A 66,195-nucleotide genomic window follows, 5' to 3' on the forward strand; every position below is an offset into this window, starting at 1 on the left:
GTGCATTGGGCTAAATTTTAGTCTATAACTCCATTTAAAAACTCATTTATAATTTACAACATGGATAATATATAGTACCCTCCAACATTAGTGCCTTGATTATGTCAGCACAAGAGAAAAAAAGAGAGAATTAATAAGTTAAAACTCTATAATTCAATACCTACCTTTGGTTCGCTACACTACTCATTAACTTTGTATTATAACATGTAACACAATTTAGAAGCTAATAAATATGTCAACAAGAATAACAAATTCATAAATCAAGCACAATTATTAATTTAGTTAAAAGATGGACTGATAAAAATGGATTAATCTATCAAGTGTTCTATACATAGACAAAGAAACTAGAGTTTAGAGGTAATCCACAAATATTGACATTTCACTACACTCTCCCCTAACACTTTCTTCAACACTGAACCAATTGATAAATAACATGATTCTTCATCCTTCATATGCTTGCTACAACAACTTTCTTGTGGTGATTTATTCAGGATTAGAGTAAACTATCAGTTCATCATCTTGTTGTCGATCCTCACAATTGTTCATCATCTGACTATTCATTTCAAAGTTTCTAGTACTACTATGCTTTCTATTTCCTTTAAAATCTAAATCTTTTGACCTTTTGTAACCACTATCATCAGAATCACATCCATAAGTAGTATTAAGGAACCTCAGATAAATATCATTTTCCCAATGCACATTATCAGTCAAAGGAGAGAGCTTGTTTATGCCATTTGTTGAAGGATATTCCATCAATGACCTTACTCTCCTCAATGCATCTAGAGTTTTAGGAATATGAATAATAACAAAAGCCTTCTGGCATCCATCTTGCCTTAATCAGAAACCACTAGAAATTAACAGTACAAACAAACCTACATGAGAAAAGAAAAAAATAAATGGAAAAACCAAAAAGAAAGGGAAAACACACTTATGTATCAAAAACAAACTTAGCAGAAAAACTGGATAACTAGAATGACATTCTTTTCTTAGGCTAGTAACAAATCAAAACAAGCCTTTGTTAGAACAATAAACATCATAATCAACAAGTTAAATTTAACAAAGTCATTATGAAAACTATGAAAAATGTGGTCACACATACATATATTTGGCTCAAGTATAAATAATCATGTTTTAGGTGAATCGAACACTGAATCACATTTTATCACTGCACTAAAAGCCTGTCTAACAATAAACTACTTCTTTTATAATCTGTGAGTTTTTTACGCCTAAAGATGGACAAGTTCTAATTTCTGAAAAAATAGTGGTCATCCAACTGAAAAAATGTGGTCACACAGACCATATATTTGGCTAACTTAAATTTCTCAGGTATAAATAATCCCCGTTTTTGGCGAATGGAACACTGAATCACATTTTATCACTGCACTAAAAGTCTGTCGAACCATAAACAACCTCTTTTATAAGCTGCAAGTTTTTCACACCTAAAGACAGGCAAATTCTATATTTCTGGGAAAATAATGGTCACGCAACTGAAATAATCTGGTTACGCAGACCATATATTTGGCTAACTCAACTTTCCCCAGTATAAATAATCAACAAGTTATAGAGTCTAACAAAGTCATTATGAAAATTATGAATTTACCAAGAGACTAACTCAAGCTTCAAAGACTGTCAAACAAACTTTATCACTCAATAAAACACTCATAACATCAAACTCCAACCACCATCAACTTCATATCTTCCAGAATCTAAGATAAATTGATATATATTTCTATAAAAAAAATCACTTAATTAGGTGTCAGTGTTAGATGAATCAAATTGATATATATTTACAATATTCAAAGAAATACTTAAATCTAATTTAAATTAGATTGATATGAGGAACAAAGAACATTAGATCACCTAAAAAGTGAAGACCTTACACAAATCACAAAATGTAACAGCCAAGAGGAATATGGAAGAAAATACCTGAGTTGAAAAAGGAAATCGAGAAAGAGAAGAGATCGTCGGAGATGGAGACGGAGACGACGGCGTCCGGCAAGGCTGTGGCGGAATGAAGAAAATGGAACTAGGGAGAGAGAGAGAGAGAGAGAGAGAGAGAGAGAGAGGGGGAGGGAGGCCCGTGAATGAATAGAAAGAGAGGGTACGGTTAAAGTTTTGATTTTTTGTCATTTTTAATTTTTTGTGTTACATGGAATTGGCTGATTTTTTTTATTATTAATGATATTGCCACATAAGGGTGGTATAAGGTGTATTGCCACCTATGGTGGTATACCTATCAGGACTCATTCCAGAATACTCCCATTATGAAGTGTCATTTCAACTTGTTATGTGCTTTGACCAAATTAAATTTAATATAAACAAGCCTTTCTTACCGGTGATCTCACACATGCTATAAACAAATTCTTGAGCAACAATAATATATTCTTATGGAAATTTCTCCTAGAAACAAATCCAATTTCTAAAGTAGAGATATTGTCTGAAAGGGTAACTTTCAGGTGAAGGATCACATGGGAAGGGACAATCCCTTCCCACCATGGGAAAGTTTTTTTTTTTGTGGTTTGATTAAATGAAGTACATAGTTTTATTATAGACACTCAACACACTATCTTTCACCATTCTTCTCTTTCCTCCATCCCCACTCATTCCCCACCAGCAACACATATAATCCACCGTCCCAAATCTCCTTCTTCCCTTCCCAATTGCATCTTTTGTTCAGAAAAAATTGTGTTCATAGATCCAAAACAAAACACAAATTCTATTTCAATCTCATATTCAATCTAAACACAACAACAATACTGTTTCAAGAAGCAACAGGTTGTGAATATTGGGCATAACACCACCATTAGCAATAGTAACATCACCAAGAAGCTTGCTCAATTCTTCATCGTTTCTGACAGTCAATTGAATATGCCTTGGCACAATTCTTGTCTTCTTGTTGTCTCTTGCAGCATTTCCAGCCACTAATCACAAAAATCACAAGTTCAATTCAAAACCCTAATCAATCCAAATCACATCAAATTCAATAAAAATATTCAATTTAAGTTGAAATTAATCAAAAATTATGAATAATAATTACTAAAATTGTAGAAAAACCTAACTGTGTTGAAACTCTAGATCTAGCGATGTGTGTGAAACTTAAGATGAATAAGAGCGGTGATGGAAATCACCTCGGCGATGAGATATTTATGAACGAGCCATACGGCCAACGTCGAATTGAAGTCCGGCTTTGCTGCTTCTTGAGGTGGCTTTCTTCGCCGCACCGGAACCATTGATGGAGAGATGAAGGAATACGGTGGTGGTGGTGGTGAGTGTAGGAGAGAGAATGGTGGTGGATGATATAGTGTGAGCAGACCATCATAAAATCTATGCTCCTCTTTAATCTAACCACAAAAAAAAAACTTTCCCATGGTGGGAAGGGATTGTCCCTTCCCATGTGATCCTTCACCTAACTTTCAATCTATTTACAACTACTTCAAGAATTTGATGAGAATGTTATTAACTAAAGAGGCTTATATACCGTTGGTATTAAGTAGATGTTAGTTTTATTCACAACTACAATATCTTTTGGACGATCCAAACTTGCTTGACATGTTCAGCAAACGGTATTCCAAGATTTCTGATAAAATCCTGCGGGAAAAATCATCGAGCGAGTCCTGTCCAAGTGATTTCCACTCCTCATACTAAAAAACCATTTTTATTTCCTTGTTCTCAAACATGGAACTGTGATTGTTCATCACTCATTGGTTAAGTTCAGGAAAAGTAAACTGAGTTTGGAATCAATTCATATTAACAAGAGTAATTGAGATAAAAAAACTGAGCTTTCCACTCCTCAGAGTTTCTAAACTATGCATTTGAATTTTCTTATGACAATGCTTATTATTCTTGTCCCCGTTAATGATCTTTTTGGCTATGGATTTCTGGAACCAGTTAAGGTCATATCAATACAAAAACGTGGCTAATTCACCCTGCCAAGCCTTTTCAAGTCTACAGAGATAAACGTTGAATCCCACCTTCATTTTAATCTTTTTTTGAAGGCATCCAATTTTTAATAACAAATTTCTTTCTCTAATTTGGATGCTACCAAAGGTCAAAATCATCTACTCTTACAGTAAATTTTCCAAGTTATTCAGAGTTTGTCACCATAACTTCATAATTCCCCAACAATTTTATACCATATTAGAGATATAGATTAGTTTTTTTTTTTGTTGAAAAAAATAAGTGCTTTATATGCTTGAATATGTATTCGAAACCTTATATGCTTTACGGTTTTGTGATATTAACATGGATATTGTGAGTTTGTTCGTAAATTTATCCTTTTTGTGTTTAACGACTTTAAATTTATACTAGACCATCGACCCGTGCGAGGTAATATTTGACAGTAACATGTAACAAAATAGTTTAGTTGAATGTCATAATTCACTACTACAAAATATATATTTTACATCATGGGGGTTTTAGTTTTCACATCAGTCGCAAAATAACTGAAGGGAAACATACAGACTGTGAGTTTTTACATCAGTTGACATATGCACATGAGGGGAATTCTTAATAGCATGTACCATTTACATCAGTGGATAATTGGAATGATGGGAAAAAAACGCGGTGGCATTTTCGTAATTTGAGTAAAAACTTTTACCTTATCCCCCTTTTCTCTATCGTGAAACACGTACACTTTACCTTCCTCACTTTTTCATTCAATCGAACCAGCCAAAAACCTATCCCAACCCACCACCGTCTCTCCCATCCACACCGTCCAAGCTCAATCACAATACCCTTCAAATCGGTTCGCATCGACAACACACCACACCATTCAAATCAAGATCGAAGAAACCCTAAACCCCCTTTCGTTTGCGATCTCCGATCGAAGATGGATGAAGAATACGATGTAATCGTTCTGGGAACTGGTCTCAAAGAATGCATTCTCAGTGGTCTTCTCTCTGTCGATGGCCTCAAAGTAACGAACACTTCAACACTGATTTCATTCTTCGATTCATATATAGATCCAATCAAATCATGTTTGATTTTTTATTATTTTTTTGCTTAGGTTCTTCACATGGATAGAAATGATTATTACGGAGGAGAATCCACTTCCCTTAATCTTATTCAGGTAAAAAAAACTTTCTCTGATTTTTTTTATTTTATTTTTATTATTTTTGAAATCTGAAACTAATGAATGATATTTGATTTATTTGTATGATTCAGCTTTACATTCGATTAAGTCCTTCAAGATAGATTTTCATGTCAACGCATTCTGTTTTCTCTCAGTTGAACCTTGATGATGCCAGATAGATTTTCATGTCATGTCCTTCAAGATACAATGATCAACTTTCAAGTGTCTCGAGTAAGTGGAGGAGCTGTTTTTATTAGATGGCTCACTTCTCTGCTTTGTCCTTGTTTCCTTGTATTTTTACATCCTTAGTTATTTTATTATGGTTGCTGGTCTATTCTCAATTGTAAAATTATTGATGATGATTGTGTATATTTCTGAATTCTGATGCTTGAAATAAGTTGTTGGTAATTAGGTACATTATATACAGCACTTGTTTCTAATTGCATATATGTTTTTCTGATTGCTTACATAGGGGCCAACAATGCATATATTATTCACCTTTTTTGGGTGTCAATGACATGCAAATTATGTTCAATAATTATATATTTGTGGATTGTTGCTGAAGGTTGAGCTAATAAAAAGTGATATAAAGTACTTAAATGTGTGAAGACTAAATGGTAGTTCTATTTTTGTAACGGACTAGTTTTATTAGAAGGAGACATGGAGATAGTAAAAGTACATGTTAATCTAGAAGACCAAATTGCAGAACTAATTAGTCATCATTAATTCTAGTATGCTTCCATAGTATTGTTGGTGCTTAGCATGATTGATTATGAATTTTAAAGGACTGATTTTGATTCCAACAAATTAATCACCTTGTCCAAAGGTGAAGAGAGTGGCATTGTTGGCCTAGCAGCTACAGAATACATTTCTTTCTATCCTGCTAATAGAAACTAGAATGCAAACCAGTCTAATATTTCAATGAACACATATAGGATATTTGTTTATGTGGAAAGAAATCCTATAAACCTCGTTTGAACTCACACAGACACTTGATGTTATTAATTCCTACCTTTATTGCACTTCTGTTTGATTTAATACTATCATTTCCTGTTTGCAATTGCAAGTGAGCTAAGTTAAGAGAGAAACTAAGATACAAATAACTAGAAGGCTAGAAGTAAAACATATATGCAATTAGAAAAAGAGCTATGGTTACTAAAATTTGGGAGGGATTGCATAACAAATATGTAAGTATATCTGAGAATAATACTCGAGAGGAGTTGGTTTTGATTTATTTTCCTTTCGAAAAGTCGGTATTCAACTTAAAGACCAGCTAATCTAGAGAACCAATCTCACTATCCATTAGGGGGGACGCAATTGAAGTCAGAGGAGATGACAAGCCTCCTCCTCATTTGGGTTCTAGCAAAGACTATAATATCGATATGAACCCTAAGGTTATTCATTTATTTTCCGCTTTTCTTGTTTTTAATTATTTCGGTGCATCTTTTAGTTATGCGTTGACAAAAATTGATTTTACTTAAAAGTGAGAGTTGAATGTAAAGTGGCTTATGTTTGAATAAAAAAGTTAAACAAAAAATTTCAGTTTAAAAATCAAGTTAGGACTCAAAAGCTACAAATCCTAGCTTCAAACATGTCAAAACTCAAAATCAATCTTAGTCCTCCAAAATCAATTGTTAGCTGAATCAAACATAAGCTTAGTCTATTATGATACATATGATATTTTCATGACATTCATCTAATATTTTATTTTTTTTTATTTTTTTGGGTGTTTAGTTCATTATGGCCAATGGCACATTAGTGAGGGTTCTCATTCATACTGATGTTACAAAGTATCTCTATTTCAAAGTTGTGGATGGAAGCTTTGTCTTTAACAAAGCAAAGGTACGTTTCAATTTTTTATTGCTTTACACATTGATTGCATTGGGAAATCTGTTTTGGGTTTTAGATTTATGACAATGTATTGATTGCGTTATTGATGGGAAATTCCACTTTTATAGGTTCACAAGGTACCTTCAAGTGACATGGAGGCTTTGAAGTCCCCACTTATGGGAATATTTGAAAAATGCCGCGCATGCAAGTTTTTCATATAAGTTCAAGATTATAACGAGTGATCCTAAAACTCATGATGGGATGGACTTGACAAGAGTCACTACTAAGGAGCTGATAGCGTACGTATACAATATACACTTTATTTTTTCTTGTTTCCTCCATTATATTTCCATTTATAGATTCAATTCAATGATCCACCCTTTGTACTGCCTTAGTACTCTGTATAGTCCTTTGGAAATTTGTTTTGAACTAAGTACCATGTCTTTCGACCTTAATATGGTATCTTCATTAACTTTTCAGTCAGAGTCAATAGTGACATGTAATTGTACGAACACTTCTATCAGTTTTATATATAGAGTAAATATGCGTTCATGAATTCAAATTCCAAGCGTGTGGTGATTTACGATAAATTGGCATTTATGTTTGTTGACACATGTAATTGCTTGTCAAATTCATCTTGCACGTCATGATATTTATATATTACCATATGTATTTGTAGGGTAGGTATCTTCGTTCCTATACTAAGAACGAAAGTATAACTTTGAGTGAATGGTTAGAAAGAATAGTTTAAGATCCTTTTGCCTTTCTTGTTGACCCATGACAGAAAATTTGGCCTTCATGATAACACTGTGGATTTCATTGGTCATGCTTTGGCGCTTCATAGAGATGATCGCTTCTTAATAAATCCAGTAGTGCCCAAACTCGCCCGATCCAAGTATTTAGAGAGTTTAAGTTCCCTTACATTGTTCAGTATTATGCCTGCACCGAATTGTCCCATCAATAACCTAAATGTTATATTCTCTAACTGTCGCTTTATCGGACGGAGATGGGTTCATGTTTGTGTTCTTTGGTTTGCTATGGGTGGATGATTTTGGACTGAATCCGACTGTAACCAATGTTCACCCCTAAATTAAACTACGAAGAAAAGAGTCAAACATATGGCTAGGTTTTTTTTTTTTTTGAACAATTGCAGAACTATCAAACTTATGGGAAGTTTCTCAGTTTGAACTTACATCTTGTGCTATTCACGATGAATTTGTAGATATAATATTGGTTGGAGTCATGGGAAAGAGAAACATTTTATAATAACTTTTTGTATTGAGTACAATGGGCCATTGAAGATTATTTGATTATTCCACAAGTATATTATGCTTATCATTGGTATAGGAGAAAAAAGAAGTGTAATCTGAGATGCTCAAGTGGTGTTCTCGAAATGACTTTCTGACAGAGTATATATTACATTTAATTTGTATATGTTATTTTGTAAATTCTAATACTTTGCTGCATGGATGCATTTTGCTAAATCAGTTAGTTATTTACATTTTTATGTGAGGCCAGTTTCATTTATCGACTTTTTTTCTTCTAAGTGCAGATTTATTAAAAGGATCTTTCTATGCCAATCCCATACTTGATATGCCTACAACAGATAAATCTTTGATACGACGGTAAAGTGGATGAGAACACTTGATTTGTTTTAAAAACTTTAGTTGTTTCTTGCCGTATGTGTTTTTGTTTATCTTATATATGGATATGGATATTATGGAGCAATTCTCGCTATCAAAATTCAATTGTTATTCTTGTAGATATAATACGCCTTACATGCAAGATGTCACAGAGTTACAATAGGGATCTATTCCTATTGTTATTCATCTGTTTTTGCAGAGTTACAATAGGGATCTATTCCTCTTCCTCTATTTTCTCCTCATCATAGTTTCAGCAATAACTCCATTTACAATAGATCATGCTGACATGAATATTTCTTTGAACTTGCAGGTTATACTGATCCTGATCCATCTAAATCACATTTTACCCGCTTGCATGAATGGCATTTTCGCTCAGGGCTTGATCGATACATATGGATAATTGGAATGATATATGCTTATTATCATCCTACTGTAAGTTTCTCATTTTATATATTTGAACAAGCCAAGACAAATCTAACATTCACCTCCATCCTCTTTGTTATTGAGTGATGATTTTGAAGTGGCAGACTATGGCCTGGTTGGGATGATCTTCTAGCTTATAGGAGTTTTTCAATTTTGAAGTGATAATTGTATGTCTTTGAAATGAATACTTGTGAGGGTTATAAATTAAATTTTGTATCTCTTAGCTTTTTAGCTTCCTTTTTGGCATTAAAATATCATTTTTTTTCATATTTCTAATATAAATAAAAGAAAAGAACATGGTCTCAAGCTGATTTTGTAAGCAGTATTAATAAAGCATAATTTTTTTTTAAAAAGTGTAGATTTCACATCGGTGGGATAGAAGACTGATGATAAATATAATTATTTTACTTCAGTGTCTATCATAAAACTGATGTGAAAACCCTTATCTTAAATTTTAAAAAGAACGTATCACATCAGTGGGAAAAAAGCCTGATGTGGAAATATTGCTATTACATCAGTCCGTACCTGATGTAAAATGACGTGCACATTCTACATCATATCAGTTTACATCGGTTGCCACCTGATGTGAAAAGTAGTTTCCAACTGATGTGAAAACTGATTTCTGTAGTAGTGATTGTTCTAATTAAATTCATAATATTAATTATCATATACATTGGTACTGTACCATATCATATTATGTCCATGACATCGACCTTGATATTGTAACATGACATCGACCCGACACAGATTTTGATCTTTTAATTGCAATGAACAGTAAATGCGATTATCATTGAAATTAGGAACATAATTTGACTAACATAATAGCGAGACGGGTTAAGCATTATTAATAAGAGATAAGGTTAATATAGTAAAATTAAGCAGAGAAATTAGGGTAAATCTAGAGCAAAATATTGCTTACGGGTTAACTTTAAGTAATAAGAGATAATAGAAGAGATAGGGTTAATATAGTTAAATTAAGCAGAGAAATTAGGATAAATCTAGGGCAAAATATTGCTTACGGGTTAACTTTAAGTAATAAGAGAATGCATTGATGTAATCTATAAATTTAAATGAAATATGGTTTATTTTTTGCCAAAAAAAGTGATCACCCAAAACTCAAATCAAACCTTTATATTTTATTATTATTTCTTTTATTTCACTCTAGATTAATAGCGAAATTCTTTCCCCATACCTCATGCGCTGTTGAATTTTCCATTTTGCCTGTGTTCAAATTCTAGAAGTTAAGGCCAAGCACAATGGGTCGAACCGACCATACTCATTGATAACCGATAAATAAGTTGGTTATCACGTTGCACTTAACTCTTATAATGGACAAAAAAATTGAATGATTGCATTGCCTAAGACATCTAATCAATGACTATTTAATGATTTTATAGTTTTAGTTGTTTTTAGTTTTAAGTAATCATTTTGAATTAGTAATGCTTGTCATGGATGTTTGATGATGTAGGTTAAGGAATGACTCTGAAGATATGGGAAGCTACATCGTGGATGAAGGTTGCTTTGCTGAAAATTTGGAAAGCTGCAGTGCCCTGGATTGTAAGCCGGGTCGTACATAGTACAAACGCATGAGACCACGTCTGGCCATTACTTAGGGTGTGTTTGGTTCTCAAGAGAAGTCGTGAAGAGAGAAATATGTGTGAGAGAGTATGAGAAGTGAGAAAAATGTGAGAAATATGATAGATTTTGAGTATTGTTTGGTTTAAGAGAAATAGAGAAGAGAGAAAAAGGCTAATTTTTTGAATTGACTAATAAACCCCTACCTAAAAATATATCTAATCAAAAAAATACTTCAACTTTTTTTTAGGGAAAAAATACTTCAACTTAAAAAATATTTGTTTGTGAAATTTAATTTTTGTAAGAACCATAAAACAACCATAATATTTTACTAAAAACATAAAAATAAAACAACGATCAAACAAATTAATTTTTTATAAAAAGATAGCTTAAAAAAAATTGAAGCTCGTAAGTTACTTGCCTCAAGCCCAAAAAAAGATGCTGGCTACAGTGGGATATTAATTAACATATAGAAAAAACCAACATGAGTACATAACAACAACATGGATAAAATGGTTCTCTCGAAAACAAAAAAAAAACACGGATAAAATGGTAAATTATACCAATTAGCCAGCCCCCGCTCTCTTTTCTTCGCTATGATGGAGAGAAACCAAAAAGTTAAAATTTGGTCTCTCCTATTTCTCTCTCTTTGACTTCTCTCCTTAACCAAACTGAAGGAATGAACAATCTCTCCTCTATCTCTCTCTCCCCTATTTCTCTCTTCCCTATTTCTCTAGAAACAAACACAGTGTTAATGAGAAAGAATATGAGTTGTCCCCAATGATTGAAATCCTAGGAATAATAAAGAAATATGTCAGGAGTAGGTAGGATATGATAAGAACAATACATATGTAAAATGACCAAAGTGTACAACTTGTAGTGGTTGACCTTGTACTATAAAAGGACAACAATGCGTTGGTGTCAATGGTCCAAAAATTTATTATAGAATTGGAGAGGTCAGTTTACGGCTAGGGTTAGCAGCTTTAGAGTTCTCATTTCATCTCATCTTCTCCATAGATGAGCATGAGTACTAGATTCTAGAGGTTTATGAAGGTGAGAAAAACACAAGAAGGGGGGGTTGAATTGTGTTTTGAAAAATTCTTCGTTTCTCCTAAAAACTGAACACACTGATCAGAAGCTAGGTGAGACAGCTTCTGAAGTGATAATCAGAATCTAAATGCAGCGGAATAAAACAGAGAGAGAGAAGAAGAACGACACAAAGCAATTATACTGGTTCCTTCCACAATCCGGAAGTAGTCCAGTCCCCCTTGCACTTCCAAGGAGATTTCACTATGAGTAATATCTGATTACAAATGCTCAAGCACACAAGCAAGAGACTTCCAATGCTCAAGCACACAAGCAAGAGACTTCCTTTGCTCAAGAACACAATCAAGAGACTTCCTGCTCAAGCACAATTGCAAGAGACTTCCTAACTAAACAAAATTACACAGAAAATTGTTTAAGTTTGAACACTTGATATACAATCAGAGGTGCTCACAATACAAATCAGATACAGACTCAATGGACTTAAGAATTTCTAAGATATGACTTTGAGACACAGAAATTCTAAGTGAATGCAGAACAATTTCAGCAGAGGTTTGGTACTTGTGAAAATCTTGTGAGTCTTTCGTTCAGCGTTCTTGCATTACCAATTCTCTAGGTCTTCACTCCTTTATATAGAGGTGTGAAAGAGACGTTGTGAAATTGCCAGCACACCAAAGAGTCGTTGTTGAAGCTTGATCTTTCACCAATGATCTTTTGCCTGATATGGTTGTTGTCCTATGAAGAACAAATTTGAAATCCATTCCTTATCCAAAGGAACATCTATGCAGGCGAAACCGTATTCTGGAGCTGTTTTCTTGTCCTGTAGCGTGGACACAAAACAGAGTAGTGGAGAACGTGGTTGTACAATTCGTACAAAGTACAATGTCAACGCTTTCGTCCAAATTGCAAGCATACGCCTTCAAACACCTTTGAAATGACCGTTGCAAAATTCCACTAATCCTTTGTTTGTGTTTTCGAATCCAATAGACAGCTTTTGCATTGATAAATCTTCAATCCTTGATTCTTTGCAAATCCAGTTGATATTTAGCTTCTGGTGAAATGGCTTCTGATGAGGCAGCTTCTGATGATGCAGCTTCTGATGATATGACTTCTGAACTTCTTGTCTTCAGGAGCACTATTCCAACTTCAGAAGCGACTCAACTTCAGGAGCACTATCCTTACTTCAGAAGCGACTTAACTTCAGGAGCGCTTTTTCTCTTCAGTAGCAAGTTGCCTTCAGGAGCGTTCAAGCTTCAAATTTTTGTTGTTACCTTAGCTCTTTATTTGCTCATTCAGAACCAATGATGATGTAACTTTATAATTATGGTCCTGTACACTTGAACAAATATTAGCTAGTCCAATTTACAATTTTTAATACCTTGTTATCATCAAAACTCTTTAAGGTTCATTGTTAAACACATTTTGTTCCAACAATCTCCCCCTTTTTGATGATGACAAACAAAAGTATTTAAAATTGATCAATTGTTGTTAATCTAATTAACAAGTTGACTTTGGGGTTCTGAGGTTTGTAAGCTCAGAATCTGAGGTTTGTAAGCTCAAACTCCCCCTGAGTCTGATAGTCTTTAAGGTGAGGTTTGTAAGCTCCCCCTAAGTTCTATCCAGGTTAATTAAATTCATTTTTCGCGCAATAATATTATCAGAGCTTAAAAACAAAATTGAATCATTGAAAGAATTAACTTATAGATAAGAAGAATGGTTCAATTAACTTTACTTGAATTTTGATACTCCTTCGTTCGTTCATAGCTTATACCAATAAGGTAAAAAAAATGATAGAAGTTTTTCAAAAATTTCAAATGCCATTAATGGGGCTCAGAGCCTTTAAATACTTGTCACATATACTCCCCCTTTTGTCATTATCAAAAAAAATTGAAATATATATAAGCATAAAAGACAAAAAGATATGAGAAAAACTCAAACATGAGAGAGTATAATAGAAAATGAACTAAATAAATCAGAGCAAAAAATATGAACATGAATATCTACATATCAGAAGTAGCTAAACAGTCAGAATCAGTAAGCATTCAGAAGCAAGAGAAATAAGACAAAATGGTTTCAGAAGCAAGGACTAAGAAAATAAAACAAACAACAAACAAAAAGTAAAACACAAGGGTGTGCAACTAAGGGTTGGTTTGTTGTTGTTTCTTCATCTCCTCCATTTCTTCAATCTTCTTCTGCAACAGTTCTTCAAGTTGTTGTTGCCTCTGGAGAAGAGCTTGTTCCCTCTCCTTAGCTTCTTGCTGCTGCTCTGCCATCTGTTTCTTCAGAAGCTTACACAACCTGGCTTCTCTGGTCAAGTAATCCGTTTCAAAGAAGAAAGGCTGGTTTGCCAGGAGCAGTGTAGAACTTCTTACTCTAAGACTCTGATTCACATGCTCCATTAGCCTTCTGACTGATGCTTGCTTGACTCTGATGCATTTAGCTTTGATTTCTTCGATAAGCTCAGTTTCCCGGTTCTGAAGAGATGCCCAGGAGTCTTCATATGCACTTGTGAGATCAATTGTCCTTCGTTGATCCACAAGATTATGCATCTGACTCAGAATTGTGAGAAGTTCAGAATTAATATATCCAGATTCCAGGATGTTTGTGGGTGGATGTTCAAGGGTTTCAAGATCAGAATCACTGATTTCTAAATCTTGAACAGGGTTAGGAACTGGAATGGTAAGGAGTGTTTGTGTGTTTGAAGATGAAGGCTGGTCAGAATCAATGTGTGTGGTGAAGGTTGAGGCTTGAACATTGACTAGAGAGATGTCAACATCCATGGGAGTTGGTTCTGAAGAGTGTTCAGGTAAAGGTTGAAATTCAGTTTCAGTTGGTGGTTGTTGTGGTGAATTTGTTGTTTGATTGTTGAGTTGGGGGTCAATGGTAGCTAATGGTGATTGTGGGGGTGTTGTGGGTTTTTGTGGTTTAGGTGTTTGTTGATGGGGGTTTTCTGAAACAACGTTTTCAGAAGCAGCTGCTTCTGGAGTTGTTTCAGAGGCCTTTTCTGAGGTAAACTCAACATTTTCTGGAGGAATCATGTTGAGAGGTTGAATGTTAAGGGGTTGAGGGTTAAGGCGAAAGATAGTATCAATGACCCTTTCTCTCTGCTCAGCCAGTTCAGCCAACTTCTCATTAATGATGTGACCAACTGGTTCATAAGTAGTTGACTGAGAGGGCTTATCGTTGGTTTTGGTTGATGTTGATTGGCTTTTTACTGGTTTTTGAAACAGTTGAGCTAAGGGTATATCATCATCAGAATCATCAGAATCTGATAATGATTTGGATGCGGAATCTGATGATATATTAATTACCTTCTCTGGTTCAGGATCAGAATCCTCTTTAGCAGACTCACTGGTCATCAGAATCAGTTGCTTGGCTTCTGAAACTACAGACTCTTGTAGCTCAGCAGCAATTTACAAGACCTTTTCAGCTGCTGCCTTCTTCTCTTGTAACTCCTTTATCTCCAAATCAGAAGCAGCTTGAGCTGTCAAGGTGATATGAGGAAAATCCTTGGTCCTCCTCAAGGCTGGCTTCCTCTTTCTCTTTGGTATAGCAGGTTGATTAAGAGTAATGCCAACATCCATGATCATCCTGGAATCCATGTCTTCAATGGCTTCTTCAATAGAAGGTACTGATGAACTACCAATTTTGAGCTTGTCAGTAGCAACTTTTGCCTTTTTAGCAGATTGTTCAACCTCTAGATATTGCTCTGCAGTCATCTTCCTTTTTGACTTTCTGCCTCTGGCTCGTGGCAGAGCACCACCATACATTTCCTCTGGAATATCTTCCAATCTGATTCTTTCATTGGTTGCCTCAAAATGTTCCTTGATATAGTACATCTGCACTTCAATGGGATCCTTCTTGCAGATGGGTGGAAAGTCCTTCATAAGATCAGACTTAACAAGTGATTCACTCAAATCTGTATGAAGCTTGGTGACAGCAGGGATCAACTTCATATTCTTGAGGGTTTGTGCATTAATGAACTTTCCAGTTTTAGTATCAAGCAGCTCATCTGTGAAGGCTTCAACACTGCTTAGCTTATCTAAGACTCCTCCTTGATAGAATATTTCTGACAAGAGTCTTCCATAAGGTACCCAGGTTCTATTCTGCAGCTGACTCTGTTTCAGACACTCTATCAAGTATTTGAACATATATTTTGGCACGTTCACTTTCTCCTTCTTAATGAAGTGTTGAAGAAAGACTTTTTGTGCCAAATTGGGTTTCTCACTACCACCACATGGAAGTAAGTCCTCATTCTGAATCTTCAGAAGCAGCTTCTTATCCATGCTTAGATCAGCATATTTTCCTGCTTGCGTTGAGTTGTACAGTGCCAAGTTTACTTTTTCCTTCCAGAGGCGTTCTTCAGCTGTATTTGAGAGATCAATTCCAGAGTATTTTCCAGAGGCCTCTCTACAGAGTACAGCTTCTATCTGCCATTCCGCAATTCTCACTGGAATACCACAAATACTTGACCTGATTTCAATACCTGTAAATGGCTCAAGTCCCATTTCTTCTCTGGTCTTCCCTTCCAGTTCGGGATAAATCAACACCATTTGACTTTCTTCAGTTATAGACGCAGCTTTGTCATAAACCTTAGCCCTTACCCAGAAGTGTCTTACTAATGCCTCGTATGTTGGTCCATTCAACATCTTGAAGTAATGCATAAGTTCCTGCTCTTCATAGTAGCTTCTGATCCAACACTTATGAAAATCCAGAGAATCAAAATCCACTGGATTCTCTATCTCAACTTGCAAATCCCATTCTTCCAATTTCATGCTTCTTCCTCCGTAGTCATATTCAGGGACCATTCGTGAAGTAGATACTGAATCTTCTCGTTGCGAGCTTGATGATGCCATTTGATGATTGACGAAGATTTGAAGAAGATGAAGATTTTAGGGTTCTAAGGTTGAGAGAATGCGCTTACTTCGCAAGAGGTTTGAGAGCGAATGTGTTTGTTGTGAGTGAGTAGTGTGTGAATTGTCAAAGTGTTAAAAGTAAAACGATTGCAATTCAAAAGAGACAAACAAACATAATATTAATGACAAAATTGGGGGCGCGTGAAAAGTACTTTCAAAGCTATAAATCATCATTGCCCTTTTAGTTATACACCAACACATACAGGCCACGTAAGAAGTTCACAGAGTAACTACCAAGTTAGTGGGCCAGAAGTTACTTTTTAAAAGGTAACTTCCAACGTTTCCACTAATTCAACTATTCAGAAGCAACAAATCCAGCTTCTGGACTTCAGATGCTGACGTCATCATCAGAAGCGAGTTTTCCTCAAAACCTCAATAAAGAGCTTCTGATGGACTACCGCTTCTGAACTAACTTCAGAACCTAAAATCCTATTCAGGAGCAAGCAGGCATTTAATCAGATACAAAGTGCATGTTCAAATTTTTCTTTATAAAATCAAATCTTTCAACAGTTAAAGGCTTAGTAAATATATCAGCCCATTGATTTTCAGTATCAATGAATTGTATATCTAAAATTCCTTTTTGAACATAATCTCTGATAAAATGGTGTTTGATTTCAATGTGCTTCACTCTTGAATGCAAAATTGGATTTTTAGACAGACAAATAGCAGCAGTATTATCACAATAGATGGGAATACTGTTAGCAGTTATCTGATAATCTTCCAACTGATGTTTCATCCAAAGTAGTTGTGTACAACAACTTGCAGCTGAAATGTATTCTGCTTCTGCTGTAGACATAGCAATAGTTGTTTGTCTTTTGCTAGCCCAGGATATAAGATTATCACCCAGAAATTGACAATTGCCACTGGTTGACTTTCTTTCAATCCTATCACTAGCATAATCAGCATCACAGAATCCAATTAGCTTATAATCTAAGGATTTCCTATAAAGGAGTCCAAGATTAGTTGTTCCTTTCAAATACCTGAAGATTCTCTTGACAGCAGTCATATGAGATTCTCTAGGATCTGATTGGAATCTTGCACACAAGCATACACTGAATAAAATATCTGGCCTAGATGCAGTGAGGTATAACAAAGAACCAATCATACCTCTATACAGCTTCTGATCTACTTTAGCTCCTTCATCTTCTTTGCTCAGGTTGCACGTAGGATGCATTGGAGTGTTCATCACTTTACAATCTTCAAGTTTGAACTTCTTCAGAAGCTCCTTTGTGTACTTTGATTGATGAACATAGACTCCATCTTTGCATTGATTGATTTGAATGCCAAGGAAGAACTTCAGCTCTCCCATCATGCTCATTTCAAATTCATCCTGCTGATAAGTGCTAAAAAGTGTTAATTTCATGTTATATTTTAAGCACTTTTTGTTACTTGTTCTGCAAGTTATTGTAGGAAAAGCCGAGAAATAAGCGTTAAATGCCTTATTACGCTTTATATATCTTACTCTATCCTTTTGTGCAGGAATTAGCCTCAAGACACTGATCAAAGACCAAAAATCATGAAAAAGTGCAAATTAGCAAAAGCTGGTTTTGAAGAATTCGCTATTAGCGTATTCCACGCTATTAGCGAAATTGGGCCAGAGAGGTACGCCATTAGCGTACCTGGAGCGAAGCAGAATCTGGGTTTGAAGAAATACGCTATTAGCGTAAATTACGCTATTAGCGTAAAAGCTCCAGAAGACTACGCTATTAGCGTACCAAGGGTGAAGAACAGGGTCAAGGACCAACGTGGCACACTGCAATTGGCCAGAACTTAGGCCGACCAACCACGCTAATAGCGTATATTTCGCTATTAGCGTAGGTGTAAAAAAACTCAGCCCTTTAAAATAGAAGTTTAGCCTCACTCAAGTGGCCCACTTGCTATTTATGTAAGATATTTATGTAAGATATTTATGTAAGATATTATTAGATATTATGTTAGATATTATTTTTAGATATTTTGGGGCTTGCTTTATTATATATATTAGTAGTTCATTAGGGGAAATTATTAGATAGTCTTAGAACTTAGTTAGTTCTTCATAGCTTTTCTCTTAGTTTTCATTGTAATATCTTAGAGAGAAAATAGGGTAGATCATATGAAGTGAGAGTGATTTTGGAAGTTGGATCCTTATTCCTTTGTTGAGACATCACAAGTGTAATGGTTCCTTCCTTTTCAATCCATCCTTGCAAGGCTTCCATGATGATGTGTAGCTAAACACTCTTTGTTAGGATGAGAGGTACTTGATCTTGCTAAACATGTAATCCTTTTGATCTTGCAATATATGATTCTAGCAATTTATATTCAATATTGTTGTTATTCTTGTGTTAATGCTTTCAATAAGATTCAAGATGATTTGGACACAAACTCTTGAATCTAGAGATAGAGTAGCAATATATCTTAGGTTAACTTCTTTGACAACTTTGTTAATCTTGTGATAATCACCATAATCAAGAGTTTAATGCTTTCGGATGCTTAATCAGGCTGGACACGGTCGATTAAATTATCCGATCGACTTTGTTATCGTTTAAGGGATTTGGACACGAATGTTTAAACGATAACTTAGAAATAATTATATCACTTTGGACACGAAGGGTAGTTTAGAATTGATTGTGATAATGTTGTTTATAAAGCTAGAATTCGTATGGATCATTAGTTTACGTGTGACGCTTGGTTAAGGAACGCTACTCCTAACAAGTTTCAATCCTTATTAATCTCATCTTTTACTTTTTGCATTTAGTTAACATAGTTGTAAATTCAAACAAACAATCACCCTTTTTACTTAGAATGATATTTGATGTTGAAATATCCGTGATGTCGCACTAATCCCTGTGGAGACGATACAAATACTTATCTTGTTTTTGATGCAAAACTACTTCATCAAAATGGCGCCGTTGCCGGGGATTGGTGTTTAGATATCATAGATAGAACGATTGATTTATTGTTTTAAGTATTCGTACATATTCCGTAAATATTTTTCTTTACTTAATAGTTGTTACCACTAACCCCTCTTTGATAAACAAAGAAAAGTTTCTTGTTAGTTGTTTCCATTTCAGATCATCACCTAGACAAAATCATGGCTGATCATGGTTATAACAACTTCTACACTCCACCCGAGTATGAACCATATCAACAGCATCAGCAATATCCTTTTGAAGATGAACGAATGACCAATGTGGAAAATACTTTGAATATCTTCATGCAACAATCCATGATAAACATGCAAAATACCAACCAAAGATTGAGGAATTTATCAATTCAGTTGGAGATGATTCAAGCTAAAATCATGGATAATCAAGTCAACATTCAATCCACTCATGACGGAGAGATTGTTGGAGAAGGTGTTGTTGAACTTGAGGAAGATGCAATAGTAGAGGAATGTGGTCCACCACATGAAATCGAACTTCCTCAAGAAAGGTCATTTACTGAAGAGGACAAAACTGTTGATAGCGGAGAAGTGATAGAGGTGGTAGAGAGAAAGGAACGGTTACTTAGCAAGGAAGAAACATTTGAACAAAAGGGGAAGAAAGTGAGCAAGGCTGAAATTGACCGGGTCATTGATGAAATTTTCGCCTTGTTCAAATCAAAGTTAAGGAGGACATGGACTCCACATCATCTGTACTTAAAGTTCATGGAATTCCTCCCACAGAGAAGGAACACAAAGGATGATGTGTTGTCCGTCTCATTTTGGCCACCCTAACGAAAAAGGCGTCGAGCTAACGACGTTAAACAAGCGCTTGTTGGGAGGCAACCCAACTTGGTAAGTTCTCTTACTGTTAAAATAATGTGTTAGCACTTTTGGTTAATTTAGTACTTCATATTATTGTGGAAGTCTTTTGTATCACTCTTGCTTAATTTCAAATCTCAGATGATTGGTAATGATTCATAGTTGTGATCAAAAGCGCAAAGCCAAGGTACAAGTTTCCAGTTTTTCTAGGTTTTTACTCGAATATGGAACGGGTACTTTGTGTAAATTTCATGTCATTTAGTTCTTCGCAATAATGTGTTTGTTTGTGAACCACTTAGTTCTAGCCTAAAAGTGAGGAAACCTCAAGTGTTTGTACATATGCAAGGAGACCGGATTCATTGTTTAACTCGATTGTGTTATTTTAAATCCAATAATTGTTTTGAATTGTGTGAAGGCATGGAAGTGATCAAGGCACATTTTTTGTTAATGAGTGAAACATACTTGACCACAAATAGCCTACTTTGTGAGAAGAGCGAGTATTTGCTAACCCACTTGAGCCAAATGAATCAGAGTCCTCAATTACGAACTGTCAATTCATAAGCACAATGCTTGATGAATTTGCCTTTAAAACTTTTCAATATCCAGTTCATTTTTGACACACTTTAAGACTCTGATATGTTTTTAATTATTGAACCCTAAACCTTCAATGTTTATTTGTCTCTTTTGCCTTAGAGTAAGGGAACATTCAAATAGGGTGTATTTTGATTCAAGTTGGGGAGAGAAGGTAGATGTAAATCTTTTGTCAAGTATAATGGTGTAATTTTATCTTTGATCAAGACAACATGTTGTTGTTAATATAAAAAGAAAAGAAAAACAATGTGTACATGAAAAGAAATAGAAAAAGAGAAAAAGAAAGAAAAATCCAGAAAGAGAATAAGTTGTCAAGATCAAAGTGTATCTCATGTGAACACCAAGGGTTTGTAATAATTGGTAGGGAAGATTGTGAAATTTAATGGTTGATACAAGGAATGTTCCTAATTGTTAGGCTTTTTGATTTCAATTGCCCCACATATGACATTTCTTTTGTAGCCAAGCCAAGTTATAACCCTCAAAGACCTTTTGATCCATGTTCTTTATGCCTTTTGAAATGATATTTGGATGGACACATAACTTGATTGGAATGTTAACTTGATTTCCGGATGTGTGTTCATAACCCTCATTTGTTTGTTTTCAATTGTTTATCTACTTTCAAAGAAGTGTGTTAGGTGTGGTTCGTGAATATATGTATTATTGTTTTGAACTATTTGGCATGAGCTTTGTACATAGGACTCATCTCATATTAGTAGTAGAATTCTAAATTAGTTGGAAACTTAGCCTTGCACGCGCATTCATTTTAAATCATTCATCTGAAAATATTTTCAAAGCCTTTTGTACTTGTGTCTTGTTATTAACTTGTTTGATTTTCAATCTTTTGTTTGAGGACAAACAAAGAGTTAAGTTGGGGAGAGTTTGATAAGTGCTAAAAAGTGTTAATTTCATGTTATATTTTAAGCACTTTTTGTTACTTGTTCTGCAAGTTATTGTAGGAAAAGCCGAGAAATAAGCGTTAAATGCCTTATTACGCTTTATATATCTTACTCTATCCTTTTGTGCAGGAATTAGCCTCAAGACACTGATCAAAGACCAAAAATCATGAAAAAGTGCAAATTAGCAAAAGCTGGTTTTGAAGAATTCGCTATTAGCGTATTCCACGCTATTAGCGAAATTGGGCCAGAGAGGTACGCCATTAGCGTACCTGGAGCGAAGCAGAATCTGGGTTTGAAGAAATACGCTATTAGCGTAAATTACGCTATTAGCGTAAAAGCTCCAGAAGACTACGCTATTAGCGTACCAAGGGTGAAGAACAGGGTCAAGGACCAACGTGGCACACTGCAATTGGCCAGAACTTAGGCCGACCAACCACGCTAATAGCGTATATTTCGCTATTAGCGTAGGTGTAAAAAAACTCAGCCCTTTAAAATAGAAGTTTAGCCTCACTCAAGTGGCCCACTTGCTATTTATGTAAGATATTTATGTAAGATATTTATGTAAGATATTATTAGATATTATGTTAGATATTATTTTTAGATATTTTGGGGCTTGCTTTATTATATATATTAGTAGTTCATTAGGGGAAATTATTAGATAGTCTTAGAACTTAGTTAGTTCTTCATAGCTTTTCTCTTAGTTTTCATTGTAATATCTTAGAGAGAAAATAGGGTAGATCATATGAAGTGAGAGTGATTTTGGAAGTTGGATCCTTATTCCTTTGTTGAGACATCACAAGTGTAATGGTTCCTTCCTTTTCAATCCATCCTTGCAAGGCTTCCATGATGATGTGTAGCTAAACACTCTTTGTTAGGATGAGAGGTACTTGATCTTGCTAAACATGTAATCCTTTTGATCTTGCAATATATGATTCTAGCAATTTATATTCAATATTGTTGTTATTCTTGTGTTAATGCTTTCAATAAGATTCAAGATGATTTGGACACAAACTCTTGAATCTAGAGATAGAGTAGCAATATATCTTAGGTTAACTTCTTTGACAACTTTGTTAATCTTGTGATAATCACCATAATCAAGAGTTTAATGCTTTCGGATGCTTAATCAGGCTGGACACGGTCGATTAAATTATCCGATCGACTTTGTTATCGTTTAAGGGATTTGGACACGAATGTTTAAACGATAACTTAGAAATAATTATATCACTTTGGACACGAAGGGTAGTTTAGAATTGATTGTGATAATGTTGTTTATAAAGCTAGAATTCGTATGGATCATTAGTTTACGTGTGACGCTTGGTTAAGGAACGCTACTCCTAACAAGTTTCAATCCTTATTAATCTCATCTTTTACTTTTTGCATTTAGTTAACATAGTTGTAAATTCAAACAAACAATCACCCTTTTTACTTAGAATGATATTTGATGTTGAAATATCCGTGATGTCGCACTAATCCCTGTGGAGACGATACAAATACTTATCTTGTTTTTGATGCAAAACTACTTCATCACCTGCATTAACTCAGAAAATTCCTTGCAAAGAGATGCATTAGTAGAACCAAATATTATATCATCAACATATATTTGCACAACAAGAATATCTTTCCCAAGGCTCCTTCTGAAGAGTGTAGTGTCAACCTGTCCTCTCTTAAAATTATTTTTGATTAAGAAATTACTTAGTCTATCATACCAAGCTCTGGGAGCTTGTTTCAAGCCATATAGTGATTTCTTCAGTTTAAAAAACATGGTCAGGATATTTAATATCCTCAAATCCAGGAGGTTGCTTAACATACACTTCTTCTTCTATGATACCATTGAGAAATGCACTCTTGACATCCATCTGATATAATATTATGCCATGATTAACTGCATAGGAAAGAAGTAACCTGATTGCTTCCAATCTTGCAACTGGAGCAAACGTTTCAGTGTAATCAATGCCTTCTTGTTGACTATACCCTTGTGCAACAAGCCTGGCTTTGTTTCTTGTTACTTCACCTTGCTCATTCAGCTTGTTTCTGAATACCCATTTTGTTCCAATAATGTTCTTGTGCTGAGGTTTGGGTACCAGATCCCACACATCATTTCTTTGAAATTGATTCAACTCTTCTTGCATAGCTAGGATCCATCCATCATCTGAAAGTGCTTCATCAACTGTTGTAGGTTCAATCATTGAGATTAGTCCAATCATTGACTCTTCTTGTCTGAAATGTGATCTTGTTCTTCTTGGACTATCTTTGTTTCCAATGATTAGCTCCTCAGGATGTGAAGACTTGTGTTTGAATGTGTTTCTGGGAGGATCTGCTTGATGTGAGCCATCTTGTGCTTCATCAGAAGCAGTTTCATCTTGCGCTTCTGATGTGGGTTCAGCTTCTGGACTATCTTCAGACTCAGCTATCTGATCAGGTTCTGGAGTAGCTTCAGGAACCTGTATCTCTGCAAAACTTTCACCTTGCTTTGAAGTTTTATCTTCAAGCTCCTTGTCATCAAATTTAACGTGCATAGATTCTTCAACACAGAGTGTTTCTGAATTATACACTCTATATGCCTTTGACCTTTCAGAGTAACCTAAAAAGATTCCTCTTTGGGCCTTGGCATCAAATTTCTTTAGGTAGAGCTTGTTGTTCAGAATGTAACAAGTACATCCAAATTGATGAAAGTAAGAGATATTGGGTTTTCTTCCTTTAAAGAGTTCATATGCTGTTTTCTCCAAAATAGGTCTAATATAGATCCTGTTTTGAACATAGCATGCTGTATTCACTGCTTCTGCCCAAAAATGTTTTGGTAAATTGTTTTCATGAATCATGGTTCTGGCCATTTCTTGTAAAGTTCTATTCTTTCTCTCTACAACCCCATTTTGTTGTGGTGTTCTAGGAGAAGAGAATTCATGGATAATTCCATGTTTTTCACAAAAGGCTTCAAATGGCTCATTTTCAAATTCTCCACCATGATCACTTCTGATTTTCAAAATTTTTGATTCTTTTTCAGATTGAATTTGAGTGCAGAAGCTACTGAATACATCACACGCAACATCTTTACTCTTTATGAATTTCACCCAAGTCCATCTGCTATAATCATCAACAATGACTAATCCATATCTACTTCCATATAAGGATGCAGTACTTACTGGTCCAAATAAATCAATATGGAGTAATTCTAAAGGTCTTGAGGTTGAAACAATGTCTTTGGTTTTAAAAGATGATTTCACAATTTTCCCTCTCTGACATGCACCACAGAGTGCATCTGAATGATAGTCAATGTCTGGTAGCCCTTTTACAAGTTGTAACTTACTAAGCTTAGAGATTAACCTCCAGTTAGCATGTCCCAACCTTCTGTGCCACATCCATTTCTTATCATTCACTGATAGTAGGCAGATCACCTTCTGATCAGCCAGTTCAGAAAAATTGATTTTATAGACATTGTCAACTCTCTTTCCTTTGAACACAATGGATTTGTCTTCCTTGTTGATTACTGTACAGTTGGGTTTTTCAAAAAGCACATCATAACCATTATCACAAAATTGACTAATGCTCAAAAGGTTATGTTCAAGACCATCTACCAACCATACATTATTAATTGAGGTAGAGGAATTACCAATAGTTCCTGTACCTATGATCTTGCCTGACTGGTTGCCTCCAAATTTCACATTTCCTCCCTCTTTCATTGTTAGGCTGAGGAACATGGACTTGTCTCCTGTCATGTGTCTTGAGCAACCGCTGTCTAGGTACCATGATCTTTGCTTTGGCACTGCTCTTAGACATACCTGCATCATTGACATTTTTAGTTTTAGGTACCCATTGTTCTATGGGTCCTGGAAGGTTAGTACTTAAGGCTTTACTCTTCACTTCTTGTACCTTGTGCTGTGAGTTGGGTTGCTTCTGATTAACCATCACCTTAGGTTTTGGTACTTCAGAAGCAGTAACTGTCTTCTTCTGAAACTTAGACTTCAGAACCCCAGATTTTGGTTTCACCAGACTCTGAGGAATAGGTTCTGATCTTTTCAGGATCCTAACCTTTGAAGTCTTGGAATCAGATTTGATCATAGCCTTTGACTTAGAGTTCTTTGGCTTTGAAATAATCTTAGCCTTAGAACTAGAAGCTTCAGGTTCTGATTGAACAACAGTTTCCAACTCAGCCCCTTCTGGTACAAAGAATGTTTTCAGACCTTCCTTGATGTATTCACAACAAGACTTTAGATTGGTTTTCTCCAGTTTCACCTCTGGAAAACCAATTCCTCTGCCATTGTTCTTGTAAATGCTATAAATCATAGAAGCTACTCTGCATCTGTCAATGCCAGATATAATGAAATCTTCAAGAGCAATTTCATGATTACTTAAAGGTTTTTCATTACACTTTTCTTGTAGCTTCTGACATAAGAACCTGAGCTGATCTTCATATGTTTTACACATGAAGTCAAAGCCCCTAAGTCCTTGTTCAGAAGCTTTCAGATCCAATAGAGTTGATTTTTGCTGTTGTACCAAATCAGCATATTTTTCTTTTAAACCCTTCAACTCATTGGTTCTTACTTCAAAATGTGTAAGAAGTTCTTTAAGTGACTCAACAAGTTCATCTCTGGGAATTTTGGAATATACCTCATTTTCATCTTCTGAGTCTGAATCTGATCCAGCTTCTGAAGTTGCTGTTGCTACCAACCCAACAGCTACCTTTGCATCTTCATCAGCTTCCTCTTTATCAGATCCAGATTCACTACCCAAATCATCCCAGGTTGCCATTAAACTCTGCTTGATCTGCTTCTTGAATTTGCTTGGTTTGAATGTAGACCTCTTTGACTTGTCCTTTGACTTTTCTCTTTGAAGATCAGGGCATTCAGCAATGAAGTGTCCAGGCTTCTTACAGTTGAAGCATCCCTTCTGATCTTCTTTCCTTGAGCTTCTGGAGTTACCCCTTTTGGCGAGAAACTTTCTGTTCTTCTTGGCCAGATATTGAAGTCTGTTTGAGAGCATGGCCATTTCAGCAGCATCTGGTTCAGAATCTGAACTTGACTGTTCCTCCTCTTCAGATTCAACCACTTTGAGAGCTTTTGATGACTTGCCTTTGGATGGAAGAGCTATTGATTTACTCTTCTTAGTAGACTCATGTTCATTAAGACTTAACTCATGAACTTTGAGAGAACTAACAAGATCTTCGACACTTAAAGTGTTTAAATCTTTAGCTTCCTCAATGGCAGTCACCTTGGGTCTCCATCTGGCAGGTAAGCTTCTGAGAATCTTGCTTACATGATCAGAAGCAACATAGCTCTTCTTTAGAATCTGTAGCCCAGAAACTAAGGTTTGAAACCTTGAGTACATCTCCTCAATAGTTTCATCATCCTTCATCTTGAATAGCTCATACTGATGTACAAGCAGAAGAGCCTTTGCTTCTTTGACCTTCTTGCTCCCTTCATAATTTGAACAGAGAGAAGCAAACATAGCTTTAGCAGTGGATTTGTCACTCATCTTCATGTACTCTGCTTTGGGTATGGCAGTGACAAGAGCTCCTCTGATAATATGATGCTTCTTGTAGAGTTTCCTCAGTTCTGGAGTATGTTTCTTTCTATCCACAGCAGCTCCTTCTTCATCAAGGACTAAATCACCAACACCATCTTCCAGAATATCCCATAATTCTTCATCCAGGCTCATGATGTAACTGTAAAAATTGGTCTTCCACCAAGAGAACTCTTCAGCATCTCCATTGAACTTTGGAACTTTTCCAACACTGATTTTCTTACTATCACTATAATCATGTGAGACATTTTTATAGCTAGTATCACTAGAACCAGAACCATTAGGAGGAGGAGTAGTCATGTTTTTCTCAGATCTTTGACTGTTGCACGGTTAAGTGTTACACAACAGACCAAGGCTCTAGATACCAATTGAAGGTGAGAAAAACACAAGAAGGGGGGGTTGAATTGTGTTTTGAAAAATTCTTCGTTTCTCCTAAAAACTGAACACACTGATCAGAAGCTAGGTGAGACAGCTTCTGAAGTGATAATCAGAATCTAAATGCAGCGGAATAAAACAGAGAGAGAAGAAGAACGACACAAAGCAATTATACTGGTTCCTTCCACAATCCGGAAGTAGTCCAGTCCCCCTTGCACTTCCAAGGAGATTTCACTATGAGTAATATCTGATTACAAATGCTCAAGCACACAAGCAAGAGACTTCCAATGCTCAAGCACACAAGCAAGAGACTTCCTTTGCTCAAGAACACAATCAAGAGACTTCCTGCTCAAGCACAATTGCAAGAGACTTCCTAACTAAACAAAATTACACAGAAAATTGTTTAAGTTTGAACACTTGATATACAATCAGAGGTGCTCACAATACAAATCAGATACAGACTCAATGGACTTAAGAATTTCTAAGATATGACTTTGAGACACAGAAATTCTAAGTGAATGCAGAACAATTTCAGCAGAGGTTTGGTACTTGTGAAAATCTTGTGAGTCTTTCGTTCAGCGTTCTTGCATTACCAATTCTCTAGGTCTTCACTCCTTTATATAGAGGTGTGAAAGAGACGTTGTGAAATTGCCAGCACACCAAAGAGTCGTTGTTGAAGCTTGATCTTTCACCAATGATCTTTTGCCTGATATGGTTGTTGTCCTATGAAGAACAAATTTGAAATCCATTCCTTATCCAAAGGAACATCTATGCAGGCGAAACCGTATTCTGGAGCTGTTTTCTTGTCCTGTAGCGTGGACACAAAACAGAGTAGTGGAGAACGTGGTTGTACAATTCGTACAAAGTACAATGTCAACGCTTTCGTCCAAATTGCAAGCATACGCCTTCAAACACCTTTGAAATGACCGTTGCAAAATTCCACTAATCCTTTGTTTGTGTTTTCGAATCCAATAGACAGCTTTTGCATTGATAAATCTTCAATCCTTGATTCTTTGCAAATCCAGTTGATATTTAGCTTCTGGTGAAATGGCTTCTGATGAGGCAGCTTCTGATGATGCAGCTTCTGATGATATGACTTCTGAACTTCTTGTCTTCAGGAGCACTATTCCAACTTCAGAAGCGACTCAACTTCAGGAGCACTATCCTTACTTCAGAAGCGACTTAACTTCAGGAGCGCTTTTTCTCTTCAGTAGCAAGTTGCCTTCAGGAGCGTCCAAGCTTCAAATTTTTGTTGTTACCTTAGCTCTTTATTTGCTCATTCAGAACCAATGATGATGTAACTTTATAATTATGGTCCTGTACACTTGAACAAATATTAGCTAGTCCAATTTACAATTTTTAATACCTTGTTATCATCAAAACTCTTTAAGGTTCATTGTTAAACACATTTTGTTCCAACAGTTTAGAGTTAGATTACTTGGTGATGCTTCGACTCACCACTTTCCTTCAGGGATTGCAATATTGTACTAGCTCTATTTAATCTATCAATTTAGTTTTCCATATTTTTATTTATGATTATCTTTATTTCTATTTCTGAGGCTCAACTCACCATTATCTAAACCTATTCTTTTGGTTTAATTTGATCACTTTTATTTCTAATGCTATAGCTCCTTGATCCTTAACCGGTATGAGAGTGGAACATGTTTGTTATATATGAATTTGTCCTTAAGCATCGTGAGGTGAAAGGATCACGAGAGACTGTTTGAACGTTAACTTGAGCTTAGAAGAGACTGGTAGCTATAGCTAAGCGCTAAGATCTTGGTAGGAATCTTGTTATAGGCTAAAGGGCTTAGGTGGAGTATTCTTCGTGAGGAAAAGGTGAGCACCTAACGTAGCAATTGTTGCGTGTTAAGTTCTGCATAATCGTACCCCTAACGATGTGTCGTTTTAGCCTTAACACGATGGATGAGGTAACACTCCCTAAGACCAATTGGTTGCCAGGAAGCTGGATAGAGATACAACTTTGTGAATCACAGTAGCTATAGGAAGCTATAACCCTGTGAGGCACCAAAACCATACAAAGTTATCGCGCTGTAAATCGCAGTAATGTTTTGTTATAGCTGAGAATAGTTTAAACCATACTTTCCATCTTGAGAATTTCTAAATCTTTTTAACTGTTTTCCCAAACCTAACCTTTTATATTTATTGTTGTGACAAATGATTTATTTTATTTTCTTACAAACAAGTTTTCTACTAGAAAGCTATACGAAGCTATAACTTCACAGTTCCTATGGGATCGATATCTTTTTATACTATAACTTGGACATTGTATACTTGCACTCAGTCTTTCCACTTTAAAATACTCAGTGTTTTGGGAGACACCGCCCGTCCATTCCTTGTGGCCTTAAATGCTAGCAGGCAGTTTATATCAGGTCACTGAGTCACTGAGGTCATCCGTATGGTCAACTACAAATTGGTTTGGGTGGGTTTTTGGTTCCACCAATGACCGAACAGAACAATTATTATTTTGATTTTTTACCCTTGGCCCAAATCCATTTTCTGAAGCCCAATTCCCCCTGACCCAAATGTGTTTCCATTATAAAATGCAATATTGCACAACTACAAGCCACTTATCAAACCCTAACAGCCGCAACATCGATATCTTGAGAGGAACAACGAACTATTTCTCTCTCAAAATCATATCATCATCTATAAAAAATGATTCTTTTCTCAATCTTCATCTCTCAATTTTTCCTTCATCACTCAATTATACTTTCTCTCTCAAAGTTTTCCTTTTTTGTTAATATTGTTTTGGCACGAAATGGTGTAACAAGGAAGCAAAAGGAGCACCGAGGGCGAGGACCATTGTATGGTTTTCTTGAGTTTTATGTTGGTATTCTTTTAGATCTATTGTTTAGGGTTGTCTTCTTGAGTTTTCTGTTGGTATTATTTTAGATCTATTTTTTTTAGGTTTTTTAGATCTATGTTTATGTTCTAGTCAACCTTTTTTTTTTTGTGTTTTCTTATGTTTTCCGTTGGTATTCTTTTAGATCTATTGTTTAGGTTTGTTTTCTTGAGTTTTCCGCTGGTATTAGTTTAGATATATTTGTTCGATTTTTTTAGATCTATGTTTATAATCTAACCTACCCTTTTGTTTTGTGTTTTCTTAAGTTTTTCGTAGATATTCCTTTAGATCTATTTTTTGGATTTGTTTTCTTGAGTTTTCCGTTGGTATTCCTTTAGATCTATTTTTTAGGTTTGTTGTTGTTGCTGATTCAAAAGGACTTACATTTTTATTTTTACCTTGTATATTCATGATTTAATTCATTTGTGTGTAATGTAAGTGACTATTGTCTATTGACACATTTTTTAAAGCTCATTTATTTTATTTTTACTCCATTCATTATATATATATATATATATATATATATATATATATAAATTTATATATTTGACATAAAAATAATAGAAAATATAAATAATTTTCAACTATAATCATAAAATGGAAAATAATGGCTAACTTAAGTGCAACTATCCCGTTTTGGTTTGCTTATCGGATAACTAAATTGTGATTTTCAGGTATACCGCCTAATATAGGAAAACTTTAACAAGTGTTCCGATTATTATTTTTTCTTTTTCGTTTTATATCTCTATAGGTTTCTAATTGGTTTTAGTTTGTTGTTTTTTATGTAGTAATTCTTTGCGATTTTTTTGTAGGATAATACAAGTAGGGCACAATGACACAACACCAAGTCATGATATGGTTTGTGATCAACAACATGATCAATCACTTAATTCAGACGGAGAGCAACCCATAAATCAGGAGGTGGAGCATCCTGCACATGTGGCAATGGAGCAAATCATATATTAGGAGGTGGAGTAGCCCATAGATGGTGTACAGGGGAGGACCTTATGATTGTCTCTTCTCACATAGCATGCGGACCTCATTTTTCGTAGGTTGTGATATGGTCAAGTAAGTACTTAGTTGAATTGTTTGATGGATTTTTTTTTGGATTACAAGAGGGTCGAAGTTCAAAAAAAAAAAAGTAACACCTTATTATAAGAGGTTTTGAAACCCCAGTCTTGTCAGCTAATAATAAGTAACTAATTTAAACGAGACATCTTTTAAAAATCATTAAATCAGTACCACTTTCACACACCAATTTTGCAAGAGCATCCACACAAGAATTGAATTCCTGATAAACATGACAAATTCAAACATCCTAATCCAATCCCAAAATCTCTCAAAAATTAATGAGTAAACCTCAAGATGCTGAAACACCTCTACCTTTCATAAGAATTTGATTGCTTTATTATTTGTAATAAGTATTTATTAATTTTAATTGTTTTGATTGTTTTATTTAGTAATAAAATAATGTTTTATCATTCTTTTTTTTGAAAGAATGTTTTATCATTCTTAATTGTTGTGATTGTATTATTTAATTATATAATAATATTTAATTTAAAATTTATGCAGGAGCATGGTAAAAGGAATTAAAAGTAACATCGCACGGTAAAAGGTGTCCATGCTGCTAGTTAGGTTTACTAATTTTTTCAAACAAAAGTTCAATTCTTGTAAAGGCAAAATATATACTTCTATTTAGGAATTTTTCAAACTGTGGTAGATATTGATGGGGAGCAGCTGCTTTGGTTACATTGTACAAGTACTTGAAAGGTGATCCTATGTTTACCGGTAAGTAACTTGGAGGATGTGTGACACTTATGCAGGTATTTTTATAATAATGTTAGAGACAAAATATTATTATTGTTTTGATATTTATTGTTATAATAATTTATCATGGTTTCAATTTATTATTATAGTTTTGATTTATTATTATTTCTATTCTTTTATTTTGTAACACTGTTGGATTCTTGATTATTTTTTTACTCTTTGTAATCGACCACAAATCTGGATTTTCTGAGATGAGTCAGGAAGAGGTGTTGCTCAAGCTATGTGATGGAAGTATAAACAGGAGACTCTTAAGGTTCATCAGATACATATGGTGATAGATGACATGTCTGACACCTATAGATGTCATATGGCATCCATTTGAGAATTGATGTCAGGTAATCCCACTTGATAATATATGTCTTTACGGTGGTTGTCGTATTTGATGATGCAACAAAATAGTTTCTTAGTTGTCTGAGAGGTGCCTCTGACATGTTGGATACACAAATATATACCACCACCTTCATATGACCATACCTTTGATGTAGATACCGATCAAATTCATTACTATTTTAGTGTGCATTGAGTCATTGGAATAACACTTTTGATGACACATCCATTTGAGGTCACCTGGACATACATGGAGTGGTACTACAAAGTATCACATCCTTGTTTGATATGCCTTGCTGAGATATGTATAGACTAGTCTATATTCCAATGTATAAAGTCCCAACTGATGCATGATCTTCTTATTTGAGATCATCTTTGATTGCTTTAGAGCTACAAGGTTACTTAGACGAGTTTGGGAAGATGCCAAAGGAACCCAAGTTTAGGGGTTTGTGTGAGCATTAGACTTGACTCGTTGTGGACATTTAGATTAGTTATCTTAATGCTCAATACAAATTCCTAAACACGAGCTCTTTTGCATCCCCCTGAACTCGTCTATGTGACCATGTAGCTCGGAAGAAATTGAAGACAATCTCGAATTGAAAGGTCCTACGTCATTGGAGACTTTGTACGCTATAAGAGACTAGTCTATGTGGATCCTCAGTAGGGCATATCAAACGAGGTTGTGATGCTTTGTCATACCAATCTATCTATGTTTTTTGTGATCTTAAATTAATATGTCACCAGAAGTGATCCTTCAACGAATCGATGCACACTAGAATGGTAATCAATCCACTCAACATCTACATCAAAGGTATGAAAATCTGAAGGTGGTGGTAGTATATATTCTATGTCCAAACTGTCGAAGGCAACTCTCAGGCAAGTAAGGAACTACTTTGTCGCACCACCAAAGACAACCAATGTAAATACATGTATCATCAAATGAGATTACCTGACAATGGCTCTCAAATGAATGTCATATGACATCGATGAGTTTCTAAACATCTATCAACCTCTGTATCTAATCAACCTTAAGAGCCCCCTGCTTATACTTCCACCGCACAGCTGGAGCAAAACCTCTTTATGGCTCATCACATGAAATCTAGATTTTTGCTTGATTATGAAAAGTTAGAAAATATTCATGAATCCAACAGTGTTATATAATAAAAGAAAATAGAAATAATAATGCATTATAACTATAATAAATGAAAACTATAATAGTAAGTTGAAACTGTAAAAAAAATAATTATAATAAATAATGAAAACAATAATAATAAAAATAAATAATTCATCTATAGCATTACTATAAAAATACCAGTAGAAGAGTCACATATCCCCTGAGCTGCTTACAAGTAAATATAAAGCCATATCTCAGGTACTTGTACAATGTAACTGAAGCAGTGACACCTCAATAACCTCTACCACAATTGGACAAATTCCTAAACAACTATATATATTTTGCCTCTACAAGAATAAAATTCTTGCCTGTAGAAACAGTACACCTAAATAGCAACAACATATGTATAACCTAGCAACACAGTCAAGCATTCCAATTTGAGGATACCTATCAAACAAAGTGTATAACAAGTGCAATAATTTCATCTTCATTTACAACCACTCTTGACTATAATAGTCAATCCTAATCCTCTCTGTCTCTTCCCCAACTTCACGAATACTTATCCTCAATAGCTCATCAACAAGTGAAGTTTCTACTTCTTCATTTACACATGAAGGCTGATCATATAAATCACCTATCATTAGGTAGGCATGCCCCATTAGATAGTGCAATCATCATTTCACCAAATGATATGTGAAATGACGACATCGGAAGGTGTCACCTCTCTGTAAATGCAGATAAAAGGTTGGTGTCAATCATCTTCATACTTACTAGTCCTCTGAAATGTGCTCAGTCTAGAACCTTCTAGCCAATCCCCTATAAAAAAAGGAAGTTGTTCAGAAACGCAACCCTCCAAATTTTCCCAAGTTATGCTACCTTTAACTCCTTTTTGATATTGTGCTTTATATTTAAATTAAATAATATTTTAATACTAAAAAAACAATGAAACCAATTAAAAATCATAAAACATTACATATATAACTAAATAAAACCAATAAAACCAATCAAATCAGTATCACGCTTCAGTGTATATTTTGGCATTGGGCCTCTCTATGGAGGTGTGTTTGACACCGTTGTCTGCTGCTAGTTCTCTTTTAATTTGTACATTTGAGGCATTGTGCAGTTGTTTTGCATGTTTCTTGGTGCTCTGCTTTGTTTTCTGGTGTGCATTTTTTCTTGTCTGATTTCAAGCATCTTTTTTTCTCCAAATTTGTTTGTTAGCATCATCTATTTCACTTATGCGGTTGTATATCAAGTCTTGTTGTCAATTTCAAGTTGTTCGTTTTTGTACTTTGTCTAAGTCACTCTTGTCATAGTGTGCCTTCTAGTGTGTTTTCTACTACTGCATATTTTGTTTAGATTGAAGTTGTGCCACCGTAACCCATTCCAATCAGAGTTTCCTCCGCTGGAGTGAACGCTGACTCTATTGTTTTATTTTAAAGTTGTGACACTTCCAGGTTAAGGTTTTAGTAGCCAGAGTGAGCATTAGCCTAACACCTTTTTTTGCATCCTCTTAACCAATGTCACAAGGGCACTCTTTAGCATTTTCGTTCTTATTTTCATTGCACACCCTCATGTTAACGCAGATCCACATGTGCTGTCATGCATCAGTGGATGCCACCGAGTCTTGGGAGATACAAATGTAATATTGATGCGGCCTTTTCGAATCAATTTCAGCGGACACGTATTGGCTTCTGCCTTCGGGATGATTCCAGAACTTTCGTGTTGGCTAAGACGTTACAGTTCAATCATCTTTATCCCATAGCAGTTGGTGAAGCTTTGGGTCTGTTTCATGCTCTCCAGTGGCTGCAAGACATGCACTTTGATTATATTGATTTTGAGCTTGATTCAAAGGTTACACGAGATGCTCTCTATTCTCCCCATAGCGATGTTACAGAATTTGGAAGTATCTTGTAGAGAGATGTTCTCTCTTTCTTTTCCTAACTCCCGGTTAGCGTTTATTAGGCGACAAGCGAATTCGTCTGCTCATACTCTCGCAAGAGAAACCGTTTCTCTAGCTAGTCCCACTAATTATTATGTTATCCCAAATTGTATTGAAACACTATAATTCATTACAATAAAAAATATCCACATGAAAATTCATTACAATAAAAAATAAAATAAAACGATATAGTTCTAGCTCGTGAACGATACACACATCTACATTATCTTAATTTAAAGTTTAAGTTAACTTCATCACTCTATAGTTAGCGGACGATGTTTTTAACCCTTTATTAGGTGATTATGCTAGTTATCGTTGTTTTTTAACCCTTTATTAGGTGATTATGCTAGTTATCGTTGTAGGCGGTTATTTTCCATGATTTTCTTTAAAGTTGTAATCTCCATTTCGGTAATAAAAAAAGTTGAATTCTCCAATTTTTTAAAGAAAAAAAGTTATAATGAGAGAGGAAAACAGATTCAATTTATGTATAAAGAAATAAACTCAGGGGTCTTTGTCTGCCACTTAAATATTAGAATATACAAATATATCACTACCAAAAAAAAGAATATACAAATATAAGAAATTGCCTAATACCTAACTTAGTAAGTTTTCTCTCCACAATGCATGGCAAGACTGAAGTCTTTCCGAAACTTTCCACTCTGAAATGACCAACTTACTGGACCAGGTTTTCCTGCTCTTAGGTTTTGGTGCCGTTTCACGCTGTAACAGATAATGACCATTGATATGTGATTGGAGGATTCAGATTTTAAACTAAGTTCACAATAAAACAAACTCACTGTTCATTCCGATCGGATGGTTAGAAGCTGTAACTGCGTTAGCAGGGAATCCAAATCGCAACCTACTCTCTTCGTTTCCTTTGAATTAAAACTGAATAAATCATCAATTTAATTTATCAACTTTCACTCTCTTTTAATTTTAGTTCTTAATTAAACTATATAAATAGTACTATCAAATTAGTTTTAAAGTTAATAAAATTTGTCAATTATTGTAATTTTTTTGTCAATTTAGCATTGACATCTTTTTTTTAGCAAAGCATTGACATCTTTTTTTTTTGGACACAAACAAAGACATCTTTTTTTGACACAAACAAAGACATCTTAATAGTATATACTTTGTGCCAAAATATAAGTATGGACTAAATTGACTGATTCATATATTTTAGATCCCCACTTATTATATTGTCATAATCTAGAGAATAAATTGAAGAAGAAATAAAAATTTAGGAACTAAATTGATCGAAGTATATAACTTATTGCGCTAATTGAGAAGACTAGCCTTAGGGATGGCAATGGGTACCCTATGGGTAGGGTACTACAGTGCCCTTCCCCATACCCGCATTTGTAAAAAATACCCGTACCCGTGCCCGTACCCTTGTGGGCAACAATTTTAGTGCCCTTCCCCATACCCTATGGGTACCTAAGTGCCCATGCCCGCACCCATTACCCGCACTTTAACTATGAAAAGACAATAAAAACATCACAATTGAAATAAAACTATGGTCAAATTGTTTTAAAATTAACTCATAAAATAGTACGAATCGTAGTATTTAGTAAAATAAAAAACATAAAAAATATCCCTAAAAAATTGTACACCGTCAGGATGGAGCTATTATTGTATTAAGTAGTTTTTTGGTTTAAGTTTAGGGTTAGGCTTAAATAGCTAAATAAATTAATTAATTACACACCAAAAATAAATAAATTATTTATGATATTATATAAATATGTATATGCGGGGTTGCGGGGCTGGGCAGTATAGTACCCTTACCCGTGCCCATACCCATATAAATTTGTGGGTATTACCCGGACCCGTGCCCAGACCCATGTAAGAGAGGTTTTACCCTACCCATTGTGGGTATTTTCTGCGGGTACCCAACAGGCCTGGGTCCAATTGCCATCTCTAACTAGCCTCCTTCAACAAAGTAGTACAATCTTTCTTGACATTTTTTTTATAGAAAGTGATATAATTATGACTTTGAGTAGTGTTTAACTCGTGTTTTTAAAATATTTTTTTTATGTCCCTCAAATATTTTTATTTTATTTTATGTATTTCTTAAACAATCAATCACGACATTTATCATCAAGACCCTATTTGTTTTAATTGATTTATTTTGATTACATAGACCATTTTTTTTGTTGACGTAAACCAAGTATCCTCCACGTGCCATTGCATAAGCTAATTATTCGAATCTTGTGAGACTTAAATATTCGATAAACTCTTCTAAATTTTTTAACGATGTTACATCCTAAAGGGATAGTGTAACACAAAAACAAACGGTTGAGTCATATAACTATGAGCAAACAACTTTGGTAAGAACCTTGTTTTTCTCACTTTTTATTGGTTAAAATCAATGAAAAGGAAAAAGGAAGAGAGAGAATAACATCATCATGTGAGTATGAGAGAAAAAGTTGTTCAAAAGTTGTCATAAAATGGTTGTCAAAATATCATTTCTCTATAATTATTGGTTCGGAATCCATCTATGACCGTTACCTATAAAAAGACATATGACATGAGAGAATTGAAGGGAGTAATTAACTGCGACTATAATTGCGGGTCCATCCCATCAACCTGATATGGAGTTGGTGAAACTAAGTCAGTACACAATTAAAAGCTAATGAAGAAAAATAAAAACAGTTAAATTCCTACTCGACTATATTAAGCCTGGTGTTGAAATGGTGGTGCGTACAGTGGGAGGTTGGAAAAATATGCATACTCATCGAACTAATGCTAATAATCATGAGTATTTCTTCAACCCTCGGACTTGTTCTTCTAGATTAGTTGAAAAATTACATAAAGCAAGAATGATTGATGTTAACTTTTTTTAACTGTGAATAGTTTAAGAGTTTGGTTAGCAAGTGCATCCGGAGCACTCTTTAAGGATTCTAAAAAAAGAAATATTTTATGAAAAAAGTTAAATATTTTGATTTTTAATATATTGATGACACATATTTTTATAAAAAGTTATCATTTAAAGGTCTTAAAAAGTGTCCCAGTGCATTCGTTAACATTTTTCATAGTTTAATGTATACTAACATATCAGAAATGTATTTTCTCAAGTTGAATTTAGTCAATTTTCCTCAATTGTTACATCTCAACCTTAAACATAAGAGAAAAGTAGATATAAAATTATAAAGAAAATAGGATTAAATATATTTTTGGCCCTTATAAATATACAAACTTTTCGTTTTAGTCATTCTAAAATTTTCCTTCAACTTTTAGTCCCTACAAAATTTTCAATCACTACTTTTGTTCTTTATTTTTAAGTCAACTTTTGTATTTTTTAATGAATTGTGCAGAAATGTGTAGAGTAATGTAAAAATCACTCCAAAAAACTTAGAATTTTTTAACAAAACATAAATTAAATATGATTTTTTAACCGCCAAAAATATAAAAAATCCATATTTAATTCATGTTTAGTTAAAAAATTCTATTTTTTTGGGTTGATTCTTATAATATTATAAATTTTTATTTAAAATTTTATTCAAAAATATGAATTCTACATATGAGTATACTTAAAATGAGGGACCAATGTGAAGATGGAAAACTTTTGGGGACAAAAAGTCAAAGAAATCTTTCAGAGAGACTAAAACAAAAAGTTTGCATATTTATATGTACCAAAAATATATTTAACTAAAGAAAAGAAGATATTGAATTAGTGGTTGAAATGTAACAATTGAGAAAAATTGAGAGAATTGCTTAATAGACGGTCCAAGTCTCCTTATATAGAGGAGGTGTGTCTTGAGTAGCGTAAATATTCCTACATTAGAAGAAGGTTTATGTCCCTTTATACAGAGGAAGTGCAGGTTGCTGGTGTGTTGAGGCAAATAATCATTGTTCGACGATTACGGATGACGGAATTTGTAATCTTCAAGCGTTACAGAGTGATGATGGAGGAAGTGATTACAATAAATGAAGTGTTAGTGTTGTGGTCGCAAATGTTGCTGGCAAATCATTTCATTATCAGATTTAAAGGTAGCGAAAACTTTAACTATGCAAAAAAGATTGACATTTGCTTACTTAGTTTACATCTTTTACATGTTAGGCGTGATGTCAATAATAAGGTGCTCATTATTTAACTAATTAATTAAAACATCAAAATTAATTTTTAAAAGATCTAAAATAAACGGGACCTATACATATATCATAACTATTTGTATTTTGTCATGACTTTTTTTTTGACAAATACAATTTTTCATGACTTTTATTTGCATCCCTAATCGGCACAGCGTATTAACTGTGCAAGTTTTCCCTAAAAAATAAAAACTGTGTAAGTTTAAAATTTTAATCATACTATGGCTGAGTCAAACTTGCGGACTTCATGAGATCATGCATTCCTCTTATTCAAGACTTTTGGTGTTTGGAGTCTACTGTGATATCATATTTCCGTCATGGCAACGTAGGTGGACATTCTTGATTGATGAAATTGTAGTCGTTAAAAATGAATGATTTAAGGTTTTTATTTGGTTGTTTAAAAAAATCTTGTCAAAATAATATATTCTAAATTAACTAGATAAAATATAATTTAGAGGTCATGTCATAACTGCCAAGTAGATAATCTAACATCTTTAAAAAAAAGTAGATAATCTAACAACCACATTGCCTTTCTTCATAACGTGAAACAAACTTATAAAGAAAAGTAGATAAAAAAAAGTGAAACAAACTTATAAAGATAATGATGTTTGCATTATTTTTTTTAAACGCCCAAATGGAATCTATAGATCAAACCAAAAAGTTGCCGAATTTGGTAATACAAGTTTGTGACATAAGTAGAGAAATTATGATGTTGGAATGTCCTTTACTGTGTGGAAAAAAAAAATCAAACCAAAAAGTCATTTAGCATAAGATGTGTCGTAGAAAACTTTAAAAGCGTGTATAGAAATTACATTACAACGTAAATAAAGGAAAAACAAAGAGGTAAACAAATTTAGGTAATAACAGAAAAGCAATGAAAATGATTAAGCCTCCAAAAATAGTAATCAAAGTCGAATGTAACATATTTCGATTAGAACCATAAAAAAGATTGATGCTTAATTTTCTCACGTAATTTTTGCAATTGCTCATCCTTTTGCTGAAAAATTAGCCCCTTTCTTTCTTTTCGAATTATCGAAACTGTCAAAATCCAAATAATGCTCAAAGCCAATCGAATATGTTTTGAAAAACTACCTATATCACCAAAATGTACGAGAAAGATAACCACAAGACACAGTTTCAAAGTCTAACCAATTTGCAACCAATGACCATAATCTTCCATAAAAATAAAATTTGACAAATACATTATCATTTGTCTTCATTCATACTACACCCTACTACACAAGTTTGACCGTCATAATTAATCCCCCCATCGCCACTTCCTCGCCTCACCATTAACCCCCAACCTAAAGAATGCATCTCCGCTACCATTGCCAGTTTATTCTCACTCAAACAACAGACTGAACCTAACGCGAAACGGAACCCCGCCTCCCATCAACCAAAAATCCTTCTAGAACAAAGTATTGGACCCATTATCCACCACCCGTGTAATATTATCAACCAACCAACACCCTCACGAATCCTATTAAGATTTTGCTACCAAACAAATCTTGTTCCTCCTCCATAACAAAGGCGCCTCCTTCCTTCATATAACAAGCAATTTAAACTCTATACCATGACTGTCCCTTCCATCTAACTCCACGAAAAAGAATGTGTTGATTTATATTTCTCATGGATAATAATTAAATTTTGCTGTCTGCATCACTAAATATAAGACTCTTATGAGATTTTTTTGATCCCATTTTATAATATTCTCTTCAAGTTTTCGACAGTAATTATTTTTAGGGGAAATTTTCAACTGTATGAGTTCTATATTTACAATAGGTTTAATTATTTTGTAGGTCCCCTAAACTATTTAAATTTTTTTAAATAAATCTCAAAACTAAAAAATAATATAGTATAATCAAGTTCCTGACCTCGTGAGCTTATCTTAGTTGGTAGAGACAATACATAATATATTCAAGGTCAGAGGTTCAAACTCTGACCACCACAAAAAAAAAGTTCCTGAAATAATATATTTTAATTCTAAAAATAAAAAAGTTCCTGAAATAATATATTTTAATTCTAAAAATAGATTTAATATAGTACATTTTATAAAATATGATTGTTTTACATTTATTATATAAATACGAAGAAGAACATTTTACATTTAAAATAATAGAAAACACATTCTTCTTGATACTAATTATACATTGACACGTATATTTTTATTTAAGTTTAAACATTTTACAAGGAATTAAAAAAATCATAATTTAATTTATTTTATTAAAATATTCAATGTCTTCTACTTATGTATAAAGAAAATTTTCAAAAGAAAATTTTTAATTTTAGTCAAAATATTACAAAAACTAAAATAGTATATTAAATCTATTTAGAATTAAATTTTAATTAATAATAATTCAATATATGTTTTCCCTAAAAAATAATCAATATTTGTTTAAAGTTTTTTCATCAAAATTATCAAATAAATGCTAAGAAAGTTTTACCAAATAAAATTCCCGAAGAATGAAAAATAATTACTATGTGCTTATCACGTAGTTTGACCATGTTTCTACTCTGAACATTCTTATTAGTTAAAAAAAAAAAAATCCCGTGGGATTTGATCTATCAAAGGAAACTATCGCAGCCAATAAATGAGAGTTAATAATCTTTATCCATAGATCAATGCACTAAAATTTGATTTGAATGTCATTCAATGTACAAAAATTTGAGTTCTTATCTATTCACGTCATCTCATTCTCATCCAATTTTTACCAATCTAATTCCCAATTTTTTTTACCAATCTAAAAATCCATAATACTGTGTCAACCTCACATTATAAAAGTTCAAACGTTTGACTGAGAGAGACAAATGGACAAAGAAGGAGGTTATATCCCATCCAAAATTTATGGGAAGTGCCATTTATGTTCCATTCTGCATTTCCGGTGGGTAGTTGGACAAGCTTTCAATATCCTCCAGGATCACAACTCACAAGCTACAAATATAATACTACTTTAATGATTTTAAATGTTTAATGAACTTTTTTTTTTATAATGAATCGTTTAAAAGAATATAAGTTTAATTTTTAGGTGAAATAATTATCCATAAATTTTACCTATCACGCTTGAACTGTAAATTACTAAATCTCATCCTCTAAAAAACGAAAGGCTAAATAAAATAGTAAATTTAGATTGTATAAATTGAATTAATGATTCAATTAATTGAATTTATTTTTACGAGACTATTCAAAGTTGTTTATGGAAATAATTTATGTCCATTAACAAACAAACTATTATGAAAAAAGTTATGTATGACAAGAAATTCGTCTAAAATTATTATTATTATTATTATTATTAATTTTTTTGTTAAGTCTAAAATCATTATTAATTATTATTATTATTATAGTTTTTCAGCGATTTATTTGTTTGTAGTTATCATTTTTGACACATGAGACACTATGAAATTTAGTCAAGTTTCCAACTTTTGTTTGTCACGTAAGAGTGATCCAACACCGTTGTTTTTTCTTTGTAAAGTTATTTTATTTTATCAAGCAAATCATGTGATTAAAAGTGGCATGTTCACAAAATACGTTGACACAAAAACACGGTAATTTAATCCAATTTATTTTCCATATGCGAAAATTATTTTCAAGAAGTCAAATTCTGAATCTCTCTATTCTCCCATCCCATCCTTCCTCTTTATAAGACTTTTGAGTGCCCATAAATTGGGGCAGGTCTCTTAACTCAATACTTCATTTCTTAACAAAGTAGAGAGCATTCTTTTCACTTCATTTCTTTGCATCATCCTTATTCTTTGTCGGTGATATGGCTGATCATTCATCAAGCAATGGAAACCATGAAATGGTTTTGAATGTAAATGGTGATGCTTCCCAAAACTGTGATGAGTCATGCATCCAAGACTATGTGCCTCTTTTGCAGAAGGTGTGTATCTCCTAAACCACTCTACATAGAACTTTTTTTTTTTTGTTGATAATAACTATGAATATGAATTTAATCTCTAAAATATCGGTCTTTAATTTTATTTTTGAAGTAAATAAAATTCGTTGTCATAGTCTCTATAGTATTTGAAAGTTATTATATTAATTCCTAATACTTTAATAACAAAGATTAAAGTGACGAATTTCATATACTTTAAAAATGTTTATTACTTTTATATGCTTTAAAGATTTAATTAGAGAGAAAAATACTTTAGAGATTAAATTAACGGTTTATTCTGATATATGTGATTTTAAATATGGAATCAATGTTGAAATAAAATGGTTTGATTGTATTATGTTGAATGTAGTTGGTAGCAGAAGTGGTGGGGACGTATTTCTTGATATTTGCAGGGTGTGCTGCTGTTGTGGTGAACCTTGACAATGACAAAGTAGTAACACATCCTGGGATTTCAATTGTTTGGGGCCTCACTGTTATGGTTTTGGTTTACTCTGTTGGTCACATTTCTGGTGCTCATTTCAATCCTGCTGTCACCATTGCTCATGCTTCCACCAAAAGGTTTCCGGTTAAGCAGGTGATCCGAGTTCTTTAAAACTATATTCCGTCGTGTGCTTTATATGCGAAAAAGTTGGGTCAACAAAAATTAATGTATCTGATTCAAAATTTGGATCAAATACATAAATTTTTACTGACCCAACTTTGAAGCATATGGATTATTTTATTTTGAAAACGATGTTATGCGTGACTATGATGGTACACATTTATTCAATAATTTTTTAGATGATGTGGTAAATGAAAATATAATTATTACACTTGAATTTTCTTGAAAATTACTTGTGTTAGCTCCTTAAAGCAATCATATTTTCTTTAAAGAAAATGTTAACTGCTCTAAAAGCACTTGATAAGAAGTTTAAAGTAGAATTTTTTTTCTATAAGATTGATTTTACATATAAAAAAGCAAAAGCTAAACCATGCTCTATATTATGTCATTTTCCGTATATGTATGCAACCGTTTTTGAATTCATAATATGGTTGAATTGACCTTCAATTGAAATTTCTCTTCCTAAACTTTTTCCATTTTTTGCATATTATCCAAATAGTATACTTAATTGTACTAGTTTGTCTAAAAAAATTGTTGAGTTTTTCTTCAATCTATAATCTTGCAGGTACCGGCTTATATAATATCTCAAGTTCTTGGATCAACTCTTGCAAGTGGAACACTTAGGCTTATATTCAATGGCAAGGAAAACCATTTTTCAGGAACACTTCCTGCTGGTTCTGATCTCCAGGCATTTGTGGTTGAATTCATAATCACTTTTTATCTTATGTTCGTCATTTCTGGAGTGGCCACCGACAATAGAGCGGTAATCTCCTTTGCCCTTATATATAAACAAATACTCTTGTATTGAAAAGTGTTGAAATATTGTATATTCAACCGTTGAAAAGTTGTGTATATTCAACTTTTTGAAAATAAAAAATTTGTTATTTTCAATGAAAAGTTTTTACTTTCTTATATTCTTAACTAATTAGCATGACTCTTAAAATATGTATAAATTGCAAATATGTCACAAGTGGACATGGGCAGCAAATTCTACATTTCAATGTCCATCAATCTTCAACACTATTGTATACTCGCTCCATTTCAAAATACATGTCCAAGTCAACCATTTCACATATGCCAATGCACAATTTTGACTGTTAATATATTTAATTATCTAAAGTAAAAAATTATAAAAATTTAATAAAATTATAAAAATTTAATATTTTGAAAATATTTGTCGAGACAAATCAAACAACATCTTACATGCTAATATTTGTATTTATACATTAGTAAAAAAGTATGGTCAAAGTAAGTCAAGTGAATAGTGCACATTGCAAAAATTGGACATGTATTTTGAAACGGAGGGAGTTATAGATTTTGTTATTTTAGTGAAATGCAAACATGTGCCTTAGAAACACATGTTAATGAATATAATGTGGATATATTTTTTTTTTTGAAAATTGGGCATTTAATTTTTTAAATATTTAAAAGTTGTTTTCTGCAATGTAAATGTTCTACATGCCTTAACGACACGTGTTAATATGACCTTTTATTTTTTTTGTCAATATCGCAGATTGGTGAGTTGGCCGGACTTGCAGTTGGATCTACTGTGCTTCTAAATGTTATGTTTGCCGGGTATGAACCTAACTATAAATCAAACCTCAAACTAAACATATTAAGAAATGCTAGAAACATTCGCTCTCTAACACTATTTTTAACACTCACTCTCTTATTGAGGGAACTCATGTGGATCACACCACTTTAGGTGATACCCAATTCCAAAGTGTGAGACCCATGTGAGTTTGATCCAATAAGAGAGTAAATGTTAGAGAGGACATTAGAAAAAAGGTGCTCAGATCATTCCTCAAATATAGTTAGTGGACACTTTTACACCGAGAGTTCTTCAATAAGATTACAATTATGTCGTCACAATTCAGTTTGGTCAAATTACTTAGAACTTAATCATGCATGCAATCCTATATGTTTGTTAACAGGCCAATTACTGGAGCATCAATGAACCCTGCAAGGAGCTTAGGACCTGCTATTGTTCATAAAGAGTTTAGAGGAATATGGATATATTTGGTATCAACAACTCTTGGTGCCATAGCTGGTACATGGGCATATACTTTCATCCGGTACACAAACAAGCCAGTGCGTGAAATTAGTAAGAGTGCCTCTTTCCTTAAAGGAGTAGAAAATGGTGGAGCTAAGTGAGTTAGATTTATCAAGGATTGCACGAGGCTTTACATATCTTCATTTTCAATTTTTGAAGATTATTATTTGTTTAAGTTTTAAGTTAAGCAGAGTATCTCTAGTTAATTTAGATTGGCAAACAATTATGTAATATACATAACTAGAGGAAACGGTACAACTTTTCTCTACTCATACACCATGTAATTTACTTTATGTTACGGTATAAGTTTTATGCAAAATCGATTTTTTCATCGAATTATGGGTGCGTTTGTTTTAGCTTTAAAAAAAATAAATTTTGTGTTAAAAGAATCTAGAGATTAATTTTTAGAGATTTAAAAAAAAAATATGAAGTTTTTTTTGTTTGCCTATTACCCATAAAAATCCATTTAAAAAAAACGAGTTTTAAGATGTACATGTGTCACCTCTTTGTTGAAAAAAATAGATTTTGAGAAAAGTTAATCCTAATAGCTTTTCATTTTACGGTCAAAATAACTTTTCTAAAAATCCTAAATAAACACTTAAAAATGAAAAAAAATGATTTAAAAAAATAGAATTTTTTTTGAAAAAAATCCAAAACAAACGACAGCTATACCGCCAAATTAGTCGTATATGACTGAGGGTATGTTAAATAAGAGTTTCAATCAACAAATCTGTGTTCCAATCCAAAAAAAAAATGACAGTAAAAGAAACATCATTCAATCAAAACATCATTCAATCAAATGCAAAAATAGCAGCAATACAAGCAAAAGGATCATGAGTTGGGACATTCCCCATCCCCAGATTGGGATCGATAAAGTTGTTTGAGATACTAAGATACATGCTAAAGATACATATAAAACTTTCAGAAGACAATAAGGCGTAAACAAACCAAGATTCAAAACCTAATAACCAAACTAAAATCTGCCACATATTGTCAAAGATCAATAATAATTTGAGATCCACAGTCTTTAAATTCATCCAACTTCGGAAAAAGATATCTGCAGGTGTTCGCTCAAATTGACTATAAGTGGTCTTTGAAACGATCAATTTTGCCATATGTTGACAAGACTTCCGTGAGATTGAGAAGATAACGAATTTGGTGAAAACCGCCACAAGCCCTTTACTCGAACTATTGTACCTATGAAGTAAGTTCTGCTCAAACATTTCCTCAAGCTTTAAGGGTGAAAACTTGTAGCCACATAAAGAATACAAACCACATGTCAAGAAACATAGCAATGAAACCAAGAAAACACCCTCTACAACATTATATCTCAATCCCGGGTGATGGTTGAGTTGCCAAGGCACAGTGTAGCCATGGCGGCTTACGAGGAGGGCGCTCAAAAGACATTTTGGCGAGTAGGAAAAAGCCATAGCAGCAAGAAATTGAGGCGGTGGATACGGAGGAGGACGGTCAGCAACATCCCTCGTAAGAAATACATTAAATACCTTATGCCCAAAACTTGTTCAAAATCAACCAAGAATTTCAGAAATTAATTGACATTTAATTTACAACTTAAATAGTAGCACCAATCAATCCTTTTTTGAGAAAATATGACCACCAACTAAAATTCAACTTTTCATGATTAGTGAAAATATGTGACTTTTAATAGGTTTAATGCAATATTTAATTGGTAGTAATTTTTTTTGAATAAGTTAATTGGTTGTAATTGTTCAGTAAAGGACCACTTATTTTAGAGACCCCTCGTAGTAAGTTTAATAATTTCCTCTTTGCTGATATGTCTATGGCTATGGTGTGACAATTTTGTTCTAGTAAAGGACCGTATATTAAGAACCGTTAAATTCTTGACAAAAAAAATAAAAAGAACCGTAAAATAAAAAAAAAAACCTGATATGCTTATATTAATGATGTGTATTTTGAAAGTATGCACTATATATATTTTTTTTTTTAGGAAGTATGCACAATATTCTTGTTTATGCATTTTTGGGTAATTGGGCATAATGTTTTCAATCGGTAGTAAAACACATTTAAATTTGAATTCAGTGAAATTAATGAGGAATCCTAATGAGAATTGGGCTTTATGTTGAAATAAACAACCAAATGTTTATTCAAATAAAGAATTAAAATAAAAAATATGTTTAATATCATTTCATACTTAATGTCGACAGAGAAGAGGCAAATGTGAAATTTAACCTTGCCAATTAACATTGCCTTTTGTAGATTAGTGTCATGAAAATTGTTAAATTTAATCATGATTTGCCAAATGGCACAATTGCACATGTGGATAGGCTAGAGAGAAGCAACATTTAATTTTGGCCAATGTAAAACATTTGCAATTGTATATAATATATAGATATATAGATATATAGATATAGATATAGATATAGATTCAAACCAAAGTCTCTTATTGATTTATTAGTTTCTTGGTGTTTCCTAATTTTCATCTCCATTAACAACCAACAAGTCTAAATCCCAACTTATTGAGCTCAATGAATAAATAAAAGTTATTGAGCTCAAACAGTAATAACCTCTTGTTAAAGACGATTTTTTCGAGAGAATATGAGTTAAAATTCCAGCTAAATGTTTTTAGTTAGAACTCTGAATTAATAGACTCTTTATTTTAGTTAGAATAGAGTTCTAACGAATTAATAGACTCTTTATTTTACAACTGATCGAACTCTGAATTACATGTGCCATTTGCTATAAAAATCAGAAGATCAAGACAAAATAAAAACCTAAATCTCAAATAGTTATTTAGAGTTGTTGAATCAAAAGGTTCCTTGTGCTTACGCTTAAGGGTTTACTTGCCTATTATATAGGTGTCTCAACTTAAATAATAAGTGATAAGTGGACCTTTCATTCTTAGTGTATGTGTGTTTCCCCCTTAAATTCTTTGAAAAGAAATGTCTACCATTTTTCTTAAGATCAGAGAATACAAGTATTTGTAAAATTGATTTACATATTAATTAACAAAAACGCATTATCAGTTGAGTATGAAAATGAAAAAGTTGATTTTGGAAGGTAAAGCATGCAGGGGAAACACGGGGTAAACTCTTTTGGCTATGAGTTGATGTGAAAAACTATATCCAACAATAATAAGATCAGAGATAAGGATGAATTGTAGACAAAGCCTACGTTGGAATATTATCAGAATCACATGAATGCTATGTATTAATACACGAGATGCATTGACTTTGTAGGTATGCATGTGTTTGGTTTCTACTTTAGAGATAAGTTTGTATACAACGACGGTGTAATTCTTTTACACATAGATATTGGTTGATAATATATTTTAGGGTTAATTATGTTTTTGGTCCCTACAAAATTGCGACCTTGTAAGTTTAGTCCTTACTTAATTTTAATAGCATTTTTAATCCCAACAAAAAATTTCTGCACTCAATATTAGTCCTGACTCAATCCAAATTTGTTTAATTTATGTTTAAACTCTTAAGTTTTTCAACAATTTTTTACAGGCATGTTAAGAACGTTATTAAAAGGTCCTCCAAAAAAAAATATCGCAAAAATTTGATTTCTACGGCCATATTTTTGTTACTTATATCTTAAACTTTTGTCGTTTTAAAAAATTCATATTTAATTTATTTCATGTTAAAAAATTATAGATTTTAGTAAATGAACCATTCATAGGGTTCTAAACTTGTATAAAAAGAATCGTTAAAAAATTTAAGAGTTTAAGGATAATTAAACAAAATTTATTTTAGCAGGGACTAAAATTATAAGTAATTTTTTTTTTGTAGGGATTAAAAATGCTATTAAAATTAAGTAAGGACTAAACTTACAAGGTCGCAATTTCGTAGGGACCAAAAACATAATTAACCCTATATTTTAAGGACCAATTTAAATAAGTGGTATCCAACCAAATCATGACAAATAAATATTTGTTGAATTATTTTAAGAACTAGTTTAAATAAGTGGTAACATAAATTCCTCAAAAAAAAGTATCATGAAGTGATTTGATTATATGCATATGTAAACACATTTTACAATGTCGGTTTATACAAATTTAATTATATACTTTATAGTCATAATTACAATTTCCATGGCGTAGTAATTTTATTTCCTGAAAAGAAACAAAAGGATAAGTGCAGGAAAATATCAAAGTAAAGCTAAGAATTTGTACGAAGAAATGGAGCGATGTGATATGAGACTCAAGTATTTTTTCCTATTAAGAAGAACATATACTCTATCAACCATATCATGAAGTATTAATCAAACTAATTTACTGTACAAAAAAAAAAAGTTAATTCCCGTTCAAAATGAGTTGTATAAGCTTTCAATGCGTTTGTCATTTTATAGTTTCTGTTGATATATATTTCTGCAAGATGAATCCTTAGGACAATATATGCGCAAAGTGTACAAGGTATAACCAGGTTGTCAAAATTGGAATTTTAATTCAGGTCAAAAGAGAGAGCACTATAGAAAATCGTAAAATCGCAATCAAAATGGAAAGATTTTACTCAATTACTTTTATAGAATCGATATAAGAAATCTTAAAATCGCAATCAACATCGATGAATTTTACCAATACAAAAATAATGCTAAATATATGTTATAAACCGTATATAGTCATTTTGTCTAAAAAAACCCGTATATAGTCATAGATGACACAATTTAAAGTCCACAAAATACTTTATACATCAATGACAAAAAAATCAATGACTAAAAAATGGACAAAATCCTTCCAGAACCTTTAAAATCCTGCAATTTTGTATGAATTTCATGATTTTGTGAGATTTTGATGCATTTTTACTAAGATTTTGCCTATTATGAGATTCTGTTATGGATTCGAGTCATTGAAGATGAATAAAGTCGCAAAATCCTGTATTTTATGATTTAAGTCGGAGTTTTGACAACAATGGTAAAATCCGATACTTAAAAGATAACAACATTTTGTTAGAAAAAGAAAATTCTACGGTACACCTCACAAATTGAGATGCACCAGTACTATTACTCCAACGACTAGCCTCTTTTCTTCCATGTATTCGTGTTGAAACTCTTCAAATGTCTTGATTTCGTGTAGAAACGATAAGTTGTTACCCTTATTTTCTTTATTATTTGTTATATGTGTTTTAAAGGGTACATTTTTTTTTTCCATTTGTTGTTATATTAACCGCCTTTTTGTGGAAAAAGTTTGATGTGGTGTTTTTTGAATGTGTTTGATTTTTTTTGTTAATGTTCTGTCTATGTTTGAATATGTTTAGATTGATTGATAACTGCACAAGTATATCCAAAATAAGATGAAATTTTATCTAAAAGTTATGTTCCCACGTCATGTATCCAAAAATAAATACACACGTAAGCCAACAAAAAGTTGTTTAGTCAAATATCTAATATGATCTCGCTGTACTTTATAGTTTAAGACATTTTTGGTTTTCTATAAATGTGTTGTCCTCTCTCAACTCTTCATTCATGCTTCTGCTGCAACGAAAAAAAAAAAAAAAGCATACCAATATTCTTTGATATAATCCATTTCTTAGCTTTATCCTTACATATTCATTATTAAACATGGGTGATATTAGCAATGGAAATCTTGATGTGGTTATGAATGTAAACGATGGTGCAACAAAAAAATGTGACGACACAAGCATTGATGATCATGTTCCTCTTTTGCAAAAGGTGACTTTGTTTATCTTCCAAAAAAATTAATTGTTGTTTATGGTTAATTAATTAGATGTTCTGACTAAAAAAAATGGATGTTTTGCTTTGATTGTTGAATATAGTTGGTAGCAGAAGTGGTGGGAACATTCTACTTGATATTTGCTGGATGTGGTTCTGTGGTGGTGAACCTTAACAATGATAAAGTAGTGACACTTCCTGGAATTTCTATTGTTTGGGGACTTGCTGTTATGGTATTAGTATATTCTATTGGCCATATCTCTGGTGCCCATCTCAATCCCGCTGTCACCATTGCCCACACTACCACCGGAAGGTTTCCATGGAAGCAGGTAAATCGCCAAACACAATGCCCTATAATTCATATTAAGGCAAACATAATTTTCACAGCATCTCGTTAAGTTATTTGATCGGAGGTGATTAGAAGAACGGCACTTGATGAGCTTGTAGGTTGTTGAAACGGCGGGGTACCTCTAAAGAGTTTTGAATTTTTGGGGTTAGAAGATTGCACCTTGGAGGACATGGGATGTACTCTTATATAGTTGAGAAAATAGGATCCTCAGAGTAATGGTTGGAGAGCTGTTTGTTGACAATTATAGACGATGGGGTCTGTAACAGTCGAACATTGCATCTTGAATGCATGCGGAGGAGGCATTACAGACTTACGGGGTCTAAACAATTGCTCAATGTAGTAGCAAAATGGAAGGTGTGAAGAGTATGGGCGAAAGCGAGTTTGTGCCTATGTGAAGAAGAAGAAAATAGTTGGAAGACCATTATTTGGGCCTATGTTCGAAGCTTATGTTGACCGAATTGGATCATCTTCTTCCACTCACCCTCACCTTCTCTCATCCACAATTTAAGTCACTATCTCTCTCTTGATATTTTATCTAAATTTTAGAGAGAGATAGACACATATTGTGGAAGGAGGGAGAAAGAGAGAGTGTATGAAATGAGAGATCCTATAACGAAAACAACATTTTTAGGAACATTATTAACTTTGTACTTAATTTTTTCTTGCAGGTACCAGCTTATATAATTGCTCAGGTCGTTGGCTCAACACTTGCAAGTGGAGCTCTCAAACTTATATTCAATGGCAAGGAAAATCAATTTGCAGGAACACTTCCTGCTGGTTCTGATCTTCAAGCTTTTGTGGTTGAATTTATTATCACTTTCTTCCTTATGTTCATCATTTCTGGAGTTGCCACTGATAATAGAGCGGTAATCTTTTTTAAAAAAAAAATGCTTGGTTCATATAATATTAATTGATACTTATATTTTTATTAAACATTTTGATTAAGATTTAAGATATGCTAATAATTTATGAGATGAAAAATCACCTTGCCGAAATAAAATTGACTTTTTCTTTCAATAACAATAAAAAGTTCATTGATTAGATGTATAAATATATTCTAGGCTTATATAATTTTTTTTTTTGAGAGATTCTATGCTTATATAAATATTATTTAACCTTGTCTAATAGTTTTTGTATATTCATATTATTTATTGCTTTAGATTGGTGAATTGGCTGGACTTGCAGTTGGATCTACAGTTATACTAAATGTGTTGTTTGCGGGGTATTGATCTTAAAATTTTACCAAATATTATATCATAAAGTGCATATTTTGCACCAAGATTATACATTATATTTAATAAAATTAATATGTGACATGTTATTATGAGAAAGGTTTAAATAAAATTTAACTTGTGTGCGAACATATATTTGACAGACCCATCACAGGAGCATCAATGAATCCAGCAAGAAGCTTAGGACCAGCTATTGTGCACCATGAATATAGAGGAATATGGATATATGTTGTGTCACCTATTCTAGGAGCTTTGGCTGGTACATGGACCTACACTTTCCTCAGAATCACTAATAAGCCAGTACGTGAGCTCACCAAGAGTTCTTCATTCCTCAAAGGTGCAGGAAGCAAGGGAGCTGAGTGATTGATTATAAATGAAAGCAAATTCATATGTATTTCTTTTTAGGTTTAAATGTGTAATTGGTCCCTGCACTTTCAACAAATTTTGGCATTGGTCCCTGCACTTTTTTTTGTTTGGCATTGGTCCCTGCACTTTATAAAAATATTGGCATTGGTCCCTGTACTTTTTTTTGTTTGGCATTGGTCCCTGCACTTTGTAAAAATATTGGTATTGGTCCCTGCACTTTGGAAAAATATTGGTATTGGTCCCAATCATTTCATGCCACGTGGCACCAATACCAATATTTTTTCAAAGTGCAGGGACCAATACCAATATTTTTACAAAGTGCAGGGACCAATGCCAAACAAAAAAAAGTGCAGGGACCAATGCCAATATTTTTACAAAGTGCAGGGACCAATGCCAAACAAAAAAAAGTGCAGGGACCAATGCCAAAATCTGTTAAAAGTGCAGGGACCAATTACACATTTAAACCTTCTTTTTAATATCAACTTGTATTAGGGTCCAAGTGTGACAAATAACCCAACTAATGGAAATACGAAGTTTCTTCTTATTTTTGTCTCAACCTTATATTTGTTTTTAATTAAAGTGTAGTTGCCAACTTGCTATGTAGCACAAACACAGACATTATTGCGTTGACATCGGTAATAATTTAGGAAAATGACATAATTGGTGTCAAAGTCGTGTCATTGTCAGATACCAACATGTGTCTTACACCAGAACACATCTAACTTGAGGAGTGTTCGTACTTCATAGGATGTTATATCAAAATTTAAATTTGACATCTTATAAAACCAAAATTCAAAACTTTCACTTATGGATCCATGATTTCAATTTCTTTACATAATAATGTCAAATTCTTTATAAGGGGCATTACTATAACAAAGGAATTGTCTCGCATGAATGACAACACAATTTAAAATATTAAAGCTTTGTTTGCGAGTTTGGAGGGAAAGGGACGGGAAAGTTTGGGAAAAAAGGAATGAGCAAGTGGAATAAAGATCAAGCGATCAATGAACTCAACTGAATGATGAATTGTTCCGAAGAACTCGAGTTTGATTTATAAATAAAACAATTTTTTTGTTAGACTTTTTTTTTGGTACAATTTTTTTTGTTAGACTTTATTTACTTTCCAACCGAACTTGAGATTAATATGACTCATTTTCTACTAAAAATAGGGTTAAAAAAATAAAATAAAAAGAATAAATGTGCAACTAAGCTAATTCATTTCATAGCAGTACTATAATATAAGTAATAAATGCTATGAAAGTTTCTTTAGAAAAAAATGCTATGAAAGTTTTCTTTTTTGGTAATAATGATATGAAAGTTTTACCAAATAAAATTCTCGAACATTGTTGAATTTCTACTCCGAACGTTCTTATCTAGTTAAAAAAAACAAATCTCGTGGGATTTGATTTATCAAAGGAAAAATAATTATGTACTTTTTTTTTAGGGAAAAAATTATTATGTGCTTATCACATTGTTGAAAAATAATTATGTTATCACATAGCAACCACAGAAGGTGGGTACGACTGGCTTCTCTCTCTCAAAGACACCGCTGATGACTCCACACCTCACCGCACTTGGTCTTGGATTTGGAGGTTACAGGCTCCGGAAAAATTTAAATTCTTCATTTGGTTAGTTTGTCGTAATGCTGCTCCTACTTTATCCTTACTCCACCACAGAAGCATGGCATCTTCAGCAATCTGCCCTCGATGCGGGGAAGTTGACGAGACTATCCTTCATTGCATTAGGGACTGCCGTTTCTCCAAGAACATTTGGAATAAAATTGGGTTCACAAATGTCGATTTTTTCTCTACTCCAAATGCTCATGACTGGATTAATTCTGCTGTTAATGGCACTCGCGGAGCTATTTTCCTTGCTGGCCTTTGGTGGGTTTGGAGATACCGTAACGCGATGTGTCTCAATAATGAATCTTGGTCATTGTTCAGCATTACCAACAGCATCTACAGCTCAGCAGAAGCCATTTCGACAGCTTTTCAGAGACATGACAGAATTGCTCTTCCGGATCGGTTTGTCAAGTGGAACTGTAACAATCACATGGGTTCCATTCTCAACGTTGATGGCAGTTGTTTGGGTACTCCTCTCCGTGCTGGTTTCGGGGGGGTCATTCGCAATAATCATGGGTTCTATCTCGCAGGGTTTTCAGGTCGCATCATCAATTCTAATGATATCCTCTTGGCGGAGCTCACCGCAATTCACCGTGGCTTGCGTTTGGCTATGGACATGGGTCTAGATGACTTGGTTTGTTACTCGGACTCTCTTCTTTCCATTAATCTCATCACTGTGAACACTCCAAGTTATCACATCTATGCTGTCCTCCTTCAAGATATTAAGGATTTGCTTGGTTCCCGTAATTTCACCCTCCGCCATACTTTACGAGAAGGAAACCAGTGTGCTGATTTCATGGCTAAGTTGGGAGCCTCCTCTGACGATGTGCTCATCATGCATTCCTCTCCTCCTGTCGACCTCCTTCCTTTGTTGAAGCTGGACGCATCAGGAACGCTTTTCCTTAGGCCCTAGCCTCTTCTGTTTTCTGTTTTCTTATCTTCTGTTTTCTGTTTTGTTTTGTTAGCTTCTGTAACCAAAAAAAAACATAGCAACCAATCAATGAGAGTTAATAATCTACTAAATCTACCATTCATTCCATGTACTATAATTTGAGTTCTTATAATATATTTTTTGGTAAGAATTTTGAGTTCTTATCCCTTCACGTCCTCTCATTCTCATCCGATTTTTACCTTGAAGTATGGGTGTATCGGTAAAACGGAAAAAAAAAAAAAGTGAATGCATTTTGAAATTTGAAAAGAGCCTTATAAAAATAGATAAATAAAAAACCCAAAAAATTCTTATATTTAAGAACGGAAGTAATATTTTGATTTTTCATATGTTTATTTATTTGAAGTAATCATATTTAAGGTGTATCGTAGTCATATTTAAGGTGAGCCGGACACTAAATATGCCTATCCCTTCTCTTTGAGATTCCAACTTTTGTTAGTTAAGCGAGAGTGAAACATCTTTGCTTTGACCCAACCCGGTTGTTTTATGTAAAATATTTATGTTCACAAAAGATCGGTAATTTAATCCAATTTATTTTCCATATGTGGAAATTCTGAATCTCTCTATTCTCCCATCCCTCCTTTCTCTTTATAAGACTTTTGTGTGCCAATAAATTGGGGCAGCTCTCTTAATTCAATACTTCATTTCTTAGCTACTTTAAAAAAGTTGAGCATTCTTTTCACTTCATTTCTTTGCTTCATCCTTATTCTTTGTTGGTGATATGGTGATGCCTCCCAAAATTGTGACGACTCATGCATCCAAGACTATGTGCCCCTTTTGCAGAAGGTGTGTATCTTCTAAACCACTCTACACAAAACATATTTTGTTGATAATAACTATGAATATGAATTTAGTCTCTAAAATATCATCTTCAATTTTATTTTTAAAGTAAACATTTTCGTCGTTTTAGTCTCTAAAGTATATGAAAGTTTATTATATTAATTCCTAATATTTTAATAACAAAGATTAAAGTGACGAATTTCAAACACTTTAAAAATATTTATTATTTTTATATGCTTTAAAGATTTATTTAGAGATTAAATTAATGATTTATCCTAACATATATGAATTTAAAATTGTATCGAAATATTAAAATAAAATGGTTTGATTGTATTATGTTGAATGTAGTTGGTAGCAGAAGTGGTGGGGACGTATTTCTTGATATTTGCAGGGTGTGCTGCTGTTGTGGTGAACCTTGACAATGACAAAGTAGTAACACATCCTGGGATCTCAATTGTTTGGGGCCTCACTGTTATGGTTTTGGTTTACTCTGTTGGTCACATCTCTGGTGCTCATTTCAATCCTGCTATTAGAGATACATAGTTTAGTTACAAGGAGTACTAGTCCTATTAGTATATATAGGTGTAACCTCCCCATAAGTGGGTTAACTTTCTCATTTGCAATATTCATTTTTCCATCAATACAAAGAATTGGTTAAGCTTTTCTCTCCTTCATCAATGGATGCCATGTTTCATAACATGGTATCAGAGCAAATTTGGTATCCTCCTTGAAGGATTTTTCCGCTGCATTTTCCTGAGAAAATCAATTTTCTCACTTTCCTTTTCTTCCTTCCAATTTTTTCGATTTCTTTTCACTGTTTGTTTTCTCAATCATTTCATCTTTTGTGTTTCGATTCTCTCGCGTAATTACACTTTGCAATTCCATTTCGCAATTCTTGTTCGATTCTGCTTCCCTTTCTTGATTGCGATTCAACTTCAGATTCAATTTCATGTTCAATTCAAAATACTTGTTCGAATTTTTGATCAATCCAAATTTCCAGTTTCGGAGTCTCGCAATTCCGTGATTTCATTTGTTCATATTCTTGCGGTGATGATTCTGTTTTCATCGCACGCTGTCACTGTTTGCGATTTCGTCTCGATTTCTTTTATGCCTTTTTCCCAATTCTTAGGGATTCATATTTCATTTCTCTGTTTTGGCTTGGATTTATCGTTTTGAATAACTGTTTCATGATCAAAATACTAGTGTTTGTTGCCATATATGACTATTGGTTCCAAGGTGTTTGTTGAAAGTCCTCAATGGAAAATAGATTGACATCGTGTTCAGATTGATATGCTGATTGTTGATAACACTGCAGTCTGTTCTGCTCCATCTTTACATTGGTTTATTTTGAGATGTTGATGTTGAACTGATGCATGCTACTGCTGATTGCTGCACATATTTCCCATGGTATTCACCTTTCGTATGTTGATGAGGTCACCTTTGTTGGCACTTGTTCACTTTTGCGAGTGTTTGGAGTTGTAATCTTGGTTGCAATGTGCAATTTCTTGCACCATATTTGGCATATTTATGTTAGTGGAATTCATTGTTACAACTAGTGGTTATTAATTACTTTCTTCAAAAGAAATTGTTGAGGTTGTTTGTGTTATTGTTTCTGTTGAGATTTGATGCACCCAACTCTCTTGGAGTCTTAATTCTGCTCTTCAAGATCCTTTGTGTTACCCTTGGTGCTCACTTCCTTCTTTTGGATCATGCCACCTTTTATACAACAGTGACCGCATTTTAGCATGAAGACTTTTAATTGGAGTTTTACTCATTTGTATAAATAGTTGCAGCCTATTCTTGGGAGATTTAATACAGCTGCATATATAATTCTGATTTGGCTTTTCTCAAGTTGAGCAGGTCAATTGTTTTGATAATCAGCTTGGGCTACATTAGGTTTCTAATTAGAGGTTGTGAAACTGTTTCATATGGATACAATTTTACTAGCTCATTGGATTTGGACATGTCCTGTTTTGATATGTTGGTAATGTGCATTTGAAGTTCTGTTCTGCTTGTATTCCAATGGAAGATTAATTGTTGCCTTTCTTAGTGTGGAGTGGTTTGATATCTGAAGTATGGGACTTGGCTTATTTTGATCAAGTTTTGGAACTTTGGTGTTTTGTGTTCTCAACATTTTTTTTGGATTGTTGGAAGATTCATGGATTGATTACCTTCCCTCGGTTTCTTTGTTCTGGATCGTTGTTTGAAGTGCTTCATTATTGGGAGCATTGGTTTTGGCATATGGTTTGAAGTTGCATCAACATGGATTTGTTTTCTATGGTTTGAAGACACATCACATGGCTATGCATCTCTATTGGCTTGCTTTTGGTTTTTCTTGTCTCGGCTTGGCATAGGAGGGCATCACTTTTATCTTTGGAAGCTTGGTCTTGTTGCTTGATGGTACTTTTGGTGTGAAGTTTGTTCAACATATGACCTCCTTCCATTGTTGACTATGGCTCTTCCTTGCATTTGGTTTTTTCTTGTCTCGGCTCGGCATCGGAGGGCATCACTTTTATCTTTGGAACCTTGGTCTTGTATATGACCTCCTTCCATTGTAGACTATGGCCCTTCCTTGCACTTCTTTTTTGGATATCATCGTTGATTTTGGATATCCTTGTTCTTCTTGTCTTGTGCTTCTATCTTGAGTTCTTGAGAACTCTTGATGGTTAAGCGTTGTGCCTTAATTGGCTTTGTTGATATTGGCTTCTACCGGGTGGTGGTTAAGCATTGCTTTGATGCTCCTTCCTTCAATTGGTTCAACCTTGAGTTGTGGTTGCTTCTTGTTGGATGAGCACTTGTTTGATATTTTTTAGCCGATGTATTTCCGGCATCTTTCCTTGTATTTTCTCACTTCAAGTTGGAAGTGTTTTGAACACCTTCCAACTTGAGGGGGACTATTAGAGATACATAGTTTAGTTACAAGGAGTACTAGTCCTATTAGTATATATAGGTGTAACCTCCCCATAAGTGGGTTAACTTTCTCATTTGCAATATTCATTTTTCCATCAATACAAAGAATTGGTTAAGCTTTTCTCTCCTTCATCAATGGATGCCATGTTTCATAACACCTGCTGTCACCATTGCTCATGCTTCCACCAAAAGGTTTCCCGTTAAGCAGGTGAGCCGAGTTTTAAAACTGTACTCCTTCCTATCCTATGTATGCGAAAAAGTTTGGTCAACAAAAATTGATGTATCTGATTCAAAATTTGGGACGAGATACATGAACTTTTGAGCGAATAAACAATTTTGGAAACGATGCTACGTGTGACTATGGTGGTGCACATTTATTCAATAATTTCTTGGATGATGTGGTACATGAAATATAGTTATTACACTTGAATTTTCTTGAAAATTATGTTAAGAGTCCCACATCGGTTAGGAGTTGGCCTGACAATTTGTTTATAAGTGGCGGCAATCCTCACCTCACAGGCCGGTTTTGTGGGGTTGTGTTAGGCCCAACCACGATTTCTAATATGCTATCAGAGCCTCTTCATGATTCTTTGGGCCACCTGTTATCAGGTTTCCGTTATCGGGCCACCCGTCATTTATGTTCACGCTTCAGATGTGCAATCCTGAGCGTGAGGGGGTGTGTTAAGAGTCCCACATCGGTTAGGAGTTGGCCTGACAATTTGTTTATAAGTGGGGGCAATCCTCACCTCACAAGCCGGTTTTGTGGGGTTGTGTTAGGCCCAACCACCATTTCTAATAAATTACTTGTGTTAGCTCCTTAAGAATTATTAAAATTGTAAATTTTTAAGATAGGATTGATTTTCTTTTTGGACGTTTGATAGGATTTATTTTACTTATAAAAAAAATATAGAGCCAAACCATGCTCTATATTGTGTCATTTTCCCTTTATGTATACAACCGTTTTTGCATTCATAATATGGTTGAGCTGACCTTCAATTAAATTTCTCTTCCTTAAGTTTTTCCTTTGCTTTTAAATTTTTTTTAAGATAGGATTGATTTTCTTTTTGGACGTTTGATAGGATTTATTTTACTTATAAAAAAAATATAGAGCCAAACCATGCTCTATATTGTGTCATTTTCCCTTTATGTATACAACCGTTTTTGCATTCATAATATGGTTGAGCTGACCTTCAATTAAATTTCTCTTCCTTAAGTTTTTCCTTTGCTTTTAAATTTTTGCATATTATCCAAATAGTGTACTTAATTGTACTAGTTTGTCTACAAAAATTGTTGAGTTTTTCTTCAATCTATAATCTTGCAGGTACCGGCTTATATAATATCTCAAGTTCTTGGATCAACCCTTGCAAGTGGAACACTTACGCTTATATTCAATGGCAAGGAAAACCATTTTCCAGGAACACTTCCAGCTGGTTCTGATCTCCAGGCATTTGTGGTTGAATTCATAATCACTTTTTATCTTATGTTCGTCATTTCTGGAGTGGCCACCGATGATAGAGCGGTAATATCCTTTGCCTTTGTTTATCTTATGTTCGTCATTTCTGGAGTGGCCACCGATGATAGAGCGGTAATATCCTTTGCCTTTGTATATAAACAAATACTCTGGGGTATTGGGAAGTGTTGAAAATTGTATATTCAACTTTTTGAAAATAAAAATTTTGTTATTTTAAATGAAATTTTTTTACTTTCTTATTTTCTCAACTAGTTAACATGAAAAGTTGTCTATTCAACTTTTTCGAAAATAAAATTTTTGTTATTTTCAATAAAAAGTTTTTACTTTCTTATTTTCTTAACTAGTTAGCATGACTCTTAAAATATGTATAAATTGCAAATATGTCACAAGTGGACATGGGCAACAAATTCTACATTTCAATGTCCTTCAATCTTCAACACTATTGTATAGATTTTGTTATTTTAGTGAAATGTTAACATATGTCAGCATGTGTTAATGATTCTAATGTGAAAATTTTATTTTAAATATTGTGTATTCAATTTTTTAAACTATTTAAAAGTTGTTTTCTTCAATGTAAAAGTTCTATATGTCCTAAAGACACATGTCCTAAAGACACATGTTAACATGACTATATAATTTATTTGTCAATACCGCAGATTGGTGAATTGGCTGGACTTGCAGTTGGATCTACTGTCCTTCTAAATGTTATGTTTGCCGGGTATGAACCTAACTATAATTCAAACCCTAATATTACTCCAATGCAATACAAAGACTATAGACTATTCAGTTTAGTCAAATTACGTAGAACTTAACAATGCATGCAATCATATATGTTTGATAACAGGCCAATTACTGGAGCATCAATGAACCCTGCAAGGAACTTAGGACCTGCTATTGTTCATAAAGAGTATAGAGGAATATGGATATATTTGGTATCAACAACTCTTGGTGCCATAGCTGGTACATGGGCATATACTTTCATCCGGTACACAAACAAGCCAGTACGTGAAATTAGTAAGAGTGCCTCTTTTCTTAAAGGAGTAGAAAATGGTGGAGCTAAGTGATTTATCAAAGAATGCATATTGAGGCTTTATACATATCTTCAATTTTAATTTTTTAAGATCATTATTTGTTTCAGTTTTAAGTGTAAGCACAATATCTCTCTTGTTAATTTATATTGGCAAAAACTATGTAGTATGCATAACTAGAGGAAATGGTACAACATTTATTTATCTATTCATCTACTATGATATTTACTTTTTGTTACAATAGAAGTTTTATGCAAAATCGATTTTTTCATAAATGATACCACCAAATTACCCATATATTACTGAGCGTATGTTAGCTAGATAGGTCCAATACAATTTTTGCTGTGATTTCTTGAAGATCTGATTTGTTGCTTTAATGTGACCGTGCAGTCACAACGTGATTTCTTAAAACTCCTAAAAAAGTAACCAAATTTCATATAAACAAAATAATTGTTTTTCTTGGTTGCTAGCTATCTATACATACTAATATACTATATTAAAGAAAGTTAAAATAACAACATAGACTAGAGACGTGAAATGGTTTGGTCGCTAAATTTCCTTTATTTAACATTTTCACAAAATAGACACAACATTGTTATACGTGATCTTTTGAACTCTTCGTAAAAGATTCATAGCCTATGATGCTAGAAAACAAAAATGTCAAATGTAAATGATATAAAAATATATTGATTGTCAAAATATGTTATCTCATGTTTGATCACTTTGTTAGAAGCAACTTTGAAGGCTATTAGTCCCACAATAAAAGTCCTCATCCCTAATCTCATGAGTGGGGAAATTATAGTCAAGTCCACACATGGATTCACTTCTATTCACCCGTACACTAGAACATTGCTAGCCTAAGCGTCAATTTTCTTTTCTGTGGGTCGGTCAAGATGTTTACACGGGCCTCATTCTTCACACATACTCATGCTCGTCTAAATGTGTAAAAGCAGACATCCCTAACAATGTCATGTTTGTATTTGAAGCATGCAAACTCCTTACAATGAGTTGCTTGCTACTCAAATGTACTCAGACACGCCTTACGGAAAACAGGGTATTATCACCAAGTAATAAGGTAATCATGAGGCGATGCATGATGATATTTCGTCAATGTAAAAAGTATTAGAATTTTTTACTCCTTTTGCCTCAAGCTTTTTGTTTTAAGAGAAGAGAGATTCAAAGTAAGTTCGGTCAAACACACCCTAAAATTACAATGCTATAAAAAATGAAAATTGTTGTTGACACATTTGGTTTGGCTGAGAAACACAAGTAAATTACTCAAATGCCCCTCGGCAGTTAACTGCCGAAGTTTTCTAGAACCGGCTGCAGTTAACTGCCGAGGAAAACTTCGGCAGTTAACTGCCGAGGTTTTGTTATAAGAACAGAACTGGCATAGGAGTTTCCAAAACTCCATTGTTACATTTTTGATTCTTCAAGGTGCGATTTTCAGCCATTTCAAGCCATTCCAAGCCAATTTCAATCACAAAAACAAGTACGGGTTTTGAATCTTTTTGCATTGCTGTTTTGTTGTTGAATTGTTTGTTTTTTTTTGTTAAATTTCAATTATATAGGTTTTATTGATTTTATGATTTTATGATATGTTAGATTTATGTTTAGGTTTTATTGTTTTGACAATTTGTAGTAGAATTGTTAAAATTGTTAGGTTTATGTTTTATGATTTTAGGATAGTTTAGGTTAGGTTAGAATTGTTAGAATTGTTTAGGTTTAGGTTTAGGTTGTTATGAATTGTTATAATTGTTATAGAAATTTTATTGAATTGTTAGGTTTAGGTTTTGATGAATTGTTGTAGAATTGTTTAGATTTAGGTGTAGGTTCTGATGATAGTTTAGGTTTAGGTTTAGATTTTGATTTTTTGATTTTATGATTTTATCTCATTGTTGTTTAGTTTAGGTTTTTATCGTCAATTTTTTTTATGTAGACATGTTTCAGAATCAGAACCAGGGTAGCGTTCAGGGTGATGAGAAGAAAAAAAATCGCTTATGATATGGCATGGAATCACATGTGATGGTTCCGTCAAAAAGAAGGATTCGAAGGTACCGGTGTGCAATCAGTCGAGGTTGAGGAGGAGCGGGAGGACATGCTACTTTGGTCCTCAACCAAAAGCAAGCAACCCGATTGACTTGTGTGACGATGAAAATGAATGAATGTAATGGCTTGTAATGCCTAATTGATTTGGATCTTTTTTTATGTTTTTTTTTTTAATATGTCGCGCACATGTTGCTACATTTTCCTTAACATTATGGTGCTTTTTGATGACAGTCAGTCATGCACTATTTTTAGAGTCTTTTTCATGATATTTTTGAGTTCACAAGCAAGTTTAAGCAGCAAGAAGAGCAAGAAAAGCAAGAAAATTGGAACAACTGCAAGCTGCCAATCGTATTGCGATTTTCACCATCGCAATACGATTTTTGAAGTCAGAACGCATGTTTTTGAAGAAGCCAAATCGCAGTGCGATTCCTGCTGGCGTGGTACGATTGCAAGATGGATCTGGAAGGATTTTTAGGGTTTAAGGCCAAATCGTGATACGATAATTGGCATCGTGATACGATTTTGGTGCGGCCAGATTTTCCTATTTAAACAAAAGTCAGTTTCAGGCACAAGGAAACAAAAGAATGTCACAAAATGGAAGGTGTGAAAAGAAGAAACAAGTGGGCTTGGTGTTATCATGGGTCATTATAATAAAAATAAAAAGGAAATATGTGGCTTGGGCAAAAAGAAAAGAAAACGTAACACGCTAAGCCTATAAAATCAAGAAGCATCAAAGTAACATAGATGGATGTTGGTAGCCGCACAGTAGGATCAAGGTTTGGAAAAAGAAGCCGCACGCTACAGGAGAAAAAGGAAAAAGGCTTTGCACATGGAGATGGAACTTCATCAATAGTAGCGATTAGAATTAATTAGAGGAGTAACGCCGGCAACGACGGAACTCTATCGGTTTATTTTCTTTACTATGTTGTTTATTCCTTTAACTATGTCTAGCTAATTTTCTTTGAGATTAAGTCTGAGATGATTCTGATGTAACCCTAATTGAAACATGTTGCTGTGAAACTCTATTTATTGTGAATGATTATTTAGTTTTTATTCAATTCAATTGTTCTTAATGCTTTTTATATCCTGATCAAATATAAATATGATTTAGTGAGAATGAATGACTACTGACCATAGCTTTCTACTTAGACCTAATTGAATTGTTCTAATAAACATGATTAGTCTAGGAATGGATAATCGTTTATTAGTGATATTAAGTTAATGTGCTTTAAACCTTCAAAGATTATTAGACCACCTAAGGAATTAGGGGCTGTAGTTTAAGAGGAGGGTCCTAACTCAAGGGATTGATTAGGACTATTTTGTTAACTATCGTGGGACTAGAAAATCATTCATAAGAATAGGTGCAGCATACCAATTAGGGGAACATAGATGATTCGAAAGATCTGATCTCATCTCTCTTTATCTTTTCCAAGACTATATTTATTTTCTGTTTATTTACTTTTTATGCAAATC

General features: G+C 33.7%; 4 protein-coding genes, 3 long non-coding RNA genes and 1 pseudogene across 8 annotated transcripts; 6 read left to right on the forward strand and 2 right to left on the reverse strand.

Moving 5' to 3' along the window:
• Nucleotides 1–250: 250 nt before the first annotated feature.
• On the reverse strand, nucleotides 251–2,205 carry LOC146944177 (uncharacterized). Its single transcript, XR_015025864.1, has 2 exons — nucleotides 1,927–2,205; nucleotides 251–872 (listed from the first exon to the last, which is right to left on the reverse strand). It is a non-coding gene; the product is annotated as an uncharacterized LOC146944177 (long non-coding RNA).
• A 650-nt stretch (nucleotides 2,206–2,855) lies between these two features.
• Nucleotides 2,856–3,408, reverse strand: LOC146944178 (uncharacterized). The gene is made up of 2 exons (XR_015025866.1): nucleotides 3,060–3,408; nucleotides 2,856–2,921 (listed from the first exon to the last, which is right to left on the reverse strand). It is a non-coding gene; the product is annotated as an uncharacterized LOC146944178 (long non-coding RNA).
• Nucleotides 3,409–4,384: 976 nt separating this feature from the next.
• On the forward strand, nucleotides 4,385–9,190 carry LOC146944179 (guanosine nucleotide diphosphate dissociation inhibitor 1-like; annotated as a pseudogene). The gene is made up of 8 exons (XR_015028031.1): nucleotides 4,385–4,915; nucleotides 5,006–5,068; nucleotides 5,637–5,662; nucleotides 6,378–6,465; nucleotides 6,806–6,913; nucleotides 7,030–7,200; nucleotides 8,454–8,526; nucleotides 8,855–9,190. The product of XR_015028031.1 is annotated as a guanosine nucleotide diphosphate dissociation inhibitor 1-like (transcript).
• A 9,313-nt stretch (nucleotides 9,191–18,503) lies between these two features.
• Nucleotides 18,504–22,533, forward strand: LOC146944180 (uncharacterized). Its single transcript, XM_085742571.1, has 2 exons — nucleotides 18,504–20,256; nucleotides 21,840–22,533. Exon 1 carries the CDS (start codon nucleotides 19,573–19,575, stop codon nucleotides 20,194–20,196), a length of 624 nt encoding a protein of 207 aa, XP_085598697.1. The 5' UTR covers nucleotides 18,504–19,572; the 3' UTR covers nucleotides 20,197–20,256; nucleotides 21,840–22,533.
• Nucleotides 22,534–30,215: 7,682 nt separating this feature from the next.
• Nucleotides 30,216–32,127, forward strand: LOC146944181 (uncharacterized). The gene is made up of 3 exons (XR_015025867.1): nucleotides 30,216–30,430; nucleotides 31,281–31,536; nucleotides 32,041–32,127. It is a non-coding gene; the product is annotated as an uncharacterized LOC146944181 (long non-coding RNA).
• Nucleotides 32,128–43,435: 11,308 nt separating this feature from the next.
• Nucleotides 43,436–46,650, forward strand: LOC146944182 (aquaporin NIP1-2-like). The gene is made up of 5 exons (XM_085742573.1): nucleotides 43,436–43,645; nucleotides 44,010–44,234; nucleotides 44,827–45,024; nucleotides 45,775–45,836; nucleotides 46,196–46,650. The coding sequence occupies exons 1-5, from the start codon at nucleotides 43,529–43,531 to the stop codon at nucleotides 46,413–46,415; spliced, it is 822 nt and encodes a 273-aa protein (XP_085598699.1). The 5' UTR covers nucleotides 43,436–43,528; the 3' UTR covers nucleotides 46,416–46,650.
• Nucleotides 46,651–51,689: 5,039 nt separating this feature from the next.
• LOC146944183 (aquaporin NIP1-2-like) lies at nucleotides 51,690–54,469 on the forward strand. Its single transcript, XM_085742574.1, has 5 exons — nucleotides 51,690–51,966; nucleotides 52,071–52,295; nucleotides 52,984–53,181; nucleotides 53,476–53,537; nucleotides 53,691–54,469. Exons 1-5 carry the CDS (start codon nucleotides 51,856–51,858, stop codon nucleotides 53,908–53,910), a joined length of 816 nt encoding a protein of 271 aa, XP_085598700.1. The 5' UTR covers nucleotides 51,690–51,855; the 3' UTR covers nucleotides 53,911–54,469.
• A 2,735-nt stretch (nucleotides 54,470–57,204) lies between these two features.
• On the forward strand, nucleotides 57,205–62,760 carry LOC146944184 (aquaporin NIP1-2-like; the record flags this gene model as incomplete). Its single annotated transcript, XM_085747920.1, has 6 exons — nucleotides 57,205–57,270; nucleotides 57,613–57,786; nucleotides 60,332–60,382; nucleotides 61,496–61,693; nucleotides 62,302–62,363; nucleotides 62,490–62,760. Coding segments are annotated over 6 exons (771 nt in total), but the record flags the coding sequence as incomplete, so codon positions are not given.
• Between the last annotated feature and the right edge of the window lie 3,435 nt (nucleotides 62,761–66,195).

Source organism: Medicago sativa, chromosome 2, assembly GCF_051527215.1.
Source record: "Medicago sativa cultivar Bolivia chromosome 2, Bolivia_mono, whole genome shotgun sequence".
NCBI classification, from domain to species: domain Eukaryota; kingdom Viridiplantae; phylum Streptophyta; class Magnoliopsida; order Fabales; family Fabaceae; genus Medicago; species Medicago sativa.

Bases quoted from the DNA above. Each gene is read 5' to 3' on its own strand.
- LOC146944180 (XM_085742571.1), top strand. From the start codon at position 19,573: ATGGCTGATCATGGTTATAACAACTTCTACACTCCACCCGAGTATGAA.
- LOC146944182 (XM_085742573.1), top strand. From the start codon at position 43,529: ATGGCTGATCATTCATCAAGCAATGGAAACCATGAAATGGTTTTGAAT. The intron at 43,646-44,009 runs GTGTGTATCTCC...TGTTGAATGTAG, and splicing joins ATGTGCCTCTTTTGCAGAAG to TTGGTAGCAGAAGTGGTGGG. The intron at 45,025-45,774 runs GTAATCTCCTTT...TCAATATCGCAG, and splicing joins TGGCCACCGACAATAGAGCG to ATTGGTGAGTTGGCCGGACT.
- LOC146944183 (XM_085742574.1), top strand. From the start codon at position 51,856: ATGGGTGATATTAGCAATGGAAATCTTGATGTGGTTATGAATGTAAAC. The intron at 52,296-52,983 runs GTAAATCGCCAA...TTTTTCTTGCAG, and splicing joins GAAGGTTTCCATGGAAGCAG to GTACCAGCTTATATAATTGC. The intron at 53,182-53,475 runs GTAATCTTTTTT...TTATTGCTTTAG, and splicing joins TTGCCACTGATAATAGAGCG to ATTGGTGAATTGGCTGGACT.